Genomic DNA, 71,036 nt, shown 5'->3' with positions numbered 1-71,036 from the left:
ATCTTGCCCGACGGGAGATTCATGGACTAAAACAAGGGAGGGCAAGCGTCCGGCAGTACCACGCCCGCTTTTTTGCGCTGGTCAGTGCCTTAGAGTGGGACCGGGATTCGCCCCCTGTCAGAGACCTGTTCTGGGAGGGTCTAAGCTCTGCGGTCAAGGATGAAATTGCAAGGGGGGAGAGGCCCCGAAGCACGCAGGAGGTGGTCCAAAGGGCGCTGACTGTGGGGGTGAGGCTGGAAGAACGTCCATGGTGCAGAGATGAAGGACGTGGAGGGCGCGAAGCAGCGAGAAGTTTCTCTTTCGTTCCAAGAGAAGCAGCGCGTGCGCAATCCACACCTCCGCCTGGAGGGGGAGGGGAACCGATGGAGGTTGGAGGTGCAAGGGCTCAGTCAGCAGCCAGAGCCCAAGCACCGACAGCAGTGAAAGCGAAGCCTCCTAGAGGGAACAGGAAGTGTTACATCTGCGAGGATCCAGGCCATTTGGCGAAAGAGTGTCCCCGGAGGCTCCACAAGCACACTGCAGCCTCAGCAATGGTGACTGCAGCAACGCAGCAAGGAGAACCACAGCAGGGAAACGACGATGTCTGGCTGGAGACAGAGGCACTGGGGCCCAGCCAGACGCATCAGTGAAGCAGTCCCCAGCGATCTTGCAACCCACGGACCCCCTCCCACCCAAACCAGTAGTGCAGCTCACAGCATCTCTCCAGCTACCCGATGGCGTCACTATCGAAGTGCCGCTTTCTGTGGATTCTGGAAGCAACGCAGACTTTATAGCGCAGGATTTTGTGGAGCAGCACGCTATACAGCTACTGCCTGCCACTCTGCCCCTGCAAGTCGTCACAGTGGATGGCAGAGAGTTGCTAGGGGGGCAGGTGGTGAAGCAAACGCCACCGATGGTGATGCGCCTTGGCAACCACAGGGAAGTCATCAGTTTTAATGTCACCCAACTGTCGGACACGCCCATTGTGTTGGGCATGAGTTGGCTGGACAGGCACAGTCCGACACTGGCTTGGTACCAGAGACAGCTGATCTTCGGCTCCTCTTATTGCGCAGAACACTGCATCCTGCCCAGACAGGAGGGAGAGGAGGAGGAATCACAACTGCAGTTGGGAACGTTGCAAGCAGTCCCCCACAAATACGCAGACTTTCTGGAGGTCTTCTGCGAGAAAGAGGCTGACAAGCTACCACCGCACAGGCAATATGACTGCAAGATTGACCTCCTACCAGGGGCGACGCTGCCGAAAGGGAAGCTGTATTCCATGTCTGAGGACGAATTACAGGAACTCAAACAGTTCATAGATCACAATTTGCAGCGCGGTTTCATCCGGGAGTCCAGGGCAGTAGGGGGCAGTCCTGTTTTCTTCGTGAAGAAGAAAGACACGCCCCAAAAAAGACTGGTGGTGGATTTTCGCCTCTTAAACAAGATGACCAAGCCTTCTGATTTCCCCATGCCCAGGATTGACGACCTACTAGCGACGGTGCGCAAGGGACGCGTGTTCACCAAGTTGGACCTGCGAGGTGCGTACAATCTCATCCGCATGAGGGAGGGCGATGAGTGGAAGACAGCCATGTTCACGCCTCTGGGCACCTACGAATACAGAGTGATGCCGTTTGGATTGCAAAACGGTTCTCACTGTTTCCAAGCTTTCATGCATCATGTGTTGGCGGGACTCCTTTACAAGAAGTGCGTCTGCTTTCTGGATGACATCCTGATATTCTCCGAATCGCAGCAAGCCCATGACCAAGATGTTCGGGAGGTGCTGGAGAGGCTGCAGCAGCATAGACTGTACGCCAAACTGGAGAAGTGCCAGTTCGACACGACGGAGGTGGATTTCTTGGGTTACAAGTTGTCGGACAAGGGGCTAGCCATGGACAGCGCCAAGGTTCGTGCGGTGTTGGATTGGAAGAGCCCGCGCAACCGGAAGGAGGTCCAGCGGTTTGTCGGCTTCGCCAACTTCTATCGCAAGTTTATCAAGGGGTTCGCGATGCAGACGGCGGCCATTACGGACACGCTAAGCTCCAAGAAAAAGAAATTCATCTGGACGGAGCAGGCGGAGCAGTCCTTTCAGGCACTCAAGCGTCTCTTCGCGTCGGAAGAGCAACTGCTGCATATCGACCCCAGCAGGCCGATGCGGGTAGAGACAGACGCGTCCGATAGAGCAGTGGGAGCTGTCCTGCTGCAAAGGGACCCACAGGGGGTCTGGAGGCCGGGAGCGTTCTACTCCAGAAAGCTCAGCAAGTCGGAGCAGAACTACACCATCTGGGACAGGGAGTTGCTGGCCATTCATGCAGCTTTCAAGGCGTGGAGGCACTTCCTGATCGGCGCCAAGCACACGGTGCAGGTCTGCACGGATCACAAGAATCTGGAGCACTGGCGCACGGCTCAGTTCCTGAACCAGAGGCAGATACGTTGGGCGGAGTTCTTTGCTGACTTCAATTTCCGAATAGAGTACGTCCCAGGCGACACCAACGTCATGGCGGATGCACTGTCCCGCAAACCGCAATACCTCGAAGAGGCGACGCCAGCGGCAGCCATGCACATCTTCGCGCCAACAGCGTGGGCGTGCGCTTCAGCCACAGTAGACCTGGATGCGGTGCGGCGGGCGTTGCAGGACGACTCCTTCGCGCAGGCGAAGATGGCAGAGGTGCACAAGGGCACGGCGAAGGGCGACGAGTTCCAGATACGAGACGGCTTGCTCTTACGTAAAGGGGCCATCTACGTGCCGGGAGACGAACTTCGCGCCAGGGTACTGCAGCAGCTGCACGACGCACCCACGGCCGGGCACTTTGGCACGGAAAAAACGGTGGAATTAGTCGCAAGGGACTTTTGGTGGCCCAGACTGAGAGGGGAAGTCGCGGACTACGTTGCGAGGTGCGACACCTGCCAGAGGGCCAAACCGGTGCACAAACCACCGGCGGGACTGCTGGAACCGCTGCAAACGCCGTTTGAACCGTGGGAGAGAGTGGCCCTGGACTTTGTTACGGATCTACCCAGCTCGAGAGGCAAGACAGCTGTACTAGTGGTGGTGGACTTGTTCACCAAGATGGCACATTTCATTCCGTGTGCGAAGGTGGCCACGGCGGAACAAACCGCCAAACTGTTCATAGATCACGTGTTCAAAGTGCATGGTCTGCCGCGGTCTATCCTGTCCGACCGCGGGCGCCAGTTCGTCTCGAATTTCTGGCAGAAGCTGATGAGTTTTCTAAATGTCAAGGTCGATCTGGCATCAGCAAGACACCCGCAGACCAACGGGCAAGCAGAGAGGGTCAATGCCATCATGCAGCAGTACCTGAGATGCTATGCCAATCAACAACCTGCGACCTGGGTGGATTACCTGCCGCTCGCCGAGTTCGCTTACAACAACACGAAGCACGTGTCCACAGGGGTGACGCCGTTCTTCGCCAACAATGGGAGGAATCCCAGAACCTTCCCGGGACGGGAGAGAGTGGGGGACGGAGAACCACAGACGGCGGACGCGTTCGCGTCAGAGTTGCAGGCGGTACACGATCAACTCAGACGGCAGCTGGAGCTAGCTAAGCACGCCTACAAGGTGCAAGCTGACAAGCACAGGCGGGTTGGCGAAGAGATCCAAGTGGGAGACTGGGTCTGGTTGGCAGCCCACGCAGTGCCGACCAGGTCACTAGCCAAGAAGAAGTTGGGGCACAAGCAAATTGGTCCGTACCAAGTCGAAGCACAGATCAACCCGGTAGCCTTCCGACTGGCGCTGCCGGAGGGTTCCAGAATGCATCCGGTGTTCCACAGGTCGGTGCTCACTCCCTACAAGGCACCTCACAGATTCCAGGAGCCAGGGACGGCACCGAGTCCGTTCCGGGAGCGGACGGAGACGCGAGGGGTGACGCAGCAAGACCCCATCAACGAGGTCACGGAGATTTTGGACTCCAGATGGGGGGAAGAGGGAGTCGAATACCTCCTAGCCAGAGAGGGCACCCGGGCCAGCGCCAATAGCTGGGTGCCAGACTACGCTTTGGAGGAACCCCTGCTCAAGGACGAGTTTCATGCCCTTTTCCCACACAGACCCATGCCAGCGAGCTTCTTCGACGACTGGCTGTTCACGCCCACACTTTCTTCCAGCACGTTCCATGGATTCGACTCGGACGGGGAACCCGCACTGAGCACCCGTTCCCCAGAAGGATCGCCGGCGGGTTCGGCGTCAGACACCTCGTATTGGTGGGACGATCGACCGGAGGAGCAATGGCGCCGGAAGTGGCTGGAGATGCCAGGTCGAGCGACCGACGCAGAGACTGACATGGACGTGTTCGGGGAGGACCTTGGGTTCGAGCACGGCGGTACAGAGATGGAAGCGGAACAGGTCAACGTCGGCGACCGCGAGGAGGAAGACTCGGAGGTCTTCAGTTGGCGGCCAACCACGGGGAGCGAACTGTATCCGGCATTCCCTCCCGTGATGATGGAGCACCCAGCACCCACACCTGAAAGCGGGGAGGGGGGAAAGGGGGGCTTCGAGGGGGGGATGGATGTCAGGGGTTCAGGAGCAGAGACGCAGAGAAGGGAGGAAGCAGAGAGCGAGGGGGAGGAATCCGAAGGGAAAATGAGTGATGATGACGACCCGAGATCTCCAAGCCTAAGCAGTGAGTCAGAGGACTCCCAAAAGGGAGCCCCAGTGAGCAGAGCAAGGGGGGGATCCGGGGGGACACCCCAGGAGGAAGGGAACAGAGGAGATTCAGAGAGTAGCAGCTGGAAGTCGGGACCCACGCTCAAGACTGAGAGCAGCAGGGAGGAAGGTAGCCAGGCATCGGGTTCCGGAGGCTGTCAGCAGGAGGGAGGGCACGAGTCAGGGGTGGTCACGCCCTCCTCAGAGAGCGAGGCAACGGTTAAGAGGAAAGTAGAGAGTTGGGCGCGCGCGCCAAGTTCAAATGCAGCGGAAGCTGGAGCAGTAAGCAGCCCGGAGAGTGAGCCAGGTCCTAAAGCCCGCCGCAAGGAGGCAGAAGGATCAGGGGGGTCAGCGTCAGAGGAGAGTAGAAGGGAGGAGGCCCAGGGGGGCAGAAGGACCCAGAGACGTAGGGAGAGGCGAAGGAGGTGGAGCAAGGCTAGGGTATTAAGCTGGTGTGCAAGAGGCGGGGACTCAGACGGGTCTTCGCCGACCTAGGGCAGAAGGTGTAGAGCTGCACGCTGCAGTTCGGAAATGAAACCTGTAACTTAATAAAGATTCTTATAAAGTGAACGCTGGCGGACTTGGTCCTATGTGAGCTGGGACTGGGTGGCAGCCCTGACAAAAACTATTAAACTGGCAGTTTTCTCTCTTTCTTTCTATATGCCCCCCCCATTTTGCATGCAAATTTTGCTGCGTTCTTCCCTCCGATGTCACTCCAGCGCCTGGTGACCCCAGCACATGCACTTTTCCACCCACCCACCCCAATAGCAAATTGTCCTTTATTTGCTGTTCTAAATATGGCAACCCTAACCTAAACTTAAGCTGGCTAGGTATATAGCAGCCATAAAGATGTCCATACTCCCCCAATTCCTGTTCTTGTTTCAGACCTTACCTGTACTTATCCCCCTTTCCCAACTGTCTCACTGGCATCACTTACTTAACAATTCTATTTTTGGAAGGAGAAGCAGAGTGACATGTCAAGACTTTATATTGTCCCAAGACCAATGGAGGTCTCAGGGCCCCAGGTCTTAGGCAATTAAAGCAAATGGTGCACACAAGCCTTGCCTTTTCATAGAATCATAGAATCATAGAGTAGGAAGAGACCACAAGGGCCATCGAGTCCAACCCCCTGCCAAGCAGGAAACACCATCAGAGCACTCCTGACATATGGTTGTCAAGCCTCTGCTTAAAGACCTCCAAAGTAGGAGACTCCACCACACTCCTTGGCAGCAAATTCCACTGTCGAACAGCTCTTACTGTCAGGAAGTTCTTCCTAATGTTTAGGTGGAATCTTCTTTCTTGTAGTTTGGATCCATTGCTCCGTGTCCGCTTCTCCGGAGCAGCAGAAAACAACCTTTCTCCCTCCTCTATGTGACATCCTTTTATATATTTGAACATGGCTATCATATCACCCCTTAACCTCCTCTTCTCCAGGCTAAACATGCCCAGCTCCCTTAGCCGTTCCTCATAAGGCATCGTTTCCAGGCCTTTGACCATTTTGGTTGCCCTCCTCTGGACACGTTCCAGTTTGTCAGTGTCCTTCTTGAATTATGGTGCCCAGAACTGGACACAGTACTCCAGGTGTGGTCTGACCAGAGCAGAATACAGTGGCACTATTACTTCCCTTGATCTAGATGCTATACTCCTATTGATGCAGCCCAGAATTGCATTGGCTTTTTTAGCTGCCGCGTCACACTGTTGGCTCATGTCAAGTTTGTGGTCAACCAAGACTCCTAGATCCTTTTCACATGTACTGCTCTCAAGCCAGGTGTCACCCATCTTGTATTTGTGCTTCTCCTTTTCTTAAAACTTCCTGTGCACACACCACAAAAATAAAGAATCAATTTTTACAACTAACTCCAAAGAAGCAATTAAATATACGTGATGTTAATAGGAATATCAGCTTCCTAACAATTATAAATCTATTTAACACTGGGTTATCTCCATAATGGGACGCGGGTGGCGCTGTGGGCTAAAGCCTCAGCGCCTAGGGCTTGCCGATCGAAAGGTCGGCGGTTCGAATCCCCGCGGCGGGGTGCGCTCCCGCTGCTCGGTCCCAGCGCCTGCCCACCTAGCAGTTCGAAAGCACCCCCGGGGGCAAGTAGATAAATAGGTACCGCTTACCAGCGGGAAGGTAAACGGCGTTCCGTGTGCGGCTCTGGCTCGCCAGAGCAGCGTTGTCACGCTGGTCACGTGACCCGGAAGTGTCTGCGGACAGCGCTGGCCCCCGGCCAATAGATGTGAGATGGGCGCACAAACCCCAGAGTCTGTCAAGACTGGCCCGTTCGGGCAGGGGTACCTTTACCTTTACCTTTATCTCCATAATGTACACTCAGGATCACTTAAAACAACGCTTTGCAGATTAATTTTTAATTCTAACTTTTTCTAGCATGGTGTTTGGAAGAGAGAAAAACAGTGATGTTTGAACTCTAAATAAAATGTTCTTTCCCCTGTTAATATTTATTTACATTTTTTTACTTCATAGATTAATTTTAGGCCATTTAAGAACAAAAGAACTGCTAAGTGCTAAAAGTTCCCACAATACAGTACCATTTCACAGTACCATATACATAAAAAAGGTAAAGGACCCCTGACAGTTAAGTCCAGTCACAGACGACTCTGGGGTTGTGGAACTCATCTCGCTTTATAGGCCGAGGGAGCCGGTGTTTGTATGCTGTCAGGGAACTGACATCGGAGCAGAGTGGAGAGGCTAGGCTCCCAGATTCTGCAGGAGAGGGAACTAGTAAGGGAAGAGAGAGAACGTCCTCTGGGGAAAGAAGTCCAGGTGACACCAGGAAGAAGGGAGAGGCAGAGAGCACTTCGGAGGGGAGGCTCCGAGACTCTTCCAGTGAAGTCAGTGAGGAGAGTGGAGGACCACCGCTTGGCACGCCCACTCTGCGCAGAAGGCTTCCGCACAGAGAGGCGAGGCGAAGGTTGTCCGTTAAGGAATTCTTATGCTGGAGGAAATTTAGGAGACACCCACTGACGGATTCTGCCAGCGACTGAGCAGCAGCGCAAAAGGGCTGCTCAGCCAGGGAAAGACGCAACCACCCCAAGCAGTTGGGAACGGCTAGAGTTTTACACACAAGCAACCCCAATTCCCATGATATATGCAGACAGTTTTTCCGGGTCATGTGGCCAGCATGACTAAGTCACTTCTGGCAAAACCAGAGCAACTCATGGAAACGCTGTTTACCTTCCCACCGGAGCGGTACCTATTTATCTACTTGCACTTTTTGGAGTGCTTTCGAACTGCTCGGTTGGCAGGAGCTAGGACCGAGCAATGGGAGCTCACCCTGTCACAGGGATTCGAATTACCGACCTTCTGATCAGCAAGCCCAAGAGGCTCAGTGGCTTAGACCATATACATATATGTATACAAATTTGCAAAGTTTTTACCTTGCCTCTCGTGAACACTGAACTGAAGGGAAATGAGACCCACCCAACATGAAGCAAAAATAAAAGTCAGGAACCAACACTGTATTTCAAGTATTAGAAGAAATATAGTGCTACTTTTAAATAACAAATATAATTACAATAATAAAATATTCTAACTAGAATGAATCCCTGTAGCCCATAGGAAGAAATATAACTTCTGCAGTAAATGGAGTTTTATTGTTCTCACTTGAGTGGTCTCCATTTTGCATTTGTGTGGCCTCCATCGAATGAGATTTAAATATTACAGAGCATTGCTTTATCCTCATGCAAATTTATCTTACTTGTTAAAAAGCATAATGGCATCCACTTCCATGAGAAAAGTTATTACCAGATCCATTGCAGTACTTTTCATCAAGCAATAAGATTATTCCCATTCAAACAACAATAATTTTATATAAGTTGGAATGTAGATACAAATGTCTGTAAGTTTCTTATCACAATAAATGCAATAGAAATGTGCTTTAAAAATGGGTTGATTTGTTTTGGTTAACTGTTCATATCTGCTGCTTGGTGAATGTGCTTATATGTAACATTGATGCAAATTCATGATTGCGCAGAAGGGGCTTTGGGTTGCATTCAGGAACATTTCCTTGAGCTTGGTATGGTCAAACATCCACAGATGAAGTTTCATAGATACCCATACATACATACATACATACAGGGAACATTGTGTTGACAATGCAATATTGTGAACTGGCCTTTAGAATTTAGAGAAAACACAAAGCTGTTTTCTCTGTGCGTGCAAATTATCCATGTCAATTTATAATAAAATATCTGTTTTTCTGCAAGTAGTTTCAATATCCCCTCCCTTAGAAGATGTGATTGTTGAGTACAGAAAGAAGGGAAATCTTTCGACTTCAAACAACATTTGCATATCCTCTACTATTTGATCCACTGCAAGTAGATAGCTCCTTTTCATGAAGCTGCTCTTAACTATTCTGTGGAAACAGATTTTCATATTTCCTAAAACTAGAATAAGCCCCTAAAACAAATAAGAAGAAAATGACCATTGGCCATGATAACTGAGGCTGATCATCTGGAGTGAACCATATTGCTTACCCCCATCCTATGCTGTATTTTGCTATGGTTGTTGGGAGTGGGGGGGAAAGGGCTATTCTTATACCTTGAAATACTGTTAACTTTCACAACAGGTTTATACAGCTCTGGGATCTTCCTCTCGATCATTGGTCTGAGGTTCTCTTTCAACTTCTTGTAGTTCCTTTTTCAATTCTTGTTGATATTCCCTTTGGTCAGCAGTAAGCAGGCACTTATTTTTCCCCATTGCTTCACCACATCTGTTCCCCAAAAATGAAGAAAACAATTCACACTGATAAATTTCACCACGGTATTGGACCATAAAGTTTTGTTTTTGTCTGGCACCAAGCGTGACTTAGGTGGGGCAAGTGAAGGAAAAGCCATCAAAATTTAGAGGGTGGATGTGGAATTCAGCATCTGGGTAACCTAGGGTTTCATTTCAACAAAAGGATTCTAGCAAAAGAAGAGCCTTCAAAGCGTGTGTGTCAGGGGTTCAGGAGCAGAGGCAAGGGCAAGGGAGGAAACAGAGAGCGAGGGGGAGGAGGCAGAAGAAAAGATGAGTGATGACGACGACCCGAGATCTCCGAGTCTTTCCAGTGAATCAGAAGATTCACAAAAAGGAGCACCAGTGGCCAGGGCAAGGGGGGAGACTAGGGGGACACCCCAGGAAGATAGAGCCAGAGGGGACTCAGAGGGGAGCAGTTGGAAATCGGGACCAGCGTCACCGCCAGAGAGCAGGGATGAGGAAGGGCGCCAGGGATCAAGCGCTGGCAGCTCACAACAGGAGGGAGGGCACGAGTCAGGAGTGGCCACACCTCCATCGGGGAGCGAAGAGACGGTTAGACGGAAAGTGGAAGGTTGGGCGCGCGCGCCAAGTTCAAATGCACAGGAAGGTGGCGCAGTAGGCAGCCCGGAAAGGGAGCCAGGTCCTACAGCCCGGCGCAAGGAGACAGAAGGGTACGGGGGGTCAGCGTCAGAAGAATCCCGGAAGGAAGAGACCCAGGGGGGCAGAGGGACCCAGAGGAGAACTGTCAGGCGGAAAAGGTGGAGCAGGGCTAGGATATTAAGTTGGTGCACAAGGGGCGGAGACTCAGACGGAGCTTCGCCGATCTAAGCATAAGACGTAGAGTTGCGCGCAGCAGCTTGAGAATGGAGACTGTAACTCAATAAAGACTTTTATTTAATGATCGCTGGCTGGCGTGATCCTCTGTGAGCTAGGATCTGGAAGCAACCCTGACAGTAAGCTCCGTCTCATCAAATTGTGGGCATCCATGGCCTCGCGGAGAGGAGAGAAAGCGGGTGCCTACTAGCGAGCTCACGAACGGCAGACAATATGACGGCCGAACAGCAAATAGCGGAACTGAGAGAAGCAGTGTCACGACTGAATGCCGAGGCGTTGGCATCCAGGAAGAGAGAGGAGGACGCAGCTGCCGCCTTCAGGGATCTCCAGGTCAGGTTGGACGTGCTTACGAAGCAAGGGCAACAGACACCCAAACCAGAGGGGATTGGGTTGGGGAGACGCACAGGCGGTCTGGTCTCTCACTTCGATGGGAATTTGCAACAGTACCCCAACTTTAGAGCAGACGTAATGTGTGCACTGCAACTACTGCACAAAGACTTTAGAGATGAACAAGAGAAAGTGGGGTTCATCATGTCCCATTTGCATGGAGACGCAAAAGCATGGCTGCGCAATTTGTGGAGAGATAAGGATCCTGCGCTCCAAAATGCGGACGCCTTTATTAAAGCGATGGATGGGTGTTTTTTATCCAGCATTGACGTGGATCTTGCCCGGAAGGAGGTGCATGGACTAAGGCAAGGGAGAGCCAGCGTAAGGCAGTACCATGCCCGCTTTTTCGCTTTGGTCAGTGCCCTGGAATGGGACAGAGATTCGGCTCCTGTCAGAGACCTTTTTTGGGAGGGCTTGCACAGCTCGGTTAAAGATGAGATTGCGAGGGGGGAGAGACCCCGGACCACGCAGGAGATCGTTCAGAGGGCACTGGCGGTGGGGGTGCGGCTGGAAGAACGTCCGTGGAGCAGGGAAGAAGGGCGCAGCGGGCGCGAACCAGCCAGGGGCTCCTCCTTCCTTCCCAGAGAAGCAGCGCGTGCGCAATCCACGCCTCCAACAGGGGGAGGGGTGGAACCGATGGAGGTTGGGAGTGCAAGGGCTCAGTCAGCGGCCAGAGCCCTAGCACCGGCAGCAGTGAAAGCGAAGCATCCTAGAGGGAACAGGAAGTGTTATATCTGCGAGTATCCAGGGCATATGGCGAAAGAGTGTCCCCGGAGGCTCCACAAGCACACTGCAGCTTCGGCAATGGTGACTGCAGCAACGCAGCAAGGAGAACCACAGCAGGGAAACGACGATGTCTGGCTGGAGGAAGAGGCACTGGGGCCCAGCCAGACGTGTCAGTGAAGCAGTCCCCAGGGGATTTACCACCCATGGACCCCCTCCCACCCAAGCCAGTGGTGAGGCTCACCGCATCGCTCCAGCTACCGAATGGAATCACCGTGGACGTGCCAATCACCGTCGACTCGGGAAGCAATGCAGACTTCATAGGGCAGGACTTTGTCGACCGGCACGCTATACAGTTGCTGCCTGCCACGGTGCCCCTGCAGGTTGTCACGGTGGATGGCAGGGAGCTGCTAGGGGGGCAAGTGGTGAAGCAGACGCCACCTATGGTGCTGCGGCTTGGAAATCACAAGGAAATCATCAGCTTCAACGTCACTCAACTGTCGGACACGCCTATTGTATTGGGCATGAGTTGGCTGGACAAGCACAGCCCGACGCTAGCTTGGTACCAGAGGCAGCTGACCTTCGGCTCTTCCTTTTGTGCCGAACACTGCATCATGCCCCGGCAGGAAGGGGAGCAAGAGGAGTCACAGCTGTTGCTAGGCACGCTGCAAGCGATTCCCCACAAGTACGCAGAATTTTTGGAGGTTTTCTGCGAGAAGGAGGCAGACAGGCTACCCCCCCACAGACCATATGACTGCAAGATTGACCTGCTGCCGGGGGCGGCGCTGCCCAAAGGGAAGCTGTATTCCATGTCTGAGGACGAACTGCAGGAACTCAAAGAGTTCATAGATCATAATTTGGAGCGCGGTTTCATCCGAGAGTCCAGGGCACCGGGGGGCAGTCCAGTATTCTTTGTTAAGAAGCGAGACACAACCCAAAAAAGACTCGTGGTGGACTACCGCATTTTGAACAGTGTGACCAAGCCATCGGACTTCCCCATGCCCCGAATCGACGACCTACTCGCAAAAGTACGCAAGGGCAGCGTGTTCACCAAGTTGGACCTGCGAGGGGCGTACAACCTCATTCGCATGCGGGAAGGAGATGAGTGGAAGACAGCCATGTTCATGCCCCTGGGCACCTACGAATATAGAGTTATGCCTTTTGGATTGCAAAATGGCTCCCACGTTTTTCAAGCTTTCATGCATCACGTGTTGGCGGGGCTCCTCTACAAGACGTGCGTCTGTTTCTTGGATGACATCCTGATCTTTTCGGAATCGCAGCAGGAGCATGACAGACACGTCAGGGAAGTGCAGAGCAGGCTACAGCAACATAGGCTCTACGCCAAGCTGGAGAAGTGCCAATTCGACGTAACGGAGGTGGATTTCCTGGGCTACAAGTTGTCTGACAAGGGGCTCGCCATGGACAGCGCCAAGGTTCGAGCGGTGTTGGATTGGAAAAGCCCACGCAACCGGAAGGAGGTCCAACGATTTGTCGGCTTCGCGAATTTCTATCGCAAGTTCATCAAAGGCTTCGCTATGCAGACAGCGGCCATCACGGACACGCTTAGCTCCAAGAAAAAGAAGTTCATCTGGACGGAGCAGGCGGAGCGGTCCTTTCAGGCACTCAAACGTCTCTTCGCGTCGGAAGAGCAGCTGCTGCATGTCGACCCCAGCAGGCCAATGAGGGTCGAGACAGACGCCTCGGACAGAGCCGTGGGAGCAGTCCTGCTGCAGAGAGACCCGCAGGGGGTTTGGCGGCCCGGGGCGTTTTACTCCAGGAAACTCAGCAAGTCCGAACAGAACTACACTATCTGGGACAGGGAGTTGCTGGCCATTCATGCAGCATTCAAAGCGTGGAGGCACTTCCTGATCGGCGCCAAGCACACGGTGCAGGTCTGCACGGACCACAAGAATCTGGAGCACTGGCGCACGGCACAGTTCCTGAACCAGAGGCAGATACGTTGGGCTGAGTTCTTTGCGAACTTCGACTTCCGAATAGAGTATGTCCCGGGGGACACCAACATCATGGCGGACGTGCTCTCCCGTAAGCCACAGTATCTGGAGGACGCCACGCCAGCGGCCGCCATGCACATCTTCGCACCAACAGTGTGGGCGTGCGCTGCGGCGACAGTGGACCTGGAGGCGGTGCGACGAGCGTTGCAGAATGACTCCTTCGCGCAAGCAAAGATGGCAGAGATGCAAAGGGGCACGGCGACGACCGATGGGTTCCAGCTGAGAGATGGATTGCTCATCCGTAAAGGGGCCATCTACGCGCCGGGAGACGAACTTCGCGCCAAGGTACTGCATCAGCTGCACGACGCGCCCACTGCCGGGCACTTTGGCAAGGAGAAGACGGTGGAATTAGTCGCCAGGGATTTCTGGTGGCCCGGAATGAGAGGGGAGGTCACGGACTACGTGGCGAGGTGCGACACCTGCCAGAGGGCCAAACCAGTGCACAGACCGCCGGCCGGACTGTTGGAACCGCTGCAAACTCCGGTCGAACCATGGGAGAGAGTCGCCCTGGATTTCGTCACGGATCTGCCCAGCTCGAGGGGCAAGACGGCTGTGCTGGTGGTGGTGGACTTGTTCTCCAAGATGGCACATTTCATCCCGTGTGCAAAGGTGGCCACGGCGGAACAAACCGCCAAACTGTTCATAGACCACGTGTTCAAGGTTCACGGTCTGCCACGGTCTATTCTGTCCGACCGCGGGCGGCAGTTCATCTCGAATTTCTGGCAGAAGCTGATGGGCTTCCTGAACGTCAAGATCAACCTGGCGTCGGCGAGACACCCGCAGACCAACGGGCAAGCGGAGCGGGTCAATGCCATCATGCAGCAGTACCTGAGATGCTATGCGAATCAACAGCCTGCGACGTGGGTGGATTACCTGCCGCTCGCCGAGTTCGCCTACAACAACACGAAGCACGTGTCCACGGGGGTCACGCCGTTCTTCGCCAACAACGGGAGGCACCCCAGAACCTTCCCGGGACTGGAAAGAATGGTGGAGGGGGAGCCGCAGACAGCAGATGCGTTCGCGTCGGAGTTGCAGGAGGTCCACGATCAGCTGCGGCGGCACCTGGAGCTGGCCAAACATGCATACAAGGTGCAGGCAGACAAACACAGAAGGGTTGGCGAAGAGATCCATGTGGGAGACTGGGTCTGGTTAGCAGCCCACGCAGTGCCGGCCAGGTCGTTGGCCAAGAAGAAACTAGGGCATAAGCAACTGGGGCCCTACCAAGTCGAAGAGCAGGTCAACCCGGTGGCTTTCAGGCTGGCGCTTCCGGAGGGTTCCAGGATGCATCCGGTGTTTCACAGATCGGTGCTCACTCCCTACAAGGCACCGCACAGGTTTCAGGAACCAGGAACGGCGCCGAGTCCGCTCCGAGAGGGAACCGGGCAACGGGGAGTGGCACGGGAGGTGCGCATCAACGAAGTCACGGAGATTTTGGACTCCAGATGGGGGGAAGAGGGGGTAGAATACCTTCTCGCTAAGGAGGGCACCCCGGCCAGTGCCAACAGCTGGGTGCCAGGCTACGCTTTAGACGAACCTCTGCTCAAGGAAGAGTTTCATGCCCTCTTCCCCCATAGGCCAATGCCAGCGGACTTTTTCGACAACTGGCTTTTCACGCCCACGCTTTCAGCCAGCACGTTCCGGGGGTTCGACTCGGATGAGGAACCGACACGAGACGCCAGTTCCCCGGAGGGGTCGCCCTCGGGATCTGCTTCAGAACCCTCGTATTGGTGGGATGATCGACCAGAGGAGCAGTGGCGCAGGAAGTGGCTGGAGGGTCCAGGACGAGCAACGCCTCCAGAAGGAAGCGAGGGAGAGACGGACATGGACGTTTTCGGGGACGATCCGGGTTTCGAGCACGGCGGCACAGAGATGGAAGCAGAGGTGACCGTCGTCGACGAGAGCAGGGAGGAAGAACCGGAAGATTTCAGATGGAGGCCCGCCACGGGAAGCGAAATGTACCCGACATTTGTCCCCTTGACACGGCAGCACCCAGCTCCCGCACCGGAAGGCGGGGAGGGGGGAAGAGGGGGCTTCGACGGGGGGATGGATGTCAGGGGTTCAGGAGCAGAGGCGAGGGCAAGGGAGGAAACAGAGAGCGAGGGGGAGGAGGCAGAAGAAAAGATGAGTGATGACGACGACCCGAGATCTCCGAGTCTTTCCAGTGAATCAGAAGATTCACAAAAAGGAGCACCAGTGGCCAGGGCAAGGGGGGAGACTAGGGGGACACCCGAAGATAGAGCCAGAGGGGACTCAGAGGGGAGCAGTTGGAAATCGGGACCAGCGTCACCGCCAGAGAGCAGGGATGAGGAAGGGCGCCAGGGATCAAGTGCTGGCAGCTCACAACAGGAGGGAGGGCACGAGTCAGGAGTGGCCACACCTCCATCGGGGAGCGAAGAGACGGTTAGACGGAAAGTGGAAGGTTGGGCGCACGCGCCAAGTTCAAATGCACAGGAAGGTGGCGCAGTAGGCAGCCCGGAAAGGGAGCCAGGTCCTACAGCCCGGCGCAAGGAGACAGAAGGGTCCGGGGGGTCAGCGTCAGAAGAATCCCGGAAGGAAGAGACCCCGGGGGGCAGAGGGACCCAGAGGAGAACTGTCAGGCGGAAAAGGTGGAGCAGGGCTAGGATATTAAGTTGGTGCACAAGGGGCGGAGACTCAGACGGAGCTTCGCCGATCTAAGCATAAGACGTAGAGTTGCGCGCAGCAGCTTGAGAATGGAGACTGTAACTCAATAAAGACTTTTATTTAATGATCGCTGGCTGGCGTGATCCTCTGTGAGCTAGGATCTGGAAGCAACCCTGACAGTGTGCAAAATTACTGATGAAATCTCAGGCACCAGAAAGTGGGTCAGCAACCATGGGGAGGGACTCATAGAATCATAGAATCGTAGAATTGGAAGGCATCCCAAGGGTCATGTAGTGCAGTGCAGGATTTGCAACTGAAGCTTCCATATAGAATCAATAGTTCAGTGCATTTCCCCATGACCAACAAAAGCAGAATATGGCTGTCGTTTTATATACACTCCTAGGCACGTCCTACTAAACTTAAGTTTTACTCCTGAGTAAACATGCACTGCAAATCATGTGCATTCTTAATTTATAGAGAAGTTTTTAAAATGTACAATTTGGATTGGAATAAGTGGGCAGCAGAATAGGGCAAAGTATTTATTCATGCTGTGCATAATGAATGCATGGTACTAAAAAGCCACAGGATGTGCTCATGGTCACTGGCTTATAGGGGAATCATAGAATCATAGAGTTGGAAGAGACCACAAGGGCCATCGAGTCCAACCCCCTGCCAAGCAGGAAACACCATCAGAGCACTCCTGACATATGGTTGTCAAGCCTCTGCTTAAAGACCTCCAAAGGAGGAGACTCCACCACACTCCTGGGCAGCAAATTCCACTGTCAAACAGCTCTTACTGTCAGGAAGTTCTTCCTAATGTTTAGGTGGAATCTTCTTTCTTGTAGTTTGGATCCATTGCTCCGTGTCCGCTTCTCTGGAGCAGCAGAAAACAACCTTTCTCCCTCCTCTATGTGACATCCTTTTATATATTTGAACATGGCTATCATATCACCCCTTAACCTCCTCTTCTCCAGGCTAAACATGCCCAGCTCCCTTAACCGTTCCTCATAAGGCATCGTTTCCAGGCCTTTGACCATTTTGGTTGCCCTCTTCTGGACACAGTAGTAGATAGGTAGCCGTGTTGGTCTGCCATAGTCAAAATAAAAAAAATTCCTTCCAGTAGCACCTTAAAGACCAACTAAGTTAGTTCTTGGTATGAGCTTTCGTGTGCATGTATCTGAAGAAGTGTGCATGCACACGAAAGCTCATACCAAGAACTAACTTAGTTGGTCTTTAAGGTGCTACTGGAAGGAATTTTTTTTATTTTCTCTTCTGGACACGTTACAGTTTGTCAGTGTCCTTCTTGAATTGTGGTGCCCAGAACTGGACACAGTACTCCAGGTGAGGTCTGACCAGAGCAGAATACAGTGGCACTATTACTTCCCTTGCTATACTCCTATTGATGAGGCCAAGAATTGCATTGGCTTTTTTAGCTGCCGCGTCACACTGTTGGCTCATGTCAAGTTTGTGGTCATGGAGGAGTGGTCTGCCCAAAGGAGAAGTGATAGATCCTTGTACAAAGGCAGTATGTCTCTGAATTCTAGTTGCTGGGGAGCAACAATTGGGGAGGGCTGTTGCTGGCTTTCCTGGAGGCATCTGATTGGCTACTGGAGGAAGAAAGGCTCTTGGCTTTTGGTCTGACCCAGCAGGAGGTTTCTTGGCTTCTTATAGCACATAATTTGTAAATCACATTTGCACCCCCAACCCCCCACCCCGGTTTTAGCCTTATTCACTTATTTGGTCTTCTGTTCTTGCTCAAATACTATGTGGTATCTGGCCGCCCTACTACAAAGTAGTACTACAAAATCACACATTACAAAGATCACTAATTTTCTATACTGTGTCTAGAGATTTATTTATTTGGAACATTTGTGCCTCGCTGTTCAGCCAACAAGACCACCAGACAACTTAAACGCAATCAAAGCAAGATGGTCCCTCCCCACAGGCAAAGGGGGCAGGGAGGGAAGAGGAATATCAAATCTCAGTCACAAATCACTAAACAGTTGTTCCTATGTTGACCAGCTGGCACAGTTCAGGGGCTGGAGGTGCCTGAAGGAGCTGGGCCTCCAGCAAAGCTCTCCCACTGATGGCTGCCCCAGATAACAGTTGTGGGGAGAGGAGGCCTGAGGGAGCTGTCCTGTCACAGCAGAGCCAGTGGAGGGAGCTCTGCTTCACAGCTCTCACGGAAGTACTGTAGTTTGGATACTACGGGCTCCTCTGCAAAGCTGAAAGCAATTGCTCTGTGAAATAAATAAAAAATTCAGCGTGTAGAAATCCTTTCACTATGTGTCTGTTTTATATTTAAAGCTTCACAGCCACCAAGCGCTAATCAGCTTGAAGCATGCTACAAGTCTTTCATAACATTATTGATATAAGTAAAGAAACATCTCATGTGGGAAAAATAGACACAATGTTTCCTTAAGAATTAAAAATTCCAGCACTCTCCATATGCAGCAGGATGAGGTGGCCAAATGGACCATACTACTTCAAGATACAGGTGGGGAATAACACTTCTATGCGTAAAAACCAAAGCCTAGCACATCATAGAGAAGGTACTTGTCAATTAAAAAAGCTAGCCTTCCCCCTGCTTTGCTGGCTTTCTAGTTGCAGGGAACTTTTAGTGTGTGAAAGCAATTTTCCACAAACTCTTGCAGTTTATTCGACAGTTTCAGATGTCTTTGTGTTGTTGTAAACAAAATCTGCCCTTATTCCTTTATTGGAGAACCTTGTAGGTTCTCCATCGGCAGGAGAAAATAACAGAGGCCAACCAGAGAATATTGAGAAGCAAAGCAGCTAGTAAGCCTGATCTTTATTAAACTGTTGCAACAGGGTGCTCCTCTCACACACAGGAGAGGGGAGGAGGACCGCGAACAATGTGTGCTTGCCATTTTGAAATTCCCTGCTCTGGAGCTCAAGACCACCCCCACAAACATCATACCTACATCACAGAAAAGGGAAATTTCTACAATAGAAATTTGAATGTTGTTTTTCCTGTCTGCCAGGTTATCTGATAATGCCTTATCTGATTGCCTTTCCTGGTAGTCTGGCCATTCCTTTGAGATGGTAATTACCCAATTCCTGAGACAATGGGAAGCAAAGACAGACCACTGAATACATAACAGTGAAAATACATTATTCCTTTCCACTTGGGATAATCTTGCCATAAATGCCCAAAACTAGCCTGACTAAGGAGTGGTGGAGAGGTATACTTCTGAATATTCAATAATTCTATAACATTTGCAGTATCAGATTGAGGTCTGCTGCTTCACATCAACAAGCTGAAAGGATTTACTCTATGACTTTATACTTTCCTTAATGGTAAATATTAAGTAGGGTAGACAAATTGCAGCATTGAGCTATTGTAGTTCCCATGCCAATATTGTGTTGTTTAGTCGTTTAGTCGTGTCCGGCTCTTCGTGACCCCATGGACCAGAGCACGCCAGGCACTCCTGTCTTTCGCCATTTAAAATTCCTTCTTGCTCCCTGTCAGTGGAGGCTCATCCTTAAGGGGGACTGGGGCACTGCTCCACCAAGCTCAATTGCTTCTCTGCTGTCCTCCAACAGCCTGCTTCTTTCTTACATCCTCTCTAGGGTTGGCATGAGCAGTGAGCTCTTTCCTCCTCAGTCTCAGGCTGCCTTTGCAGAACTCAACGAGGGGAGAGGGGCATGCCCCACATGTCCAGGGGAGGAGAGGGGCAGGGAAGCTGCTGCTCAGGCTCCTTGAGTGCGCCAGGTCAGACGTGACCCGGAGGCGGAGCTGCTGCTGTGACTGGGAGCGAGGTGCACTGCGGCCACCCACCCTCCGGCTCTCTTCCCTGGATCAGGCCTAACATAAGGACAGAACTCTGGCCAGCAGAAGCAAAGCAGCTTAGGTCAGCTCCTTCTCACACAGAGCCAGGCACCAATGAGGGAGCCTGCTTTGGGGGCACCTGTTTGTGCCCCCTGCCACAAATTTGTGCCCCCACGGCCCACACATGCTACACTGTAGTTGGCTTCATCCATGGGCGTAGCCAGCATTTTTGTTAGTGGGGGCAGGCCTTTTGTTAGGGGGTCAGAACCTCAGTTAGCTATGTATTTTTATTTATTTTTATTTAGTTGGCCCCCCTTGGCCACATCCATGGCTCCATCTATCATAACATTTTAGAAATGCCCTGACCCACCCACCCCAACACTGATGTTGATTTTCCGAGATATCAGGCGCTCAAGCACAAGATTCCACCTAAACATTAGGAAGAACTTCCTGACAGTAAGAGCTGTTTGACAGTGGAATTTGCTGCCCAGGAGTGTGGTGGAGTCTCCTACTTTGGAGGTCTTTAAGCAGAGGCTTGACAACCATATGCCAGGAGTGCTCTGATGGTGTTTCCTGCTTGGCAGGGGGTTGGACTCGATGGCCCTTGTGGTCTCTTCCAACTCTATGATTCTATGATTCTAAGTCAAACATAAAGAATCGCTGCTGTTTCTTTTTGTGTAGCCTGTTTAGACTGGAAATTTGCCTCAGTTTTTTATTCTCTAAGGAAGGTTCTGTAAAGTGCAGGATAATGTAGTAGCTCACAGCATGGCAGGATGATCCCAAGAAGCTCAGTTAGTTGGGGACATGGGCATAACCAGGGGGTGAAGCGGCCACCCCTAAATCAAGTAAATAAATAAAAATACAGAGAGTCTGATATTCCAGATGCAATCACACTTCTTCCTTAGGGCAGCCTCCTATTCATTTATTTCTTGTTGAAAGATAAAGAAGTGTTTTGCAGAAACTAGCAACAACCTTATATATCAAGAAGACACATGTAGTTCATAGTAACTGTCTTTCAGGGCAGTTTGTCTAGGAACAAAATCAAGTGTTGCTATGAACAATGACTAGTCACTAGAATAATAAAATGAAAGCTGGAGGTGGGGTTCGGGGTGGGGTTAGTCTTTCTTTAAACAAACATGTAAGTATGGATGCTAAGCAGAAGAAGAAGTAAGACAAGCGTTTCTGTGGGGGAGGGAGTTTATTGACTGCTCAGATATAAGACTCACAACATCATTTTATAACCAAAGAAAGTGCCTGTATGTGACCATTAAAACAAATCAACTGGAATTACCGGTATATTCACAGAAAGCCTTTAGCAGAATCATTTCCTGTCCTCGGAATCCAGCTGGAAGTGTTGGGCGAGCCGACTGCATAATCAAAAAGGCCAGTAAGTTACTGTGAGACAAACAGAGGAAGCTGTGTTCCTTTTCAAATCTGTCTGTCAACAGTCACACACACCAAGCAAAAGCCACCCATAACAGACGTTTTCCTTGATAAATGGGAGAACTGTCTGATAATCAACAACCATATCATTTTATCCAGTAGTATTAGTTTGATCTGACGGAAACTGCACATTTCCCGAGAAGCACTGAAAGAATGCTTCATTTAACTACAAAACCCCAAATCTGGGATCCCATCACAACTGATATTTGGTAAAAGTTTTGCAGCAAAACCCCCACATTTTGTAACACCCCATAGAGTAATTGATACATCAAACCGGGGTTCATAATTAATATCCAAAACCCAACATTGTCCGGTTCACTCCAAACTGGTGCCAAAGTCTGGCAAAAGTTTTGTAGCATTTTGCCAGACATTGTAGAATTTTTTTAGCATTTTGCCCGACAAACCAAGTAAGTGACAGGGGTCATAAGGTCACCCCAAGACCCAACATTGCCTGATTCACTCCAAATCAAGGCCAAAGTCTGGCAAAATGTTTGCAGTAAAAACCGCATGTTTTGCAGTGCCCCCCAAACGGAGTGGTTCCTAGCACATCAGGAGGAAGAGTCAAGACAACCAAAAGTGGATAAATAGGTTGTATTTATTAAATATAACAACTTGAGGATCGGCAAAACTAGTCAGATTCGACCAATGTAACCAAATCAAATTACTGGTAAGTCTGGGCAGGTGTGCTTGTTCACCTCCACCCACAAACACGCAAGTGCTCAAACAGAGCTCTTTGCAGATCCTTAAGAATCATGTCACAACCCAAATCAGAAAGATGCATACCACCAGGTCTATACAACTGTGGGGCACAGAACATAATTCTGCCATGAGGGATATAAGCACCCACATTTTCAAACACAAACATCGTTGTAGAATGATTAGCTTTATGTCTTGCCCATCCACCTTCTTAGGAAGGCTGCCCCCACTCCATAAGCACCTCTACAACATTCCAAACCAAACTATGATAAACTCAGGGATGAGGAAGCACAGCTGATATTTAGTGATCTCAACTGAATTTACCTCACCAGATTGTTATCCCCAAGATGGATGACCAGAATATCAGGGTTAGGGCTAGGGCAGGGGATAGGTGGACGTTCAGGGTTAGGGTTAGTGCCTGGGGTTTTTTTCCCCATGCTTTTTAAGCTTCTAATGATATTGCTTCATTTTTATGAGACTGGATAATTCCAAAAAGTAAGCAAACTACCTGAAACGTAGCAAAACTAAGAGAAATGTGAAAACCAAAAGTGAGATACCAGAAACCCAACAAGGAAGGAATTCATGAAAAAGGAAAATTGCCAGACAGAGACTTTAATCAAATCATTACCAAATTCACCAGAATCCCAAAACCAATTGAAAAGAAACAGAAATGTGAGAAGCAGAAGAAATACCACCAGAAACCCCCCAAAAGAGGGGAAAAGTAAATTGCGCAGAAACCCCAAAGCCAGTTAAACCTTAGTTTTGCATGGTGTGGGGGTGATTTTGGTTTTCCCTGAGATGTTTACTGCGTGAGCCTGATTGGCCTGCAGGAAAAGACCAATCAGTTGTTGCATTCTAGGATCCAAGGTTAGTACATAACAGATTGGGTGCTGGATTTATGGTGAGTTTGCTTCATTTCTAGGTTTTTTGGGTTTTGCACCTTTGAGAATATTAATTTGTATGAGATCTGATAATCCCAAGAATAAAAGGAAAACCACCAGAAATGAAGCAAAACCACCAGAAATGACCATTCCAACAATGAAGTCAACCACTAAAAACACAAAAACCTACTGAAAAGAAGCAGAAGAACCATGTAAAAGCAACATCAATGGAAACTGACAAAGAAGCCAACCAACCCCAAACAAAGCAGATTCACCAGAAACCCCCAAAGCATTCAAAAGTATTACCACCAGAATGCAAAAACAAGAAAACTTCTCAAAAGAAGCAATAAAGCAAAAGTCCAAAAAACAAGCTAAACCAATGGAAAAGAAATGAAGCCAGCTGCAAACGAAGCACATTCACCAGAAACCCAAGACTAAGTGAAAACTAGTATGCTGTGTTGGTTAATTTCTGTTGCTTGAAGTGCTTTTGGACTCCCACAAATTGCATGCTTGTTGAGTTTCTGGTTTTGCTTTTTAAAAACTGGTTTCCAGTTTCTTGTGGCATTGCTTTGTAATTGGTGGCTTTACTGCTTTTTTGTTTTCTGCTGATTTGTTTAATTTGGGGTGGTTTTGCTTGTTTTTTGCATTTAATTGTTTTGCTTCTTTTACTTTGAATGGTTCTGCGGTTTTGGGTGAGATTGTTTCTTTTCCATTGATTTGGCTTGGTTTTCATGTCTCCTGGTTTTGCCTCATTTTGGGAATATTTCTTGGTTTTTGTGCTTCTGGTGGTATGTCTTCAATTTTTTGGCATAACCAAGCCAAAACACCAGAAACACAGAAACAAATCATAAAGAAGCAGAGCTACCAGAAATCCAAAGCAAATTAATCAGAAATCCAAACAACCTATGAAGATGATGCAATACCAAAAGAAACACAAAAGCCAATTAAAAAACTGCTAAATGAAGCAACACCACAAGAAACAAAGAAAGCCTCATGACCTAACAAATGAAGCAATAACACAAAACACCACAAAAAGGAGCAAAGCGTTTAGGATTAGGTTTGGGTAAAGGTTAGGGTTACAGTGAGAGTTGGGTTTGAGTTGGATTAGGATTAGGAGTTAAAGTTGGGGTTGAGTTACGGTAAGAGAAGAACAGCAGAAGGAGAAATATAATTTTATTACTTAGGGTTAGGGTTAAATTAGGCTTAGGTTTAGACTGAGGCTTAGGTTTGGGTTAAGTTTAGGGTTAGAGTGAGGATTAGGTTTGAGTTAGGGTGAGCATTCGGGTTAAGGTTTGGTATTGGGTTGGATGTGAGTTAGGCTAAGAGAAGAACAGCAGCAGGAGCAATATAATTTTATTATTTATACTCCACCCAAGTCACTTGTGGCCGCTTTCAATAAAAGGTAAAAACATGAGCGCACTGTAAGTGAATGCTCATGAATGTAGAAACTCTTACTTCCCATAGAATTCCCAAAGAAGACCTGGGAATTGTAGCTCTGAGCTTCTTTGCAGAGGGCTGGACTAGATGACCCTTGGATGCACTCACTCACTCACTCACTCACTCACACACTCCTCCTCTCCTTTTCCTGGCAGTTTCACCTTTTTCTGCACTCCTAGCTCGGAAGGGCAGAAGAGGCTGTGCTACCGCCATGTTGGGCGAGAACAGGGGTACCGGAAGGAGATGCCACCGGAGGAGAGGCAAGAGGACAGGAAGGGGAGGGAAACGGGCGGAAGAGCCTGTGCTGCCGCCATCTTGGGCGAGGGCAGGGGTACCCGGAAAGAGGTGCCACCGGAGAGGCAAGAGGACAGGAAGGGGAGAGAAACGGGCGGAAAAACCTGTGCTGCCGCCATCTTGGGCGAGGGCAGGGGTACCCGGAAGGAGGTGCCACCGGAGGAGAGGCAAGAGGACAGGAAAGGGAGAGAAACGGGCGGAAGAACCTGTGCTGCCGCCATCTTGGGCGAGGGCAGGGGTACCCGGAAGGAGGTGCCACCGGAGGAGAGGCAAGAGGACAGGAAGGGGAGGGAAACGGGCGGAAGAGCCTGTGCTGCCGCCATCTTGGGCGAGGGCAGGGGTACCCGGAAGGAGGTGCCACCGGAGGAGAGGCAAGAGGACAGGAAGGGGAGGGAAACGGGCGGAAGAGGCGCTGCGACGTTGGGCCAGCAGAGACGTGCCGAGCCAGGCTGGCCCTCTCGCTCTCTCCCGCCCACTCTCTCTCGACCCCGCTCTCCCCAGGGGGCAGCCCCGCCCCCCGCCCCGCCCTCACCTGCCTTTCTCCCCCAGTGGCCTTCCTCTCGTGCCCCTTGGCGGAGGGATGGGGCGGAGGGGCCGCGGAAGTTTATATACAAGAATATACATACCTAGATATAGGTGTCCGTTTGTAAATATATAAAAATAAAACGGATATATTTATATGTGTGTGTATATATGCAGTGCTTCTTTTCTAAAAAAAAAAAGCAAAAAGGTCTTTTGGCTTCCATCTACATAGGAAGAAGATGAAAACGCTCTGATTGGGCTTATTTCAAATAAGTGTTTTTGGGGTTAGAATGCACATTCAACCAAAAATCGCAGAGCGAAATGTATGTTACCAGCCCAAATCAAGCATGGGTGTTTTGGTTCATCTCAATTGAAAGAGGGAGAATAAGCTTGGATTGCACTCGGTTTTCATTCACCCACAAATAGAAAATCGAAGTATCATAAGCATAAACGCAAGACAGGTTGTTTTGGGTTCCGTCTACATAGAAAGAAGAATCTTGGATTTCGCTTATTAAAAAGTGTTAATGCACATTTACCCAAAAATCGCAAAGTGAATGTAATGCGACCAAAATAAACACCATATTTCCTCTTCCATATTGTCAGGGGTTCAGGAGCAGAGACGCAGAGAAGGGAGGAAGCAGAGAGCGAGGGGGAGGAATCCGAAGGGAAAATGAGTGATGATGACGACCCGAGATCTCCAAGCCTAAGCAGTGAGTCAGAGGACTCCCAAAAGGGAGCCCCAGTGAGCAGAGCAAGGGGGGGATCCGGGGGGACACCCCAGGAGGAAGGGAACAGAGGAGATTCAGAGAGCAGCAGCTGGAAGTCGGGACCCACGCTCATAACTGAGAGCGGCAGCAGCTGGAAGTCGGGACCCACGCTCAAGACTGAGAGCAGCAGGGAGGAAGGTAGCCAGGCATCGGGTTCCGGAGGCTGTCAGCAGGAGGGAGGGCACGAGTCAGGGGTGGTCACGCCCTCCTCAGAGAGCGAGGCAACGGTTAAGAGGAAAGTAGAGAGTTGGGCGCGCGCGCCAAGTTCAAATGCAGCGGAAGCTGGAGCAGTAAGCAGCCCGGAGAGTGAGCCAGGTCCTAAAGCCCGCCGCAAGGAGGCAGAAGGATCAGGGGGGTCAGCGTCAGAGGAGAGTAGAAGGGAGGAGGCCCAGGGGGGCAGAAGGACCCAGAGACGTAGGGAGAGGCGAAGGAGGTGGAGCAAGGCTAGGGTATTAAGCTGGTGTGCAAGAGGCGGGGACTCAGACGGGTCTTCGCCGACCTAGGGCAGAAGGTGTAGAGCTGCACGCTGCAGTTCGGAAATGAAACCTGTAACTTAATAAAGACTCTTATAAAGTGAACGCTGGCGGACTTGGTCCTATGTGAGCTGGGACTGGGTGGCAGCCCTGACAGTAAGACCCGTCACTCAAAAGCTTCGGACACCTGATATCTCGCAGCGGAGAGAGAGGCAGCTGGAGGAGGGGATCGGTGTTTGGGAGCAAGCTCACGACGGTTAGCAGAGATGACGGAAGCAGAGACAGTTGCAGCGCTGCAACAGGCAGTTACCCAATTGAACGCGGAGGTACTGGCATCCAAGAAGAGGGAGGAGGATGCGGCAGCCGCCTACAGAGATCTCCACGCCAGGTTTGAAGCATGGGTTAAACACGGGCAGCCAGGACCCAGACCGGAGGGGGTTGGGTTGGCACGGAGAGCAGGAGGGCTTGTGGCTCACTTCGATGGGAATTTACAACAGTACCCCAATTTTCGAGCAGACGTAATGTGCGCACTGCAACTGCTGGCAAAAGACTTTAGAGATGAGGAAGAGAAAGTGGGGTTCATACTATCCCATTTGCATGGGGATGCTAAAGCGTGGCTACGCAATTTGTGGAGGGATAAAGATCCGGCGCTTCAGAATGCAGATGCCTTTATCAAAGCGATGGATGCGTGTTTTTTGTCTACTATTGATGTGGATCTTGCCAGACGGGAGATTCATGGACTAAAACAAGGGAGGGCAAGCGTCCGGCAGTACCACGCCCGCTTTTTTGCGCTGGTCAGTGCCTTAGAGTGGGACCGGGATTCGCCCCCTGTCAGAGACCTGTTCTGGGAGGGTCTAAGCTCTGCGGTCAAGGATGAAATTGCAAGGGGGGAGAGGCCCCGAAGCACGCAGGAGGTGGTCCAAAGGGCGCTGACTGTGGGGGTGAGGCTGGAAGAACGTCCATGGTGCAGAGATGAAGGACGTGGAGGGCGCGAAGCAGCGAGAAGTTTCTCTTTCGTTCCAAGAGAAGCAGCGCATGCGCAATCCACACCTCCGCCTGGAGGGGGAGGGGAACCGATGGAGGTTGGAGGTGCAAGGGCTCAGTCAGCAGCCAGAGCCCAAGCACCGACAGCAGTGAAAGCGAAGCCTCCTAGAGGGAACAGGAAGTGTTACATCTGCGAGGATCCAGGCCATTTGGCGAAAGAGTGTCCCCGGAGGCTCCACAAGCACACTGCAGCCTCAGCAATGGTGACTGCAGCAACGCAGCAAGGAGAACCACAGCAGGGAAACGACGATGTCTGGCTGGAGACAGAGGCACTGGGGCCCAGCCAGACGCATCAGTGAAGCAGTCCCCAGCGATCTTGCAACCCACGGACCCCCTCCCACCCAAACCAGTAGTGCAGCTCACAGCATCTCTCCAGCTACCCGATGGCGTCACTATCGAAGTGCCGCTTTCTGTGGATTCTGGAAGCAACGCAGACTTTATAGCGCAGGATTTTGTGGAGCAGCACGCTATACAGCTACTGCCTGCCACTCTGCCCCTGCAAGTCGTCACAGTGGATGGCAGAGAGTTGCTAGGGGGGCAGGTGGTGAAGCAAACGCCACCGATGGTGATGCGCCTTGGCAACCACAGGGAAGTCATCAGTTTTAATGTCACCCAACTTTCGGACACGCCCATTGTGTTGGGCATGAGTTGGCTGGACAGGCACAGTCCGACACTGGCTTGGTACCAGAGACAGCTGATCTTCGGCTCCTCTTATTGCGCAGAACACTGCATCCTGCCCAGACAGGAGGGAGAGGAGGAGGAATCACAACTGCAGTTGGGAACGTTGCAAGCAGTCCCCCACAAATACGCAGACTTTCTGGAGGTCTTCTGCGAGAAAGAGGCTGACAAGCTACCACCGCACAGGCAATATGACTGCAAGATTGACCTCCTACCAGGGGCGACGCTGCCGAAAGGGAAGCTGTATTCCATGTCTGAGGACGAATTACAGGAACTCAAACAGTTCATAGATCACAATTTGCAGCGCGGTTTCATCCGGGAGTCCAGGGCAGTAGGGGGCAGTCCTGTTTTCTTCGTGAAGAAGAAAGACACGCCCCAAAAAAGACTGGTGGTGGATTTTCGCCTCTTAAACAAGATGACCAAGCCTTCTGATTTCCCCATGCCCAGGATTGACGACCTACTAGCGACGGTGCGCAAGGGACGCGTGTTCACCAAGTTGGACCTGCGAGGTGCGTACAATCTCATCCGCATGAGGGAGGGCGATGAGTGGAAGACAGCCATGTTCACGCCTCTGGGCACCTACGAATACAGAGTGATGCCGTTTGGATTGCAAAACGGTTCTCACTGTTTCCAAGCTTTCATGCATCATGTGTTGGCGGGACTCCTTTACAAGAAGTGCGTCTGCTTTCTGGATGACATCCTGATATTCTCCGAATCGCAGCAAGCCCATGACCAAGATGTTCGGGAGGTGCTGGAGAGGCTGCAGCAGCATAGACTGTACGCCAAACTGGAGAAGTGCCAGTTCGACACGACGGAGGTGGATTTCTTGGGTTACAAGTTGTCGGACAAGGGGCTAGCCATGGACAGCGCCAAGGTTCGTGCGGTGTTGGATTGGAAGAGCCCGCGCAACCGGAAGGAGGTCCAGCGGTTTGTCGGCTTCGCCAACTTCTATCGCAAGTTTATCAAGGGGTTCGCGATGCAGACGGCGGCCATTACGGACACGCTAAGCTCCAAGAAAAAGAAATTCATCTGGACGGAGCAGGCGGAGCAGTCCTTTCAGGCACTCAAGCGTCTCTTCGCGTCGGAAGAGCAACTGCTGCATATCGACCCCAGCAGGCCGATGCGGGTAGAGACAGACGCGTCCGATAGAGCAGTGGGAGCTGTCCTGCTGCAAAGGGACCCACAGGGGGTCTGGAGGCCGGGAGCGTTCTACTCCAGAAAGCTCAGCAAGTCGGAGCAGAACTACACCATCTGGGACAGGGAGTTGCTGGCCATTCATGCAGCTTTCAAGGCGTGGAGGCACTTCCTGATCGGCGCCAAGCACACGGTGCAGGTCTGCACGGATCACAAGAATCTGGAGCACTGGCGCACGGCTCAGTTCCTGAACCAGAGGCAGATACGTTGGGCGGAGTTCTTTGCTGACTTCAATTTCCGAATAGAGTACGTCCCAGGCGACACCAACGTCATGGCGGATGCACTGTCCCGCAAACCGCAATACCTCGAAGAGGCGACGCCAGCGGCAGCCATGCACATCTTCGCGCCAACAGCGTGGGCGTGCGCTTCAGCCACAGTAGACCTGGATGCGGTGCGGCGGGCGTTGCAGGACGACTCCTTCGCGCAGGCGAAGATGGCAGAGGTGCACAAGGGCACGGCGAAGGGCGACGAGTTCCAGATACGAGACGGCTTGCTCTTACGTAAAGGGGCCATCTACGTGCCGGGAGACGAACTTCGCGCCAGGGTACTGCAGCAGCTGCACGACGCACCCACGGCCGGGCACTTTGGCACGGAAAAAACGGTGGAATTAGTCGCAAGGGACTTTTGGTGGCCCAGACTGAGAGGGGAAGTCGCGGACTACGTTGCGAGGTGCGACACCTGCCAGAGGGCCAAACCGGTGCACAAACCACCGGCGGGACTGCTGGAACCGCTGCAAACGCCGTTTGAACCGTGGGAGAGAGTGGCCCTGGACTTTGTTACGGATCTACCCAGCTCGAGAGGCAAGACAGCTGTACTAGTGGTGGTGGACTTGTTCACCAAGATGGCACATTTCATTCCGTGTGCGAAGGTGGCCACGGCGGAACAAACCGCCAAACTGTTCATAGATCACGTGTTCAAAGTGCATGGTCTGCCGCGGTCTATCCTGTCCGACCGCGGGCGCCAGTTCGTCTCGAATTTCTGGCAGAAGCTGATGAGTTTTCTAAATGTCAAGGTCGATCTGGCATCAGCAAGACACCCGCAGACCAACGGGCAAGCAGAGAGGGTCAATGCCATCATGCAGCAGTACCTGAGATGCTATGCCAATCAACAACCTGCGACCTGGGTGGATTACCTGCCGCTCGCCGAGTTCGCTTACAACAACACGAAGCACGTGTCCACAGGGGTGACGCCGTTCTTCGCCAACAATGGGAGGAATCCCAGAACCTTCCCGGGACGGGAGAGAGTGGGGGACGGAGAACCACAGACGGCGGACGCGTTCGCGTCAGAGTTGCAGGCGGTACACGATCAACTCAGACGGCAGCTGGAGCTAGCTAAGCACGCCTACAAGGTGCAAGCTGACAAGCACAGGCGGGTGGGCGAAGAGATCCAAGTGGGAGACTGGGTCTGGTTGGCAGCCCACGCAGTGCCGACCAGGTCACTAGCCAAGAAGAAGTTGGGGCACAAGCAAATTGGTCCGTACCAAGTCGAAGCACAGATCAACCCGGTAGCCTTCCGACTGGCGCTGCCGGAGGGTTCCAGAATGCATCCGGTGTTCCACAGGTCGGTGCTCACTCCCTACAAGGCACCTCACAGATTCCAGGAGCCAGGGACGGCACCGAGTCCGTTCCGGGAGCGGAAGGAGACGCGAGGGGTGACGCAGCAAGACCCCATCAACGAGGTCACGGAGATTTTGGACTCCAGATGGGGGGAAGAGGGAGTCGAATACCTCCTAGCCAGAGAGGGCACCCGGGCCAGCGCCAATAGCTGGGTGCCAGACTACGCTTTGGAGGAACCCCTGCTCAAGGACGAGTTTCATGCCCTTTTCCCACACAGACCCATGCCAGCGAGCTTCTTCGACGACTGGCTGTTCACACCCACACTTTCTTCCAGCACGTTCCATGGATTCGACTCGGACGGGGAACCCGCACTGAGCACCCGTTCCCCAGAAGGATCGCCGGCGGGTTCGGCGTCAGACACCTCGTATTGGTGGGACGATCGACCGGAGGAGCAATGGCGCCAGAAGTGGCTGGAGATGCCAGGTCGAGCGACCGACGCAGAGACTGACATGGACGTGTTCGGGGAGGACCTTGGGTTCGAGCACGGCGGTACAGAGATGGAAGCGGAACAGGTCAACGTCGGCGACCGCGAGGAGGAAGACTCGGAGGTCTTCAGTTGGCGGCCAACCACGGGGAGCGAACTGTATCCGGCATTCCCTCCCGTGATGATGGAGCACCCGGCACCCACACCTGAAAGCGGGGAGGGGGGAAAGGGGGGCTTCGAGGGGGGGATGGATGTCAGGGGTTCAGGAGCAGAGACGCAGAGAAGGGAGGAAGCAGAGAGCGAGGGGGAGGAATCCGAAGGGAAAATGAGTGATGATGACGACCCGAGATCTCCAAGCCTAAGCAGTGAGTCAGAGGACTCCCAAAAGGGAGCCCCAGTGAGCAGAGCAAGGGGGGGATCCGGGGGGACACCCCAGGAGGAAGGGAACAGAGGAGATTCAGAGAGCAGCAGCTGGAAGTCGGGACCCACGCTCATAACTGAGAGCGGCAGCAGCTGGAAGTCGGGACCCACGCTCAAGACTGAGAGCAGCAGGGAGGAAGGTAGCCAGGCATCGGGTTCCGGAGGCTGTCAGCAGGAGGGAGGGCACGAGTCAGGGGTGGTCACGCCCTCCTCAGAGAGCGAGGCAACGGTTAAGAGGAAAGTAGAGAGTTGGGCGCGCGCGCCAAGTTCAAATGCAGCGGAAGCTGGAGCAGTAAGCAGCCCGGAGAGTGAGCCAGGTCCTAAAGCCCGCCGCAAGGAGGCAGAAGGATCAGGGGGGTCAGCGTCAGAGGAGAGTAGAAGGGAGGAGGCCCAGGGGGGCAGAAGGACCCAGAGACGTAGGGAGAGGCGAAGGAGGTGGAGCAAGGCTAGGGTATTAAGCTGGTGTGCAAGAGGCGGGGACTCAGACGGGTCTTCGCCGACCTAGGGCAGAAGGTGTAGAGCTGCACGCTGCAGTTCGGAAATGAAACCTGTAACTTAATAAAGACTCTTATAAAGTGAACGCTGGCGGACTTGGTCCTATGTGAGCTGGGACTGGGTGGCAGCCCTGACACATATGCTTCTTCCATGGAATTTGCATGGTGTTTTTTGGGTTTGCACTAGAATCACACAACCAAAGCAAAAAGAATGCATTCAGCCAAAAATCGCAGTGAAATGTTTATTATCAGCCAAAATCAAACATAGGTGTTTAAGTTCATCTCAATAGAAAGAGAACGAATAAGCTCGGATTGCTCTTTCGGTGTTCATTCACCCACAAATAACAAAGCAAAGTGTAATAAGCCTAAAGAAAGCAAAACAGGTATTCGGTTCCATCTGCATAGAAAGAAGAATCTTGGATTTCGCTTATTTCAAAGTCGTGTTCTTTGGTATTAATGCACTTTTACCCAGAAATCGCAAAGTGTATGTAATGAGACCAAATTAACAAAACGCCATATTTCCGCATCCATATGCGCAGAAAGAAGAGGAATAAGTTTCGATTGGGCTTATTTCAATTCATAGAATCATAGTTGGAATTTACATGGTGTTTTTTGGGTGAGCACCAGAATCACCCCCAAACAAAGCAATAAGGTGTTTTGCGTTCCATCTGCGTAGAGAGAAGATGAAAACGCTCTGATTGGGTTTATTTCGAATAGCTGTTTTTGGATTTAGAATGCACATTCAACCAAAAATCACAGAGCGAAATGTTTGTTATCAGCCCAAATCAAGCATAGGTGTTTTAGTTAATAGAAAGAGGACAAATAAGCTTGGATTGCTCTTTCGGTGTTCATTCTCCCACAAGCTGCAAAGCGAAGTGTCATAAGCATAAACAACGCAAAACAGGTTGTTTTGGTTTCCATCTACATAGAAAGAAGAATCTTGGATTTCGCTTATTTCAAAATCATGTTCTTTGAAGTTAATGCTCATTTACCCAGAAATCGCAGTGTATGTAATGAGACCAAAATAACAAAACGACATATTTCCGCTTCCATATGAGTAGAAAGAAGACGAATAAGCTTCGATTGAGCTTATTTCAATTCATAGAATCATAGTTGGAATTAGCGTGGTGTTTTTTGGGTTTGCACCAGAATCACACAACCAAAGCAGAAAGGTCTTTTGGCTGCCATCTACATAGAAAGAAGAATCTTGGATTTCGCTTTTTTCAAAGTCGTGTTCTTTGGTATTAATGCACTTTTACCCAGAAATCGCAAAGTGTATGTAATGAGACCAAATTAACAAAACGCCATATTTCCGCATCCATATGCGCAGAAAGAAGAGGAATAAGTTTCGATTGGGCTTATTTCAATTCATAGAATCATAGTTGGAATTTACATGGTGTTTTATGGGTGAGCACCAGAATCACCCCCAAACAAAGCAATAAAGTGTTTTGCGTTCCATCTACGTAGAGAGAAGATGAAAACGCTCTGATTGGGCTTATTTCGAATAGCTGTTTTTGGGTTTAGAATGCACATTCAACCAAAAATCACAGAGCGAAATGTTTGTTATCAGCCCAAATCAAGCATAGGTGCTTTAGTTAATAGAAAGAGGACAAATAAGCTTGGATTGCTCTTTCGGTGTTCATTCTCCCACAAGCTGCAAAGCGAAGTGTCATAAGCATAAACAACGGAAAACAGGTTGTTTTGGTTTCCATCTACATAGAAAGAAGAATCTTGGATTTCGCTTATTTCAAAATCATGTTCTTTGGAGTTAATGCTCATTTACCCAGAAATCGCAGTGTATGTAATGAGACCAAAATAACCAAACGACATATTTCCGCTTCCATATGAGTAGAAAGAAGACGAATAAGCTTCGATTGAGCTTATTTCAATTCATAGAATCATAGTTGGAATTAGAGTGGTGTTTTTTGGGTTTGCACCAGAATCACACAACCAAAGCAGAAAGGTCTTTTGGCTGCCATCTACATAGAAAGAAGAATCTTGGATTTCGCTTTTTTCAAAGTCGTGTTCTTTGGTATTAATGCACTTTTACCCAGAAATCGCAAAGTGTATGTAATGAGACCAAATTAACAAAACGCCATATTTCCGCATCCATATGCGCAGAAAGAAGAGGAATAAGTTTCGATTGGGCTTATTTCAATTCATAGAATCATAGTTGGAATTTACATGGTGTTTTATGGGTGAGCACCAGAATCACCCCCAAACAAAGCAATAAAGTGTTTTGCGTTCCATCTACGTAGAGAGAAGATGAAAACGCTCTGATTGGGCTTATTTCGAATAGCTGTTTTTGGGTTTAGAATGCACATTCAACCAAAAATCACAGAGCGAAATGTTTGTTATCAGCCCAAATCAAGCATAGGTGCTTTAGTTAATAGAAAGAGGACAAATAAGCTTGGATTGCTCTTTCGGTGTTCATTCTCCCACAAGCTGCAAAGCGAAGTGTCATAAGCATCAACAACGGAAAACAGGTTGTTTTGGTTTCCATCTACATAGAAAGAAGAATCTTGGATTTCGCTTATTTCAAAATCATGTTCTTTGGAGTTAATGCTCATTTACCCAGAAATCGCAGTGTATGTAATGAGACCAAAATAACCAAACGACATATTTCCGCTTCCATATGAGTAGAAAGAAGACGAATAAGCTTCGATTGAGCTTATTTCAATTCATAGAATCATAGTTGGAATTAGCGTGGTGTTTTTTGGGTTTGCACCAGAATCACACAACCAAAGCAGAAAGGTCTTTTGGCTTCCATCTACATAGAAAGAAGAATCTTGGATTTCGCTTTTTTCAAAGTCGTGTTCTTTGGTATTAATGCACTTTTACCCAGAAATCGCAAAGTGTATGTGAGACCAAAATATCAAAACGCCATATTTCCGCGTCCATATGAGTAGAAAGAAGACGAATAAGCTTCGATTGAGCTTATTTCAATTCATAGAATCATAGGTGGAATTAGCGTGGTGTTTTTTGGGTGTGCACCAGAATCACACGACCAAAGCAAAAATGAACTTAAACACCTATGGTTGATTTTGGCTGATAAAAAACATTTCACTCTGCGATTTTTGGTTGAATGTGCATTCTTTTTGCTTTGGTTGTGTGTTCTAGTGCAAACCCAAAAAACCCTGTGAACTGAAATAAGCCTCGAAGCTTATGCGTCTCCGCATATGGAAGCGGAAATATGTTGTTTTGTCATTTTAGGCTCATTACACTCACTTGGCGATTTGTGGGTCAATGTACATTAGAACCAAAGAACACGACTTTGAAATAAGCGCAATTGCGATTCACTTTTGCACATTTACCCAGAAATCGCAGTGTATGTAATGAGACCAAAATAACAAAACATATATGATTCTATGATTCTATGAATTGAAATAAGCTCAATCGAAGCTTATTCGTCTTCTTTCTACTCATATGGAAGCGGAAATATGTCGTTTTGTTATTTTGGTCTCATTACATACACTGCGATTTCTGGGTAAATGAGCATTAACTTCAAAGAACATTGTCATTAACAATGGGTAAATGAGCATTAACTGGGTAAATGAGCATTAACTTCAAAGAATATTTCCCCTTCCATATGCTTCTTCCAGAAGACGAATAAGCTTCGAGAGGGCTTATTTGAATTTGCATGGTGTTTTTTGGGTTTGCACTAGAATCACACAACCAAAGCAAAAAGAATGCATTCAACCCAAAATCGCAGTGAAATGTTTGTTATCAGCCAAAATCAACCATAGGTGTTTAAGTTAATCTCAATCGAAAGAGGACGAATAAGCATGAAATAAGTATGAAATTTACTGCATGTAATGCTTTGAAAGAAAACATTATGAAGATGGTATACAGGTGGTACATGACCCCGGTTAATCTAGCTAAGATTTACCATTTGTCCGATAACAAATGTTGGAAATGCAAGGAAGCTGAGGGGACATTCTTTCACCTCTGGTGGACTTGCCCAAGACTGAAGGCCTTCTGGGAAACGATCTACAATGAGTTAAAAAAGGTGTTTAAGTACACCTTTCCCAAGAAACCAGAGGCCTTCCTTCTGGGCATTGTCGGCCAGAAGGTGTTTAAAAAGGATAGAACTTTTTTTATGTACGCTACAACAGCAGCAAGAATTCTTATCGCCAAGCATTGGAAGACCCAAGATTTGCCCACACTGGAGGTCTGGCACTCGCAATTGATGAACTACATGGAACTAGCCGAGATGACTGCAAGGATCCGGGACTTGGGAGAAGAAGCAATGGAGGAGGACTGGAAAAAATTTAAAGACTATTTGCAAAAGTATTATAAGTTATATGAAACATAAGTTGTCGTATGATTGGGAACTTAGCTCCAGTAATGAAACTTGAATATTTATGAAATTTGATAAGATTTATGAGAGAACCAAGATTTAAATGGGTAAAAACGATATTATGGTATATTTTTAGAGTATATGGTGATCAAGAGATTTAAATCTAATTTGCAATTGAAAATATAAAGAAATACACGAAATAAGGGTATAATTTGCTGATAAATTTATTGTTAAGAATGCATTGTGCGGGGGACGGGGGAAGTCCAATGGAAATTTGAAATAAGTCATTGAAGTGGTCGTGTTTCTTTTCTTTTTTATTTCTTTTCTTTTTGTCTTTTCTTTTTATTCTTTGATTGTTCTGTTATTTCTGTAAAAAATGTAATAAAAATTATTATAAAAAAAAAAAAAAAAGAAAGAGGACGAATAAGCTTGGATTGCATTTCGGTATTCATTTACCCACAAACTGCAAATCGAAGTGTCATAAGCATAAACAGAGCAAAACAGGTTGTTTTGGATACCATATACATAGAAGGAAGAATCTTGGATTGCGCTTATTTCAAAGTCGTGTTCTTTGGTTCTAATGTACAAATCGCCAAGTGAGTGTAATGAGCCTAAAATGACAAAACACCATTGTCAGGGCAACCCTGACAACCATATTTTCGCTTCCATATGCGGAGAAAGAAGACGCATAAGCTTCAAGGCTTATTTCAGTTCACAGGGTGTTTTTTGGGTTTGCACTAGAACACACAACCAAAGCAAAAAGAATGCACATTCAACCAAAAATCGCAGAATGAAATGTTTTTTATCAGCCAAAATCAACCATAGGTGTTTAAGTTCATTTGTGCTTTGGTCGTGTTATTCTGGTGCAAACCCAAAAAACACCACGCTAATTCCAACTATATGATTCTATGATTCTATGAATTGAAATAAGCTCAATCGAAGCTTATTCGTCTTCTTTCTACTCATATGGAAGCGGAAATATGTCGTTTTGTTATTTTGGTCTCATTACATACACTGCGATTTCTGGGTAAATGAGCATTAACTTCAAAGAACATTGTCAGGGGTTCAGGAGCAGAGACGCAGAGAAGGGAGGAAGCAGAGAGCGAGGGGGAGGAATCCGAAGGGAAAATGAGTGATGATGACGACCCGAGATCTCCAAGCCTAAGCAGTGAGTCAGAGGACTCCCAAAAGGGAGCCCCAGTGAGCAGAGCAAGGGGGGGTTCCGGGGGGACACCCCAGGAGGAAGGGAACAGAGGAGATTCAGAGAGTAGCAGCTGGAAGTCGGGACCCACGCTCATAACTGAGGGCGGCAGCAGCTGGAAGTCGGGACCCACGCTCAAGACTGAGAGCAGCAGGGAGGAAGGTAGCCGGGCATCGGGTTCCGGAGGCTGTCAGCAGGAGGGAGGGCACGAGTCAGGGGTGGTCACGCCCTCCTCAGAGAGCGAGGCAACGGTTAAGAGGAAAGTAGAGAGTTGGGCGCGCGCGCCAAGTTCAAATGCAGCGGAAGCTGGAGCAGTAAGCAGCCCGGAGAGTGAGCCAGGTCCCAAAGCCCGCCGCAAGGAGGCGGAAGGATCAGGGGGGTCAGCGTCAGAGGAGAGTAGAAGGGAGGAGGCCCAGGGGGGCAGAAGGACCCAGAGACGTAGGGAGAGGCGAAGGAGGTGGAGCAAGGCTAGGGTATTAAGCTGGTGTGCAAGAGGCGGGGACTCAGACGGGTCTTCGCCGACCTAGGGCAGAAGGTGTAGAGCTGCACGCTGCAGTTCGGAAATGAAACCTGTAACTTAATAAAGACTCTTATAAAGTGAACGCTGGCGGACTTGGTCCTATGTGAGCTGGGACTGGGTGGCAGCTCTGACAAACATGATTTTGAAATAAGCGAAATCCAAGATTCTTCTTTCTATGTAGATGGAAACCAAAACAACCTGTTTTGCGTTGTTTATGCTTATGACACTTCGCTTTGCAGCTTGTGGGAGAATGAACACCGAAAGAGCAATCCAAGCTTATTTGTCCTCTTTCTATTAACTAAAACAACTATGCTTGATTTGGGCTGATAACGAACATTTCGCTCTGTGATTTTTGGTTGAATGTGCATTCTAAACCCAAAAACAGCTATTTGAAATAAGCCCAATCAGAGCGTTTTCATCTTCTCTCTACGTAGATGGAACGCAAAACACCTTATTGCTTTGTTTGGGGGTGATTCTGGTGCTCACCCAAAAAACACCATGTAAATTCCAACTATGATTCTATGAATTGAAATAAGCCCAATCGAAACATTCCTCTTCTTTCTGCGCATATGGATGCGGAAATATGGCGTTTTGTTATTTTGGTCTCATTACATACACTTTGCGATTTCTGGGTAAAAGTGCATTAATACCAAAGAACACGACTTTGAAAAAAGCGAAATCCAAGATTCTTCTTTCTATGTAGACGGAACCCAAAACAACCTGTCTTGCGTTGATTATGCTTATGATACTTCGATTTTCTATTTGTGGGTGAATGAAAACCGAGTGCAATCCAAGCTTTCAATTGAGATGAACCAAAACACCCATGCTTGATTTGGGCTGATAACATACATTTCGCTCTGCGATTTTTGGTTGAATGTGCATTGTAACCCCAAAAGCACTTATTTGAAATAAGCCCAATCAGAGCGTTTTCATCTTCTTCCTATGTAGATGGACTCCAGAAGACCTGCTTTGGTAGTGTGATTCTGGTGCAAACCCAAAAAACACCACGCTAATTCCAACCTTATGATTCTGTGATTCTATGAATTGAAATAATCCCAATCGAACCATCCGTCTTCTTTCTACGGATATGGAATCGGAAATATGGCGTTTTCTTATTTTGTTCTCATTACATACACTTTGCGATTTCTCGGTAAATGTGCATTAACTCCCTAGAACAGGACTATGAAATAAGCGAAATCCAAGATTCTTCTTTCTATGTAGATGGAACCCAAAACAACCTGTTTTGCTTTCTTTAGGCTTTGGAATTTGTGGGTGAATGAACACCTAAAGAGCAATCCAAGCTTATTCGTCCTCTTTCTATTGAGATTAACTAAAACGTCTATGCTTGATTTGGGCTGATAACAAACATTTCGCTCTGCGCTATTTGGTTGAATGTGCATTCTAACCCCAAAAACACCTATTTGAAATAATTCCAATCAGAGCGTTTTAATCTCTTTCCTACGTAGATGGAACGCAAAATACCTTATTGCTTTGTTTGGGGGTGATTCTGGTATACACCCAAAAAACACCATACAAATTCAAATAAGCCCTCTCGAAGCTTATTCGTCTTCTTTCTACGCATGTGGAAGTGGAAATATGGTGTTTCTTTATTTTGGTCGCATTACATTCACTTTGTGATTTTTGGGTAAATGTGCATTAACACCAAAGAACACTACTTTTTAATAAGCGAAATCCAATATTATTTTATGCAGATGGAAGACAAAAGACCTTTTTGCTTTGGTTAGGTGATTCTGGTGCACACCCAAAAAACACCACGCTAATTCCAACTATGATTCTATGATTCTATGAATTGAAATAAGCTCAATCGAAGCTTATTCGTCTTCTTTCTATTTCGTTTTGTTATTTTGGTCTCATTACATACACTGCGATTTCTGGGTAAATGTGCAAAAGTGAATCGCAATTGCGCTTATTTCAAAGTCGTGTTCTTTGGTTCTAATGTACATTGACCCACAAATCGCCAAGTGAGTGTAATGAGCCTAAAAGGACAAAACACCATATTTCCGCTTCCATATGCGGAGATAGAAGACGCATAAGCTTCGAGATATTTTATTTCAGTTCACAGGGTTTTTTGGGTTTGCACTAGAACACACAACCAAAGCAAAAAGAATGCACATTCAACCAAAAATCGCAGAGTGAAATGTTTTTTATCAGCCAAAATCAACCATAGGTGTTTAAGTTCATTTTTGCTTTGGTCGTGTGATTCTGGTGCAGACCCAAAAAACACCACGCTAATTCCACCTATGATTCTATGAATTGAAATAAGCTCAATCGAAGCTTATTCGTCTTCTTTCTACTCATATTGTCAGAGCTGCTTGAAGATCCTAGCTCACAGAGGATCACGCTAGCCAGCGATCATTTAGTAAAAGTCTTTATTGAATTACAGTTTCCATTCTCACGCTGCTTGCGCGCAACTCTACGTCTAGTAGCTAGATCGACGAAGCTCCGTCTGAGTCTCCGCCCCGTGCGCACCAACTTAATATCCTAGCCCTGCTCCACCTTTTCCGCCTGACTGTCCTCCTCTGGGTCCCTCTACCCCCCGGGGCTTCTTCCTTCCGGGATTCTTCTGACGCTGACCCGGACCCTCCTGCCTCCTTGCGCCGGGCTTTAGGACCTGGCTCCCTTTCCGGGCTGCTTACTGCGCCGCCTTCCTCTGCATTTGAACTTGGCGCGCGCGCCCAACCTTCCACTTTCCTCTTAACCGTTTCTTCGCTCCCCGATGGAGGTGTGGCCACTCCTGACTCATGCCCTCCCTCCTGTGGTGAGCTGCCAGCGCTTGCCCCCTGGCTCCCTTCCTCTTCCCTGCTCTCTGGCGGTGACGCTGGTCCCGATTTCCAACTGCTCTCCTCTGAGTCCCCTCTGGCTCTATCTTCCTGGGGTGCCCCCCTAGACTCCCCCCTTGCCCTGGCCACTGGTGCTCCTTTCTGTGAATCCTCTGATTCACTGGAAAGACTCGGAGATCTCGGGTCGTCGTCATCACTCATCTTTTCTTCTGCCTCCTCCCCTTCGCTCTCTGTTTCCTCCCTTGCCCTTGCCTCTGCTCCTAAACCCCTGACATCCATCCCCCCCTCGAAGCCCCCCATTCCCCCCTCCCCTCCTTCCGGTGCTGGAGCTGGGGTGTGCTGTTGCAAAGGGACGAACGTCGGATATCGTTCGCTTCCCGTGGCGGGCCTCCATCTGAAGTCTCGCGGGTCTTCCTCCCTGCTCTCGTCGACGACGGTCACCTCCGCTTCCATCTCTGTGCCGCCGTGCTCGAAACCAGGGTCGTCCCCGAAAACGTCCATGTCCGTCTTTCCCTCACTTCCTCCTGGCGGCGTTGCTCGTCCTGGGCCTTCCAGCCACCTTCTGCGGAACTGCTCCTCTGGTCTATCGTCCCACCAATACGAGGGTTCTGATGCAGATCCCGAGGGTGACCCCTCCGGGGAACGGACGTCTTGTGTCGGGTTCTCGTCCGAGTCGAACCCCCGGAAAGTGCTGGCCGAAAGCGTGGGCGTGAAAAGCCAGTCGTCGAAAAAGTCTGCTGGCATAGGTCTATGTGGGAAGAGGGCATGAAACTCGTCTTTGAGTAGAGGTTCGTCCAAGGCGTAGCCCGGCACCCAGCTGTTCGCACTGGCCAGGGTGCCCTCCTTGGCGAGAAAGTATTCTACCCCCTCTTCCCCCCATCTGGAGTCCAAAATCTCCGTGACGTCATTGATGCGCTCCTTCTGTGCCACTCCCGCGTGCCCCGTTCTGTCTCTGACCGGACTCGGCGCCGTTCCGGGTTCCTGGAACCTGTGCGGTGCCTTGTAGGGAGTGAGCACCGATCTGTGGAACACCGGATGCATTCTGGAACCCTCCGGAAGTGCCAGTCTGAAAGCTACCGGGTTGACCTGCTCTTCGACTTGGTAGGGTCCCAGTTGTTTATGCCCTAGTTTCTTCTTGGCCAACGACCTGGCCGGCACTGCGTGGGCTGCTAACCAGACCCAGTCTCCCACGTGGAGCTCTTCGCCAACCCTTCTGTGCCTGTCCGCTTGTACCTTGTATGCGTGTTTGGCCAGCTCCAGGTGGCGCCTCAGCTGATCGTGGACTTCCTGCAGCTCCGACGCGAACGCATCTGCTGTCTGCGGCTCCCCCTCCCCCATTCTTTCCAGTCCCGGGAAGGTTCTGGGGTGCCTCCCGTTGTTGGCGAAGAACGGCGTGACCCCCGTGGACACGTGCTTCGTGTTGTTGTAGGCGAACTCGGCAAGCGGCAGGTAATCCACCCACGTCGCAGGCTGTTGATTCGCATAGCATCTCAGGTACTGCTGCATGATGGCATTGACCCGCTCCGCTTGCCCGTTGGTCTGCGGGTGTCTCGCCGACGCCAGGTTGATCTTGACGTTTAGGAAGCCCATCAGCTTCTGCCAGAAATTCGAGATGAACTGCCGCCCGCGGTCGGACAGAATAGACCGTGGCAGACCGTGAACCTTGAACACGTGGTCTATGAACAGTTTGGCGGTTTGCTCCGCCGTGGCCACCTTCGCACACGGAATGAAATGTGCCATCTTGGAAAACAGGTCCACCACCACCAGCACTGCCGTCTTGCCCCTCGAGCTGGGCAGATCTGTGACAAAGTCCAGAGCCACCCTTTCCCAAGGTTCGACCGGAGTTTGCAGCGGTTCCAACAGTCCTGCCGGCGGTCTGTGCACTGGTTTGGCCCTCTGGCAGGTGTCACACCTCGCCACGTAGTCTGCGACCTCCCCTCTCATTCCAGGCCACCAGAAATCCCTGGCTACTAATTCCACCGTCTTCTCCTTGCCAAAGTGCCCGGCCGTGGGCGCGTCGTGCAGCTGCTGCAGCACCTTGGCGCGAAGGTCGTCTCCCGGCACGTAGATGGCCCCTTTACGGATGAGCAATCCATCTCGTAGCTGGAAACCGTCGGCCGCAGCCTTGCCCCTTTGCACCTCTGCCATCTTTGCTTGCGCGAAGGAGTCATCCTGCAACGCTCGTCGCACCGCCTCCAGGTCCACGGTGGCCGCGGCGCACGCCCATACTGTTGGTGCGAAGATGTGCATGGCGGCCGCTGGCGTTGCGTCCTCCAGATACTGTGGCTTACGGGAGAGGGCGTCCGCCATGATGTTAGTGTCCCCCGGGACATACTCTATGCGGAAGTCGAAGTTCGCAAAAAACTCAGCCCAACGTATCTGCCTCTGGTTTAGGAACTGTGCCGTGCGCCAGTGCTCCAGATTCTTGTGGTCCGTGCAAACCTGCACCGTGTGCTTGGCGCCGATCAGGAAGTGCCTCCACGCTTTGAACGCTGCATGAATGGCCAGCAACTCCCTGTCCCAGATGGTGTAGTTCTGCTCGGACTTGCTGAGCTTCCTGGAGTAAAACGCTCCCGGCCGCCACACCCCCTGCTGGTCCTTTTGCAGCAGGACCGCCCCCACGGCTCTGTCCGAGGCGTCTGTCTCCACCCTCATCGGCCTGCTGGGGTTGACGTGAAGCAGCTGCTCTTCCGACGCGAAGAGACGCTTGAGTGCCTGAAAGGACTGCTCCGCCTCCTCTGTCCAAACGAACTTCTTTTTCTTGGAGCTAAGCGTGTCTGTGATGGCCGCTGTCTGCATAGAGAAGCCCTTGATAAACTTGCGATAGAAGTTCGCAAAGCCGACAAACCTTTGGACCTCTTTTCGGTTGCGTGGACTCTTCCAATCCAATACCGCTCGAACCTTGGCGCTGTCCATGGCGAGCCCCTTGTCAGACAACTTGTAGCCCAGAAAATCCACCTCCGTCACGTCAAATTGGCACTTCTCCAGCTTGGCGTAGAGCCTATGTTGCTTTAGTCTGGTCAGCACTTCCTTGACGTGTCTGTCATGCTCCTGCTGCGATTCCGAAAAGATCAGGATGTCATCTAAGAAACAGACGCACGTCTTGTAGAGAAGTCCCACCAACATGTGATGCATGAAAGCTTGAAAAACGTGGGAGCCATTTTGCAATCCAAAAGGCATAACTCTGTATTCGTAGGTACCCAGTGGCGTGAACATGGCCGTCTTCCACTCATCTCCCTCCCGCATGCGAATGAGGTTGTACGCCCCTCGCAGGTCTAACTTGGTGAACACTTTTCCCTTCCGCACCTTCGCCAGGAGGTCGTCGATTCGTGGCATGGGGAAGTCCGACGGCTTGGTCCCATTGTTTAAAATGCGATAGTCCACGACCAGTCTTTTTTGGGGCGTGTCTCGCTTTTTAACAAAGAATACAGGACTGCCCCCCGCTGCCTTGGACTCTCGGATGAAACCGCGCTCCAAATTATGATCTAAGAACTCTTTGAGTTCCTGCAGCTCGTCCTCTGACATGGAATACAGCTTCCCTTTGGGCAGCGCCGCCCCCGGCAGCAGGTCAATTTTGCAGTCATATGGTCTGTGAGGGGGTAGCCTGTCCGCCTCCTTCTCGCAGAAAACTTCCAAAAATTCTGCGTACTTGTGGGGAATCGCTTGCAGCGTGCCTAGCTGCAGCTGTGACTCCTCTTGCTCCCCTTCCTGCTGGGGCATGATGCAGTGTTCAGCACAAAAGGAAGAGCCGAAGGTCAGCTGCCTCTGGTACCAAGCCAGCGCCGGGCTGTGCTTGTCCAGCCAACTCATGCCCAATACAATGGGCGTGTCCGATAGCTGAGTGACGTTGAAGCTGATGATTTCCCTGTGATTCCCAAGTCGCATCACCATTGGCGGCGTCTGCTTCACCACTTGCCCCCCTAGCAACTCCCTTCCATCCACCGTGACAACCTGCAGGGGCAGCGTGGCAGGCAGCAACTGTATAGCGTGCTTGTCGACAAACTCCTGCCCTATAAAGTCCGCGTTGCTGCCCGAGTCGATGGTAATTGGCACGTCCATGGTGATTCCATTGGGCAGCTGGAGAGATGCGGTGAGCCTCACCACTGGTTTGGGCGGGAGGGGGTTCACGGGCTGTAAAATCTCTGGGGACTGCTTCACTGACATGTCTGGCTGGGCCCCAGTGCCTCTTCCTCCAGCCAGACATCGTCGTTTCCCTGCTGTGGTTCTCCTTGCTGCGTTGCTGCAGTCACCATTGCTGAGGCTGCAGTGAGCTTGTGGAGCCTCTGGGGACACTCTTTCGCCATATGCCCTGGCTCCTCACAGACGTAACACTTCCTGTTCCCTCTAGGAGGCTTCGCTTTCACTGCTGCCGGTGCTAGGGCTCTGGTTGCTGACTGAGCCCTTGCACCTCCAACCTCCATAGGTTCGGCTCCTCCTCCTGGCGGAGGCGTGGATTGCGCCCGCGCTGCTTCTCTGGGAAGGAAGGAGGGGCCCCTGGCTGATTTGCGCCCTCCACGCCCTTCGTCCCTGCTCCACGGACGTTCTTCCAGCCTCACCCCCACTGCCAGTGCCCTCTGAACGACCTCCTGGGTGGTTCGGGGTCTCTCCCCCCTCGCGATCTCATCTTTAATCAAGCTGTGCAACCCCTCCCAAAAGAGGTCTCTTACAGGGGCCGAATCTCTGTCCCATTCCAGGGCACTGACCAAGGCGAAAAAGCGGGCATGGTACTGTCTGACGCTGGCCCTCCCTTGTCTTAGCCCATGCACCTCCTTCCGGGCAAGATCCACGTCAATACTTGATAAAAAACACCCATCCATCACTTTAATAAAGGCATCTGCATTCTGGAGCGCCGGATCCTTATCCCTCCATAAATTGCGTAGCCATGCTTTAGCATCCCCATGCAAATGGGCCATGATGAATCCCACTCTCTCTTGCTCATCTCTAAAGTCTTTATGCAGCAGTTGCAGTGCGCACAGTACGTCTGCTCTAAAGTTGGGATACTGTTGCAGGTTCCCATCGAAGTGAGAGACCAGCCCGCCTGTTCGTCTCGCCAACCCAATTCCCTCCTGCCGGGGTGTCTGCTTCGTCAGCACGTCTAACCTGATCTGGAGATCCCTGCAGGCGGCAGCTGCCTCCTCCTCTCTCTTCCTGGATGCGACAGCCTCGGCATTCAGTTGTGCCACTGCTTTTCTGAGTTCCTCTATCTGCTGCTCAGCCGTCATGTCGTCTGCTGTTCGTGAGCTCACTAGTAGGCACCTGTTTCTCTCCCCTCCTCGGGGCTGTAGATGCCCACAATTTGGAGACGGAGCTTACTGTCAGAGCTGCTTGAAGATCCTAGCTCACAGAGGATCACGCTAGCCAGCGATCATTTAGTAAAAGTCTTTATTGAATTACAGTTTCCATTCTCACGCTGCTGCGCGCAACTCTACGTCTAGTAGCTAGATCGACGAAGCTCCGTCTGAGTCTCCGCCCCGTGCGCACCAACTTAATATCCTAGCCCTGCTCCACCTTTTCCGCCTGACTGTCCTCCTCTGGGTCCCTCTACCCCCCGGGGCTTCTTCCTTCCGGGATTCTTCTGACGCTGACCCGGACCCTCCTGCCTCCTTGCGCCGGGCTTTAGGACCTGGCTCCCTTTCCGGGCTGCTTACTGCGCCGCCTTCCTCTGCATTTGAACTTGGCGCGCGCGCCCAACCTTCCACTTTCCTCTTAACCGTTTCTTCGCTCCCCGATGGAGGTGTGGCCACTCCTGACTCATGCCCTCCCTCCTGTGGTGAGCTGCCAGCGCTTGCCCCCTGGCTCCCTTCCTCTTCCCTGCTCTCTGGCGGTGACGCTGGTCCCGATTTCCAACTGCTCTCCTCTGAGTCCCCTCTGGCTCTATCTTCCTGGGGTGCCCCCCTAGACTCCCCCCTTGCCCTGGCCACTGGTGCTCCTTTCTGTGAATCCTCTGATTCACTGGAAAGACTCGGAGATCTCGGGTCGTCGTCATCACTCATCTTTTCTTCTGCCTCCTCCCCTTCGCTCTCTGTTTCCTCCCTTGCCCTTGCCTCTGCTCCTAAACCCCTGACACATATGGACGCGGAAATATGGCGTTTTGATATTTTGGTCTCACATACACTTTGCGATTTCTGGGTAAAAGTGCATTAATACCAAAGAACACGACTTTGAAAAAAGCGAAATCCAAGATTCTTCTTTCTATGTAGATGGAAGCCAAAAGACCTTTCTGCTTTGGTTGTGTGATTCTGGTGCAAACCCAAAAAACACCACGCTAATTCCAACTATGATTCTATGAATTGAAATAAGCTCAATCGAAGCTTATTCGTCTTCTTTCTACTCATATGGAAGCGGAAATATGTCGTTTGGTTATTTTGGTCTCATTACATACACTGCGATTTCTGGGTAAATGAGCATTAACTCCAAAGAACATGATTTTGAAATAAGCGAAATCCAAGATTCTTCTTTCTATGTAGATGGAAACCAAAACAACCTGTTTTCCGTTGTTTATGCTTATGACACTTCGCTTTGCAGCTTGTGGGAGAATGAACACCGAAAGAGCAATCCAAGCTTATTTGTCCTCTTTCTATTAACTAAAACACCTATGCTTGATTTGGGCTGATAACAAACATTTCGCTCTGTGATTTTTGGTTGAATGTGCATTCTAAACCCAAAAACAGCTATTTGAAATAAGCCCAATCAGAGCGTTTTCATCTCTCTACGTAGATGGAACGCAAAACACTTTATTGCTTTGTTTGGGGGTGATTCTGGTGCTCACCCATAAAACACCATGTAAATTCCAACTATGATTCTATGAATTGAAATAAGCCCAATCGAAACTTATTCCTCTTCTTTCTGCGCATATGGATGCGGAAATATGGCGTTTTGTTATTTTGGTCTCATTACATACACTTTGCGATTTCTGGGTAAAAGTGCATTAATACCAAAGAACACGACTTTGAAAAAAGCGAAATCCAAGATTCTTCTTTCTATGTAGATGGCAGCCAAAAGACCTTTCTGCTTTGGTTGTGTGATTCTGGTGCAAACCCAAAAAACACCACGCTAATTCCAACTATGATTCTATGAATTGAAATAAGCTCAATCGAAGCTTATTCGTCTTCTTTCTACTCATATGGAAGCGGAAATATGTCGTTTTGTTATTTTGGTCTCATTACATACACTGCGATTTCTGGGTAAATGAGCATTAACTTCAAAGAACATGATTTTGAAATAAGCGAAATCCAAGATTCTTCTTTCTATGTAGATGGAAACCAAAACAACCTGTTTTGCGTTGTTTATGCTTATGACACTTCGCTTTGCAGCTTGTGGGAGAATGAACACCGAAAGAGCAATCCAAGCTTATTTGTCCTCTTTCTATTAACTAAAACACCTATGCTTGATTTGGGCTGATAACAAACATTTTGCTCTGTGATTTTTGGTTGAATGTGCATTCTAAATCCAAAAACAGCTATTTGAAATAAACCCAATCAGAGCGTTTTCATCTTCTCTCTACGTAGATGGAACGCAAAACACCTTATTGCTTTGTTTGGGGGTGATTCTGGTGCTCACCCAAAAAACACCATGTAAATTCCAACTATGATTCTATGAATTGAAATAAGCCCAATCGAAACTTATTCCTCTTCTTTCTGCGCATATGGATGCGGAAATATGGCGTTTTGTTAATTTGGTCTCATTACATACACTTTGCGATTTCTGGGTAAAAGTGCATTAATACCAAAGAACACGACTTTGAAATAAGCGAAATCCAAGATTCTTCTTTCTATGCAGATGGAACCGAATACCTGTTTTGCTTTCTTTAGGCTTATTACACTTTGCTTTGTTATTTGTGGGTGAATGAACACCGAAAGAGCAATCCGAGCTTATTCGTTCTCTTTCTATTGAGATGAACTTAAACACCTATGTTTGATTTTGGCTGATAATAAACATTTCACTGCGATTTTTGGCTGAATGCATTCTTTTTGCTTTGGTTGTGTGATTCTAGTGCAAACCCAAAAAACACCATGCAAATTCCATGGAAGAAGCATATGGAAGAGGAAATATGGTGTTTATTTTGGTCGCATTACATTCACTTTGCGATTTTTGGGTAAATGTGCATTAACACTTTTTAATAAGCGAAATCCAAGATTCTTCTTTCTATGTAGACGGAACCCAAAACAACCTGTCTTGCGTTTATGCTTATGATACTTCGATTTTCTATTTGTGGGTGAATGAAAACCGAGTGCAATCCAAGCTTATTCTCCCTCTTTCAATTGAGATGAACCAAAACACCCATGCTTGATTTGGGCTGGTGTCAGAGCTGCTTGAAGATCCTAGCTCACAGAGGATCACGCTAGCCAGCGATCATTTAGTAAAAGTCTTTATTGAATTACAGTTTCCATTCTCACGCTGCTGCGCGCAACTCTACGTCTAGTAGCTAGATCGACGAAGCTCCGTCTGAGTCTCCGCCCCGTGCGCACCAACTTAATATCCTAGCCCTGCTCCACCTTTTCCGCCTGACTGTCCTCCTCTGGGTCCCTCTACCCCCCGGGGTTTCTTCCTTCCGGGATTCTTCTGACGCTGACCCGGACCCTCCTGCCTCCTTGCGCCGGGCTTTAGGACCTGGCTCCCTTTCCGGGCTGCTTACTGCGCCGCCTTCCTCTGCATTTGAACTTGGCGCGCGCGCCCAACCTTCCACTTTCCTCTTAACCGTTTCTTCGCTCCCCGATGGAGGTGTGGCCACTCCTGACTCATGCCCTCCCTCCTGTGGTGAGCTGCCAGCGCTTGCCCCCTGGCTCCCTTCCTCTTCCCTGCTCTCTGGCGGTGACGCTGGTCCCGATTTCCAACTGCTCTCCTCTGAGTCCCCTCTGGCTCTATCTTCCTGGGGTGCCCCCCTAGACTCCCCCCTTGCCCTGGCCACTGGTGCTCCTTTCTGTGAATCCTCTGATTCACTGGAAAGACTCGGAGATCTCGGGTCGTCGTCATCACTCATCTTTTCTTCTGCCTCCTCCCCTTCGCTCTCTGTTTCCTCCCTTGCCCTTGCCTCTGCTCCTAAACCCCTGACATCCATCCCCCCCTCGAAGCCCCCCATTCCCCCCTCCCCTCCTTCCGGTGCTGGAGCTGGGGTGTGCTGTTGCAAAGGGACGAACGTCGGATATCGTTCGCTTCCCGTGGCGGGCCTCCATCTGAAGTCTCGCGGGTCTTCCTCCCTGCTCTCGTCGACGACGGTCACCTCCGCTTCCATCTCTGTGCCGCCGTGCTCGAAACCAGGGTCGTCCCCGAAAACGTCCATGTCCGTCTCTCCCTCACTTCCTCCTGGCGGCGTTGCTCGTCCTGGGCCTTCCAGCCACCTTCTGCGGAACTGCTCCTCTGGTCTATCGTCCCACCAATACGAGGGTTCTGATGCAGATCCCGAGGGTGACCCCTCCGGGGAACGGACGTCTTGTGTCGGGTCCTCGTCCGAGTCGAACCCCCGGAAAGTGCTGGCCGAAAGCGTGGGCGTGAAAAGCCAGTCGTCGAAAAAGTCTGCTGGCATAGGTCTATGTGGGAAGAGGGCATGAAACTCGTCTTTGAGTAGAGGTTCGTCCAAGGCGTAGCCCGGCACCCAGCTGTTCGCACTGGCCAGGGTGCCCTCCTTGGCGAGAAAGTATTCTACCCCCTCTTCCCCCCATCTGGAGTCCAAAATCTCCGTGACGTCATTGATGCTGTCAGAGCTGCTACCAGGTCCCAGCTCACATAGGACCACGCCACACAGCGTCCACTTTAAAAGAGTCTTTATTGAGTTACAGGTTTCATTTCCGAACTGCAACGTGCAGCTCTACACCTTCTGCCCTAGGTCGGCGAAGACCCGTCTGAGTCCCCGCCTCTTGCACACCAGCTTAATACCCTAGCCTTGCTCCACCTCCTTCGCCTCTCCCTCCGTCTCTGGGTCCTTCTGCCCCCCTGGGCCTCCTCCCTTCTACTCTCCTCTGACGCTGACCCCCCTGATCCTTCTGCCTCCTTGCGGCGGGCTTTAGGACCTGGCTCACTCTCCGGGCTGCTTACTGCTCCAGCTTCCGCTGCATTTGAACTTGGCGCGCGCGCCCAACTCTCTACTTTCCTCTTGACCGTTGCCTCGCTCTCTGAGGAGGGCGTGACCACCCCTGACTCGTGCCCTCCCTCCTGCTGACGGCCTCCGGAACCCGATGCCTGGCTGCCTTCCTCCCTGCTGCTCTCAGTCTTGAGCGTGGGTCCCGACTTCCAGCTGCTGCTCTCTGAATCTCCTCTGTTCCCTTCCTCCTGGGGTGTCCCCCCGGATCCCCCCCTTGCTCTGCTCACTGGGGCTCCCTTTTGGGAGTCCTCTGACTCACTGCTTAGGCTTGGAGATCTCGGGTCGTCATCATCACTCATTCTCCCTTCGGTTTCCTCCCCCTCGCTCTCTGTTTCCACCCTTCTCTGCGTCTCTGCTTCTGAACCCCTGACATCCATCCCCCCCTCGAAGCCCCCCCTTCCCCCCTCCCCGCTGTCAGGTGTGGGTGCTGGGTGCTCCATCATCATGGGAGGGAATGCTGGATACAGGTCGCTCCCCGTGGGTGGCCGCCAACTGAAGACCTCCGAGTCTTCCCCCTCGCGGTCGTCGACGTTGACTTGTTGCTCTTCCATCTCTGTACCGCCGTGCTCGAACCCGAGGTCCTCCCCGAACACGTCCATGTCAGTCTCTGCGTCGGTCGCTCGACCTGGCATCTCCCGCCACTTCCTGCGCCATTGCTCCTCTGGTCGATCGTCCCACCAATACGAGATGCCTGATGCCGAACCTGCCGGTGAACCTTCTGGGGAACGGGTGCTCCGTGCGGGTTCCCCTTCTGAGTCGAATCCATGGAACGTGCTGGAAGAAAGTGTGGGTGTGAACAACCAGTCGTCGAAGAAGCTCGCTGGCATGGGTTTGTGTGGGAAGAGGGCATGAAACTCGTCCTTGAGCAGGGGTTCCTCCAAAGCGTAGTCTGGTACCCAGCTATTGGCACTGGCCCGGGTGCCCTCTCTGGCTAAGAGGTATTCGACTCCCTCTTCCCCCCATCTGGAGTCCAAAATCTCCGTGACCTCGTTGATGTGGTCCTGGTGCTTCACCCCCCGCGTCTCCGTCCGTTCCCGGAGCGGACTTGGCGCCGTCCCTGGCTCCTGGAACCTGTGAGGTGCCTTGTAGGGAGTGAGCACCGACCTGTGGAACACCGGATGCATTCTGGAACCCTCCGGCAGCGCCAGTCGGAAGGCTACCGGGTTGATCTGCGCTTCGACTTGGTACGGACCGATCTGCTTGTGCCCCAACTTCTTCTTGGCAAGTGACCTGGTCGGCACTGCGTGGGCTGCCAACCAGACCCAGTCTCCCACTTGGATCACTTCGCCAACCCGCCTGTGCTTGTCAGCTTGCACCTTGTAGGCGTGCTTAGCTAGCTCCAGCTGCCGTCTGAGTTGATCGTGGACCGCCTGCAGCTCTGACGCGAACGCGTCCGCCGTCTGTGGTTCTCCTTCCCCCACTCTCTCCAGTCCCGGGAAGGTTCTGGGATGCCTCCCATTGTTGGCAAAGAACGGCGTCACTCCTGTGGACACGTGCTTCGTGTTGTTGTAAGCGAACTCGGCTAGCGGCAGGTAATCCACCCACGTCGCAGGCTGTTGATTGGCATAGCATCTCAGGTACTGCTGCATGATGGCATTGACCCTCTCTGCTTGCCCGTTGGTCTGCGGGTGTCTTGCTGATGCCAGATTGACCTTGACATTTAGAAAACCCATCAGCTTCTGCCAGAAAGACGAGATAAACTGGCGTCCGCGGTCGGACAGGATAGACCGTGGCAGGCCATGCACTTTGAACACGTGATCTATGAACAGTTTGGCGGTTTGTTCCGCCGTGGCCACCTTCGCACACGGAATGAAATGTGCCATCTTGGTGAACAAGTCCACCACCACTAGCACAGCTGTCTTGCCTCTCGAGCTGGGTAAATCCGTCACAAAGTCCAGGGCCACCCTCTCCCACGGTTCAAACGGCGTTTGCAGCGGTTCTAACAGTCCCGCCGGTGGTCTGTGTACCGGCTTGGCCCTCTGGCAGGTGTCGCACCTCGCGACGTAGTCCGCGACCTCCCCTCTCAGCCTGGGCCACCAGAAGTCTCTCGCGACTAATTCCATCGTTTTCTCTGTGCCAAAGTGACCGGCCGTGGGTGCGTCGTGCAACTGTTGCAGTACCTTGGCGCGAAGGTCGTCTCCTGGTACATAGACAGCCCCTTTGCGTAGGAGCAAGCCGTCCCGCACCTGGAACTCGTCCGTGGTAGCCGTGCCTCTGAGCAGTTCCGCCATCTTGTCTTGCGCGAATGAGTCGTCCCGCAATGCACGTCGCACCGCATCCAGGTCTACTGTAGCTGAGGCACACGCCCACGCCGTCGGTGCGAAGATGTGCATGGCCGCCGCTGGCGTCACCTCTTCTAGGTATTGCGGTTTTCGGGACAGTGCATCCGCCATGATGTTGGTGTCGCCTGGGACGTACTCTATTCGGAAATTGAAGTCAGCAAAGAACTCCGCCCAACGTATCTGCCTCTGGTTCAGGAACTGAGCCGTGCGCCAGTGCTCCAGATTCTTGTGGTCCGTGCAGACCTGCACCGTGTGCTTGGCGCCGATTAGGAAGTGCCTCCACGCCTTGAAAGCTGCATGAATGGCCAGCAACTCCCTGTCCCAGATGGTGTAGTTCTGCTCCGACTTGCTGAGCTTTCTGGAGTAGAACGCTCCCGGCCGCCACACCCCCTGCGGGTCTCGCTGCAGCAGAACAGCTCCCACGGCTCTGTCTGACGCGTCTGTCTCTACCCTCAACGGTTTACTGGGGTCGATATGCAGCAGTTGCTTCTCCGATGCGAAGAGATGCTTGAGCGCTTGAAAGGACTGCTCCGCCTGCTCCGTCCAGATGAATTTCTTTTTTTTGGAGCTGAGCGTGTCCGTAATTGCTGCCGTCTGCATCGCGAACCCCTTGATAAACTTGCGATAGAAGTTGGCGAAGCCGACAAACCGCTGGACCTCCTTCCGGTTGCGCGGGCTCTTCCAATCCAATACCGCACGAACCTTGGTGCTGTCCATGGCTATCCCCTTGTCCGACAACTTGTATCCCAGGAAATCCACCTCCGTCGTGTCGAACTGGCACTTCTCCAGCTTGGCGTACAGTCTATGTTGTTGCAATCTGCTGAGCACCTCCCTCACGTCTCGGTCGTGAGCTTGCTGCGAGTCCGAGAAAATCAGGATGTCATCCAGGAAGCAGACGCATGTCTTGTAGAGGAGTCCCTCCAACACGTGATGCATAAAAGCTTGAAAACAGTGAGAGCCATTTTGTAATCCAAAGGGCATAACCCTGTACTCGTAGGTGCCCAGCGGTGTGAACATGGCCGTCTTCCACTCATCGCCCTCCCGCATGCGGATGAGATTGTACGCCCCTCGTAGGTCCAACTTGGTGAACACGCGTCCCTTGCGCACCGTCGCGAGGAGGTCGTCAATCCTGGGCATGGGGTAATCAGACGGTTTGGTCATCTGGTTCAAAAGGCGGTAGTCCACAACGAATCTTTTTTGGGGCGTGTCTTTCTTTTTCACGAAGAAAACGGGACTGCCCCCCACTGCCTTGGACTCTCTGATGAAGCCACGCTCCAGATTATGCTCGATGAACTGTTTGAGTTCCTGCATTTCATCTTCAGACATGGAGTATAGCCGCCCCTTCGGCAGCGTCGCCCCCGGTAGGAGGTCAATCTTGCAGTCATATGGCCGGTGAGGGGGTAGCTTGTCCGCCTCCTTCTCGCAGAAGACCTCCAAAAAGCTCGCGTATTTGTGGGGGACCGCTTGCAACGTTCCCAACTGCAGGTGTGATTCCTCCTCCTCTCCCTCCCGTCGGGGCAGGATGCAGTGTTCTGCGCAATAAGAGGAGCCGAAGATCAGTTGTCTCTGGTACCAAGCCAGTGTCGGACTGTGCCTGTCCAGCCAACTCATGCCCAACACAATGGGCGTGTCCGACAGTTGGGTGACATTAAAACTGATGACTTCCCTGTGGTTGCCAAGGCGCATCACCATTGGTGGCGTCTGCTTCACCACCTGCCCCCCTAGCAACTCTCTGCCATCCACTGTGACGACTTGCAGGGGCAGAGTGGCAGGCAATAGCTGTATAGCGTGCTGCTCCACAAAGCTCTGCGCTATAAAGTCTGCGTTGCTTCCAGAATCCACAGAAAGCGGCACTTCGATAGTGACGCCGTTGGGTAGCTGGAGAGACGCTGTGAGCTGCACTACTGGTTTGGGTGGGAGGGGATCCGTGGGTTGCAATATCGCTGGGGACTGCTTCACAGATGCGTCTGGCTGGGCCCCAGTGCCTCCGTCTCCAGCCAGACATCGTCGTTTCCCTGCTGTGGTTCTCCTTGCTGCGTTGCTGCAGTCACCATTGCTGAGGCTGCAGTGTGCTTGTGGAGCCTCCGGGGACACTCCTTCGCCAAATGGCCTGGATCCTCGCAGATGTAACACTTCCTGTTCCCTCTAGGAGGCTTCGCTTTCACTGCTGCCGGTGCTAGGGCTCTGGCTGCTGACTGAGCCCTTGCACCTCCAACCTCCATCGGTTCCCCTCCCCCTCCTGGCGGAGGTGTGGATTGCGCACGCGCTGCTTCCCTCGGAACGAAAGAGAAACTTCTCGCTGCTTCGCGCCCTCCACGTCCTTCATCTCTGCACCATGGACGTTCTTCCAGCCTCACCCCCACAGTCAGCGCCCTTTGGACCACCTCCTGCGTGCTTCGGGGCCTCTCCCCCCTTGCAATTTCATCCTTAACCGCAGAACTTAGACCCTCCCAGAAGAGGTCTCTGACAGGGGGCGAATCCCGATCCCATTCTAAAGCACTGACCAGCGCAAAAAATCGGGCGTGATACTGCCGGACGCTCGCCCTCCCTTGTTTTAGTCCATGAATCTCCCGTCTGGCAAGATCCACATCAATAGTAGACAAAAAACACGCATCCATCGCTTTGATAAAGGCATCTGCATTCTGAAGCGCCGGATCTTTATCCCTCCACAAATTGCGCAGCCAGGCTTTGGCATCCCCATGCAAATGGGACAATATGAACCCCACCTTCTCTTCCTCATCTCTAAAGTCTTTTGCCAGCAGTTGCAGTGCGCACATTACGTCTGCTCTAAAATTAGGGTACTGTTGCAAAGTCCCATCGAAGTGAGCCACAAGCCCTCCTGCTCTCCGTGCCAATCCCACGCCCTCCGGTCTGGGTCCCGGTTGCCCTTGCTTAACAAGCATTTCAAACCTGGCGTGTAGGTCTCTGTAGGCGGCTGTAGTCTCCTCCTCCCGTTTCTTGGAAGCCAATACCTCTGAGGACAACTGGGTCACTGCCTCTTGCAGCGCGGAGATCCTCTGTTCTTCCGTCATCTTGCTAACCTTTGTGAGCTTGCTTACAGACACCCCTCTTCCTCCCCTAGCGGCTTCTGCTCCCGCTGCGAGGTTTCAGGTTTCTGAAGCTTTGATGAGATGGGTCTTACTGTCAGAGCTGCTACCAGGTCCCAGCTCACATAGGACCACGCCACACAGCGTCCACTTTAAAAGAGTCTTTATTGAGTTACAGGTTTCATTTCCGAACTGCAACGTGCAGCTCTACACCTTCTGCCCTAGGTCGGCGAAGACCCGTCTGAGTCCCCGCCTCTTGCACACCAGCTTAATACCCTAGCCTTGCTCCACCTCCTTCGCCTCTCCCTCCGTCTCTGGGTCCTTCTGCCCCCCTGGGCCTCCTCCCTTCTACTCTCCTCTGACGCTGACCCCCCTGATCCTTCTGCCTCCTTGCGGCGGGCTTTAGGACCTGGCTCACTCTCCGGGCTGCTTACTGCTCCAGCTTCCGCTGCATTTGAACTTGGCGCGCGCGCCCAACTCTCTACTTTCCTCTTGACCGTTGCCTCGCTCTCTGAGGAGGGCGTGACCACCCCTGACTCGTGCCCTCCCTCCTGCTGACGGCCTCCGGAACCCGATGCCTGGCTGCCTTCCTCCCTGCTGCTCTCAGTCTTGAGCGTGGGTCCCGACTTCCAGCTGCTGCTCTCTGAATCTCCTCTGTTCCCTTCCTCCTGGGGTGTCCCCCCGGATCCCCCCCTTGCTCTGCTCACTGGGGCTCCCTTTTGGGAGTCCTCTGACTCACTGCTTAGGCTTGGAGATCTCGGGTCGTCATCATCACTCATTCTCCCTTCGGTTTCCTCCCCCTCGCTCTCTGTTTCCACCCTTCTCTGCGTCTCTGCTTCTGAACCCCTGACAGATGCGCTCCTTCTGTGCCACTCCCGCGTGCCCCGTTCTGTCTCTGACCGGACTCGGCGCCGTTCCGGGTTCCTGGAACCTGTGCGGTGCCTTGTAGGGAGTGAGCACCGATCTGTGGAACACCGGATGCATTCTGGAACCCTCCGGAAGTGCCAGTCTGAAAGCTACCGGGTTGACCTGCTCTTCGACTTGGTAGGGTCCCAGTTGTTTATGCCCTAGTTTCTTCTTGGCCAACGACCTGGCCGGCACTGCGTGGGCTGCTAACCAGACCCAGTCTCCCACGTGGAGCTCTTCGCCAACCCTTCTGTGCCTGTCCGCTTGTACCTTGTATGCGTGTTTGGCCAGCTCCAGGTGGCGCCTCAGCTGATCGTGGACTTCCTGCAGCTCCGACGCGAACGCATCTGCTGTCTGTGGCTCCCCCTCCCCCATTCTTTCCAGTCCCGGGAAGGTTCTGGGGTGCCTCCCGTTGTTGGCGAAGAACGGCGTGACCCCCGTGGACACGTGCTTCGTGTTGTTGTAGGCGAACTCGGCAAGCGGCAGGTAATCCACCCACGTCGCAGGCTGTTGATTCGCATAGCATCTCAGGTACTGCTGCATGATGGCATTGACCCGCTCCGCTTGCCCGTTGGTCTGCGGGTGTCTCGCCGACGCCAGGTTGATCTTGACGTTTAGGAAGCCCATCAGCTTCTGCCAGAAATTCGAGATGAACTGCCGCCCGCGGTCGGACAGAATAGACCGTGGCAGACCGTGAACCTTGAACACGTGGTCTATGAACAGTTTGGCGGTTTGCTCCGCCGTGGCCACCTTCGCACACGGAATGAAATGTGCCATCTTGGAAAACAGGTCCACCACCACCAGCACTGCCGTCTTGCCCCTCGAGCTGGGCAGATCTGTGACAAAGTCCAGAGCCACCCTTTCCCAAGGTTCGACCGGAGTTTGCAGCGGTTCCAACAGTCCTGCCGGCGGTCTGTGCACTGGTTTGGCCCTCTGGCAGGTGTCACACCTCGCCACGTAGTCTGCGACCTCCCCTCTCATTCCAGGCCACCAGAAATCCCTGGCTACTAATTCCACCGTCTTCTCCTTGCCAAAGTGCCCGGCCGTGGGCGCGTCGTGCAGCTGCTGCAGCACCTTGGCGCGAAGGTCGTCTCCCGGCACGTAGATGGCCCCTTTACGGATGAGCAATCCATCTCGTAGCTGGAAACCGTCGGCCGCAGCCTTGCCCCTTTGCACCTCTGCCATCTTTGCTTGCGCGAAGGAGTCATCCTGCAACGCTCGTCGCACCGCCTCCAGGTCCACGGTGGCCGCGGCGCACGCCCATACTGTTGGTGCGAAGATGTGCATGGCGGCCGCTGGCGTTGCGTCCTCCAGATACTGTGGCTTACGGGAGAGGGCGTCCGCCATGATGTTAGTGTCCCCCGGGACATACTCTATGCGGAAGTCGAAGTTCGCAAAAAACTCAGCCCAACGTATCTGCCTCTGGTTTAGGAACTGTGCCGTGCGCCAGTGCTCCAGATTCTTGTGGTCCGTGCAAACCTGCACCGTGTGCTTGGCGCCGATCAGGAAGTGCCTCCACGCTTTGAACGCTGCATGAATGGCCAGCAACTCCCTGTCCCAGATGGTGTAGTTCTGCTCGGACTTGCTGAGCTTCCTGGAGTAAAACGCTCCCGGCCGCCACACCCCCTGCTGGTCCTTTTGCAGCAGGACCGCCCCCACGGCTCTGTCCGAGGCGTCTGTCTCCACCCTCATCGGCCTGCTGGGGTTGACGTGAAGCAGCTGCTCTTCCGACGCGAAGAGACGCTTGAGTGCCTGAAAGGACTGCTCCGCCTCCTCTGTCCAAACGAACTTCTTTTTCTGGGAGCTAAGCGTGTCTGTGATGGCCGCCGTCTGCATAGCGAAGCCCTTGATAAACTTGCGATAGAAGTTCGCAAAGCCGACAAACCTTTGGACCTCTTTTCGGTTGCGTGGACTCTTCCAATCCAATACCGCTCGAACCTTGGCGCTGTCCATGGCGAGCCCCTTGTCAGACAACTTGTAGCCCAGAAAATCCACCTCCGTCACGTCAAATTGGCACTTCTCCAGCTTGGCGTAGAGCCTATGTTGCTTTAGTCTGGTCAGCACTTCCTTGACGTGTCTGTCATGCTCCTGCTGCGATTCCGAAAAGATCAGGATGTCATCTAAGAAACAGACGCACGTCTTGTAGAGAAGTCCCGCCAACACGTGATGCATGAAAGCTTGAAAAACGTGGGAGCCATTTTGCAATCCAAAAGGCATAACTCTGTATTCGTAGGTACCCAGTGGCGTGAACATGGCCGTCTTCCACTCATCTCCCTCCCGCATGCGAATGAGGTTGTACGCCCCTCGCAGGTCTAACTTGGTGAACACTTTTCCCTTCCGCACCTTCGCCAGGAGGTCGTCGATTCGTGGCATGGGGAAGTCCGATGGCTTGGTCCCATTGTTTAAAATGCGATAGTCCACGACCAGTCTTTTTTGGGGCGTGTCTCGCTTTTTAACAAAGAATACAGGACTGCCCCCCGCTGCCTTGGACTCTCGGATGAAACCGCGCTCCAAATTATGATCTAAGAACTCTTTGAGTTCCTGCAGCTCGTCCTCTGACATGGAATACAGCTTCCCTTTGGGCAGCGCCGCCCCCGGCAGCAGGTCAATTTTGCAGTCATATGGTCTGTGAGGGGGTAGCCTGTCCGCCTCCTTCTCGCAGAAAACTTCCAAAAATTCTGCGTACTTGTGGGGAATCGCTTGCAGCGTGCCTAGCTGCAGCTGTGACTCCTCTTGCTCCCCTTCCTGCTGGGGCATGATGCAGTGTTCAGCACAAAAGGAAGAGCCGAAGGTCAGCTGCCTCTGGTACCAAGCCAGCGCCGGGCTGTGCTTGTCCAGCCAACTCATGCCCAATACAATGGGCGTGTCCGATAGCTGAGTGACGTTGAAGCTGATGATTTCCCTGTGATTCCCAAGTCGCATCACCATTGGCGGCGTCTGCTTCACCACTTGCCCCCCTAGCAACTCCCTTCCATCCACCGTGACAACCTGCAGGGGCAGCGTGGCAGGCAGCAACTGTATAGCGTGCTTGTCGACAAACTCCTGCCCTATAAAGTCCGCGTTGCTGCCCGAGTCGATGGTAATTGGCACGTCCATGGTGATTCCATTGGGCAGCTGGAGAGATGCGGTGAGCCTCACCACTGGTTTGGGCGGGAGGGGGTTCACGGGCTGTAAAATCTCTGGGGACTGCTTCACTGACATGTCTGGCTGGGCCCCAGTGCCTCTTCCTCCAGCCAGACATCGTCGTTTCCCTGCTGTGGTTCTCCTTGCTGCGTTGCTGCAGTCACCATTGCTGAGGCTGCAGTGAGCTTGTGGAGCCTCTGGGGACACTCTTTCGCCATATGCCCTGGCTCCTCACAGACGTAACACTTCCTGTTCCCTCTAGGAGGCTTCGCTTTCACTGCTGCCGGTGCTAGGGCTCTGGCTGCTGACTGAGCCCTTGCACCTCCAACCTCCATAGGTTCGGCTCCTCCTCCTGGCGGAGGCGTGGATTGCGCCCGCGCTGCTTCTCTGGGAAGGAAGGAGGGGCCCCTGGCTGATTCGCGCCCTCCACGCCCTTCGTCCCTGCTCCACGGACGTTCTTCCAGCCTCACCCCCACTGCCAGTGCCCTCTGAACGACCTCCTGGGTGGTTCGGGGTCTCTCCCCCCTCGCGATCTCATCTTTAATCAAGCTGTGCAACCCCTCCCAAAAGAGGTCTCTTACAGGGGCCGAATCTCTGTCCCATTCCAGGGCACTGACCAAGGCGAAAAAGCGTGCATGATACTGTCTGACGCTGGCCCTCCCTTGTCTTAGCCCATGCACCTCCTTCCGGGCAAGATCCACGTCAATACTTGATAAAAAACACCCATCCATCGCTTTAATAAAGGCATCTGCATTCTGGAGCGCCGGATCCTTATCCCTCCATAAATTGCGTAGCCATGCTTTAGCATCCCCATGCAAATGGGCCATGATGAATCCCACTCTCTCTTGCTCATCTCTAAAGTCTTTATGCAGCAGTTGCAGTGCGCACAGTACGTCTGCTCTAAAGTTGGGATACTGTTGCAGGTTCCCATCGAAGTGAGAGACCAGCCCGCCTGTTCGTCTCGCCAACCCAATTCCCTCCTGCCGGGGTGTCTGCTTCGTCAGCACGTCTAACCTGATCTGGAGATCCCTGCAGGCGGCAGCTGCCTCCTCCTCTCTCTTCCTGGATGCGACAGCCTCGGCATTCAGTTGTGCCACTGCTTTTCTGAGTTCCTCTATCTGCTGCTCAGCCGTCATGTCGTCTGCTGTTCGTGAGCTCACTAGTAGGCACCTGTTTCTCTCCCCTCCTCGGGGCTGTAGATGCCCACAATTTGGAGACGGAGCTTACTGTCAGAGCTGCTTGAAGATCCTAGCTCACAGAGGATCACGCTAGCCAGCGATCATTTAGTAAAAGTCTTTATTGAATTACAGTTTCCATTCTCACGCTGCTGCGCGCAACTCTACGTCTAGTAGCTAGATCGACGAAGCTCCGTCTGAGTCTCCGCCCCGTGCGCACCAACTTAATATCCTAGCCCTGCTCCACCTTTTCCGCCTGACTGTCCTCCTCTGGGTCCCTCTACCCCCCGGGGTTTCTTCCTTCCGGGATTCTTCTGACGCTGACCCGGACCCTCCTGCCTCCTTGCGCCGGGCTTTAGGACCTGGCTCCCTTTCCGGGCTGCTTACTGCGCCGCCTTCCTCTGCATTTGAACTTGGCGCGCGCGCCCAACCTTCCACTTTCCTCTTAACCGTTTCTTCGCTCCCCGATGGAGGTGTGGCCACTCCTGACTCATGCCCTCCCTCCTGTGGTGAGCTGCCAGCGCTTGCCCCCTGGCTCCCTTCCTCTTCCCTGCTCTCTGGCGGTGATGCTGGTCCCGATTTCCAACTGCTCTCCTCTGAGTCCCCTCTGGCTCTATCTTCCTGGGGTGCCCCCCTAGACTCCCCCCTTGCCCTGGCCACTGGTGCTCCTTTCTGTGAATCCTCTGATTCACTGGAAAGACTCGGAGATCTCGGGTCGTCGTCATCACTCATCTTTTCTTCTGCCTCCTCCCCTTCGCTCTCTGTTTCCTCCCTTGCCCTTGCCTCTGCTCCTAAACCCCTGACAGCTGGTAACATACATTTCGCTCTGCGATTTTTGGTTGAATGTGCATTCTAACCCCAAAAACACTTATTTGAAATAAGCCCAATCAGAGCGTTTTCATCTTCTTCCTATGTAGATGGAAGCCAAAAGACCTTTTTGCTTTTTTTTTTTAGAAAAGAAGCACTGCATATATACACACACATATAAATATATCCGTTTTATTTTTATATATTTACAAACGGACACTGTCAGGGTTACTCCCAGATCCTAGCTCACAGAGGATCACGCTAGCCAGCGGTTGTTGATTAAAATTCTTTATTGAGTTACAGTCTCCATTCTTGAGCTGCTGCGTGCAACCCTACGCCTTATACTTAGGTCGGCGAAGCTCCTTCTGAGTCTCCGCCCCTTGCGCACCAACTTAATATCCTAGCCCTGCTCCACCTTTTCCGCCTGACAGTTCTCCTCTGGGTCCCCCTGCCCCCCTGGGTCTCTCCCTTCCGGGATTCTTCTGACGCTGACCCCCCTGACTCCCCTGTCTCCTTGCGCCGGGCTTTAGGACCTGGCTCTCTTTCCGGGCTGCCTACTGCGCCACCTTCCTGTGCATTTGAACTTGGCGCGCGCGCCCAACCTTCCACTTTCCGTCTAACCGTCACTTCGCTCCCCGATGAAGGTGTGGCCACTCCTGACTCGTGCCCTCCCTCCTGTTGTGAGCTGCCAGCGCTAGTTCCCAGGCGCTCTTCCTCTTCCCTACTCTCTGGCGGTGACGTAGGTCCCGATCTCCAACTGCTCCCCTCTGAGTCCCCTCTGGCTCTTTCTTCCTGGGGTGTCCCCCTAGTCTCCCCCCTTGCCCTTGCCACTGGTGCTCCTCTTTGTGAATCTTCTGATTCACTGGACAGACTCGGAGATCTCGGGTCGTCGTCGTCACTCATCCTTTCTTCTGCCTCCTCCCCCTCGCTCTCTGTTTCCTCCCTTGCCCTCGCCTCTGCTCCTGAACCCCTGACATCCATCCCCCCCTCAAAGCCCCCCCTTCCCCCCTCCCCTCCCTCCGGTGCGGGAACTGGGTGCTGCAGTGTCAAAGGGACGAATGTCGGGTACAGTTCGCTTCCCGTGGCCGGCCTCCATCCGCAGACTCCCGGTTCTTCCTCCCTGCTCTCGTCAACGACGGTCACCTCTGCTTCCATCTCCGTGCCGCCGTGCTCGAGACCCTGGTTGTCCCCGAAAAAGTCCATGTCGGTCTCTCCCTCGCTTCCTTCTGTAGGCGTAGCTCGTCCTGGACCCTCCAGCCACTTCCTGCGCCACTGCTCCTCTGGTCGATCATCCCACCAATACAAGGGTTCTGAGGCAGATCCCGAGGGTGACCCCTCTGGGGAACGGGCATCTCGTGTCGGTTCCTCATCCGAGTCGAACCCCCGGAACGTGCTGGCTGAAAGCGTGGGCGTGAAAAGCCAGTCGTCGAAAAAGTCCGCCGGCATTGGCCTATGGGGAAAGAGGGCATGAAACTCTTCCTTGAGCAGAGGTTCATCTAGAGCGTAGCCCGGCACCCAGCTGTTGGCATTGGCCGGGGTGCCCTCCTTAGCGAGAAGGTATTCTACCCCCTCTTCCCCCCATCTGGAGTCCAAAATCTCCGTGACTTCGTTGAGGCGCACCTCCTGTGCCACTCCCCGTTGCCTGGTTCCCTCTCGGAGCGGACTCGGCGCCGTGCCGGGTTCCTGAAACCTGTGCGGTGCCTTGTAGGGAGTGAGCACCGATCTGTGGAACACCGGATGCATTCTGGAACCCTCCGGAAGCGCCAGCCTGAAAGCCACCGGGTTGACCTGCTCTTCGACTTGGTAGGGCCCCAGTTGCTTATGCCCTAGTTTCTTCTTGGCCAACGACCTGGCCGGCACTGCGTGGGCTGCTAACCAGACCCAGTCTCCCACCTGGATCTCTTCGCCAACCCTTCTGTGTTTGTCTGCCTGCACCTTGTATGCGTGTTTGGCGAGCTCCAGGTGCCGCCGCAGCTGATCGTGAACCTCTTGCAACTCCGACGCGAACGCATCTGCTGTCTGCGGCTCCCCCTCCACCAGTCTTTCCAGTCCCGGGAAGGTTCTGGGGTGCCTCCCATTGTTGGCGAAGAACGGCGTGACCCCCGTGGACACGTGCTTCGTGTTGTTGTAGGCGAACTCGGCAAGCGGCAGGTAATCCACCCACGTCGCAGGCTGTTGATTCGCATAGCATCTCAGGTACTGCTGCATGATGGCATTGACCCGCTCCGCTTGCCCGTTGGTCTGCGGGTGTCTCGCCGACGCCAGGTTGATCTTGACGTTTAGGAAGCCCATCAGCTTCTGCCAGAAGTTCGAGATGAACTGCCGCCCGCGGTCGGACAGAATAGACCGTGGCAGACCGTGAACCTTGAACACGTGGTCTATGAACAGTTTGGCGGTTTGTTCCGCCGTGGCCACCTTCGCACACGGGATGAAATGCGCCATCTTGGAGAACAAGTCCACCACCACCAGCACGGCCGTCTTGCCCCTCGAGCTGGGCAGATCCGTGACGAAGTCCAGGGCGACTCTCTCCCATGGCTCGACCGGAGTTTGCAGCGGTTCCAACAGTCCGGTCGGCGGTCTGTGCACTGGTTTGGCCCTCTGGCAGGTGTCGCACCTCGCCACGTAGTCCGCGACCTCCCCTCTCATTCCGGGCCACCAGAAATCCCTGGCGACTAATTCCACCGTCTTCTCCTTGCCAAAGTGCCCGGCAGTGGGCGCGTCGTGCAGCTGATGCAGTACCTTGGCGCGAAGTTCGTCTCCCGGCACGTAGATGGCCCCTTTGCGGATGAGCAATCCATCTCTCAGCTGGAACCCGTTGGTCGCTGCCGTGCCCCTTCGCATCTCAGCCATCTTTGCTTGCGCGAAAGAGTCATTCTGCAACGCTTGTCGCACCGCCTCCAGGTCCACTGTCGCCGCAGCGCACGCCCACACTGTTGGCGCGAATATGTGCATGGCGGCCGCTGGCGTGGCGTCCTCCAGATACTGTGGCTTACGGGATAGCGCGTCCGCCATGATGTTGGTGTCCCCCGGGACATACTCTATTCGGAAGTCGAAATTCGCAAAGAACTCAGCCCAACGTATCTGCCTCTGGTTCAGGAACTGTGCCGTGCGCCAGTGCTCCAGATTCTTGTGGTCCGTGCAGACCTGCACCGTGTGCTTGGCTCCAATCAGGAAGTGCCTCCATGCTTTGAACGCTGCATGAATAGCCAGCAACTCCCTGTCCCAGATGGTGTAATTCTGTTCGGACTTGCTGAGCTTCCTGGAGTAAAACGCTCCGGGCCTCCAAACCCCCTGCGGGTCCTTCTGCAGCAGGACTGCTCCGACGGCCCTGTCCGAGGCGTCTGTTTCAACTCTCATCGGCCTGCTAGGATCGACATGAAGCAGCTGTTCCTCCGAGGCGAAAAGACGCTTGAGTGCCTGAAAGGACTGCTCCGCCTGCGCTGTCCAGATGAACTTCTTTTTCTTGGAACTGAGCGTGTCTGTAATGGCTGCAGTCTGCATAGCGAAGCCTTTGATGAACTTGCGATAGAAGTTCGCGAAGCCGACAAATCGTTGGACCTCCTTCCGGTTGCGTGGGCTTTTCCAATCCAACACCGCTCGAACCTTGGCGCTGTCCATGGCGAGCCCCTTGTCAGACAACCTGTATCCCAGGAAATCCACCTCCGTCACGTCGAATTGGCACTTCTCCAGCTTGGCGTAAAGCCTATGTTGCTGGAGCCTGCTCAGCACTTCCCTGACGTGTCTGTCATGCTCCTGCTGCGATTCCGAAAAGATCAGGATGTCATCCAAGAAACAGACGCACGTCTTGTAGAGGAGCCCCGCCAACACGTGATGCATGAAAGCTTGAAAAACGTGGGAGCCATTTTGCAATCCAAAAGGCATAACTCTATATTCGTAGGTGCCCAGGGGTGTGAACATGGCTGTCTTCCACTCATCTCCTTCCCGCATGCGAATCAGGTTGTACGCCCCTCGCAGGTCCAACTTGGTGAACACGCTGCCCTTGCGTACTTTCGCGAGGAGGTCGTCGATTCGGGGCATGGGGAAGTCCGACGGCTTGGTGACACTGTTCAAAATGCGGTAGTCCACCACGAGCCTTTTCTGGGGCGTGTCTCGCTTCTTCACAAAGAATACAGGACTGCCCCCCGCTGCCTGGGACTCTCGGATGAAACCGCGTTTCAAATTATGATCAATGAACTCCTTGAGTTCCTGCAGTTCGTCTTCAGACATGGAATACAGCTTCCCTTTGGGCAGCGCTGCCCCCGGCAGCAGGTCAATCTTGCAGTCATATGGTCTGTGGGGGGGTAGCTTGTCTGCCTCCTTCTCGCAGAAAACCTCCAAAAATTCTGCGTACTTGTGGGGAATCGCTTGCAGCGTGCCGAGCAGCAGCTGTGACTCCTCTTGCTCCCCTTCTTGCTGGGGCATGATGCAGTGTTCAGCACAAAAGGAAGAACCGAAGGTCAGCTGCCTCTGGTACCAAGCCAGCGTCGGGCTGTGCCTGTCCAGCCAACTCATGCCCAATACAATAGGCGTGTCTGAGAGTTGAGTGACGTTGAAGCTGATAATCTCCTTGTGATTTCCAAGCCGCAGCACCATAGGTGGCGTCTGCTTCACCACTTGCCCCCCTAACAGCTCCCTGCCATCCACCGTGACAACCTGCAGTGGCAGCGCGGCAGGCAGCAACTGTATAGCGTGCCGGTCGACAAAGTCCTGCCCTATGAAGTCTGCATTGCTTCCCGAGTCGACGGTGATTGGCACGTCCATGGTGATTCCATTGGGTAGCTGGAGCGATGCGGTGAGCCTCACTACTGGCTTGGGCGGGAGGGGGTCCATGGGCGGTAAAATCTCTGGGGACTGCTTCACTGACACGTCTGGCTGGGCCCCAGTGCCTCCTCTTCCAGCCAGACATCGTCGTTTCCCTGCTGTGGTTCTCCTTGCTGCGTTGCTGCAGTCACCATTGCTGAGGCTGCAGTGTGCTTGTGGAACCTCCGGGGACACTCTTTCGCCAAATGGCCTGGATCCTCGCAGATGTAACACTTCCTGTTCCCTCTAGGAGGCTTCGCTTTCACTGCTGCCGGTGCTAGGGCTCTGGCTGCTGACTGAGCCCTTGCACTCCCAACCTCCATCGGTTCCACCCCTCCCCCTGTTGGGGGCGTGGATTGCGCACGCGCTGCTTCTCTGGGAAGGAAGGAGGAGCCCCTGGCTGGTTCGCGCCCGCTGCGCCCTTCGTCCCTGCTCCACGGACGTTCTTCCAGCCGCACTCCCACCGCCAGCGCCCTCTGAGCGATCTCCTGCGTGGTCCGGGGTCTCTCCCCCCTCGCAATCTCATCTTTCACCGAGCTGTTCAAGCCCTCCCAAAAAAGGTCTCTGACGGGAGCCGAATCTCTGTCCCATTCCAGGGCACTGACCAAAGCGAAAAAGCGGGCATGATATTGCCGTACGCTGGCCCTCCCTTGTCTTAGTCCGTGCACCTCCCTTCGGGCAAGATCCACGTCAATGCTTGATAAAAAACAGCCATCCATCGCTTTAATAAAGGCGTCCGCATTTTGGAGCGCAGGATCCTTATCCCTCCACAAATTGCGCAGCCATGCTTTAGCGTCTCCATGCAAATGGGACATGATGAACCCCACTTTCTCTTGCTCATCTCTAAAGTCTTTGTGCAGTAGTTGTAGTGCACACATTACGTCTGCTCTAAAATTGGGGTACTGTTGCAAATTCCCATCGAAGTGCGAGACCAGACTGCCTGTGCGTCTCCCCAACCCAATCCCCTCTGATTTGGGTGTCTGTTGCCCCTCCTTCGTAAGCACGTCCAACCTGACCTGGAGATCCCTGTAGGCGGCCGCTGCGTCCTCCTCTCTCTTCCTGGACGCCACCGCCTCGGCAGTCAGTCGTGAAACCGCGTCTCTGAGTTCCGTTATTTGCTGTTCGGCCGTCATATTGTCTACCGTTCGTGAGCTTTCTTGTAGGCACCCGCTTTCCCTCCTCTCCGCGAGGTCGTGGATGTCCACAATTTGAAGAGAAGGAGCTTACTGTCAGGGTTACTTCCAGATCCTAGCTCACAGAGGATCACGCTAGCCAGCGGTTGTTGATTAAAAGTCTTTATTGAGTTACAGTCTCCATTCTTGAGCTGCTGCGTGCAACCCTACGCCTTATACTTAGGTCGGCGAAGCTCCTTCTGAGTCTCCGCCCCTTGCGCACCAACTTAATATCCTAGCCCTGCTCCACCTTTTCCGCCTGACAGTTCTCCTCTGGGTCCCCCTGCCCCCCTGGGTCTCTCCCTTCCGGGATTCTTCTGACGCTGACCCCCCTGACTCCCCTGTCTCCTTGCGCCGGGCTTTAGGACCTGGCTCTCTTTCCGGGCTGCCTACTGCGCCACCTTCCTGTGCATTTGAACTTGGCACGCGCGCCCAACCTTCCACTTTCCGTCTAACCGTCACTTCGCTCCCCGATGAAGGTGTGGCCACTCCTGACTCGTGCCCTCCCTCCTGTTGTGAGCTGCCAGCGCTAGTTCCCAGGCGCTCTTCCTCTTCCCTACTCTCTGGCGGTGACGTAGGTCCCGATCTCCAACTGCTCCCCTCTGAGTCCCCTCTGGCTCTTTCTTCCTGGGGTGTCCCCCTAGTCTCCCCCCTTGCCCTTGCCACTGGTGCTCCTCTTTGTGAATCTTCTGATTCACTGGACAGACTCGGAGATCTCGGGTCGTCGTCGTCACTCATCCTTTCTTCTGCCTCCTCCCCCTCGCTCTCTGTTTCCTCCCTTGCCCTCGCCTCTGCTCCTGAACCCCTGACAGACACCTATATCTAGGTATGTATATTCTTGTATATAAACTTCCGCGGCCCCTCCGCCCCATCCCTCCGCCAAGGGGCAAGAGAGGAAGGCCACTGGGGGAGAAAGGCAGGTGAGGGCGGGGCGGGGGGCGGGGCTGCCCCCTGGGGAGAGCGGGGTCGAGAGAGAGTGGGCGGGAGAAAGGGAGAGGGCCAGCCTGGCTCGGAACGTCTCTGCTGGCCCAACGTCGCAGCGCCTCTTCCGCCCGTTTCCCTCCCCTTCCTGTCCTCTTGCCTCTCCTCCGGTGGCACCTCCTTCCGGGTACCCCTGCCCTCGCCCAAGATGGCGGCAGCACAGGCTCTTCCGCCCGTTTCCCTCCCCTTCCTGTCCTCTTGCCTCTCCACCGGTGGCACCTCCTTCCGGGTACCCCTGCCCTCGCCCAAGATGGCGGCAGCACAGGTTTTTCCGCCCGTTTCTCTCCCCTTCCTGTCCTCTTGCCTCTCCGGTGGCACCTCTTTCCGGGTACCCCTGCCCTCGCCCAATATGGCGGCAGCACAGGCTCTTCCGCCCGTTTCCCTCCCCTTCCTGTCCTCTTGCCTCTCCTCCGGTGGCATCTCCTTCCGGTACCCCTGTTCTCGCCCAACATGGCGGTAGCACAGCCTCTTCTGCCCTTCCGAGCTAGGAGTGCAGAAAAAGGTGAAACTGCCAGGAAAAGGAGAGGAGGAGTGTGTGAGTGAGTGAGTGAGTGAGTGCATCCAAGGGTCATCTAGTCCAGCCCTCTGCAAAGAAGCTCAGAGCTACAATTCCCAGGTCTTCTTTGGGAATTCTATGGGAAGTAAGAGTTTCTACATTCATGAGCATTCACTTAGAGTGCGCTCATGTTTTTACCTTTTATTGAAAGCGGCCACAAGTGACTTGGGTGGAGTATAAATAATAAAATTATATTGCTCCTGCTGCTGTTCTTCTCTTAGCCTAACTCACATCCAACCCAATACTAAACCTTAACCTGAATGCTCACCCTAACTCAAACCTAATCCTCACTCTAACCCTAAACTTAACCCAAACCTAAGCCTCAGTCTAAACCTAAGCCTAATTTAACCCTAACCCTAAGTAATAAAATTATATTTCTCCTTCTGCTGTTCTTCTCTTACCGTAACTCAACCCCAACTTTAACTCCTAATCCTAATCCAACTCAAACCCAACTCTCACTGTAACCCTAACCTTTACCCAAACCTAATCCTAAACGCTTTGCTCCTTTTTGTGGTGTTTTGTGTTATTGCTTCATTTGTTAGGTCATGAGGCTTTCTTTGTTTCTTGTGGTGTTGCTTCATTTAGCAGTTTTTTAATTGGCTTTTGTGTTTCTTTTGGTATTGCATCATCTTCATAGGTTGTTTGGATTTCTGATTAATTTGCTTTGGATTTCTGGTAGCTCTGCTTCTTTATGATTTGTTTCTGTGTTTCTGGTGTTTTGGCTTGGTTATGCCAAAAAATTGAAGACATACCACCAGAAGCACAAAAACCAAGAAATATTCCCAAAATGAGGCAAAACCAGGAGACATGAAAACCAAGCCAAATCAATGGAAAAGAAACAATCTCACCCAAAACCGCAGAACCATTCAAAGTAAAAGAAGCAAAACAATTAAATGCAAAAAACAAGCAAAACCACCCCAAATTAAACAAATCAGCAGAAAACAAAAAAGCAGTAAAGCCACCAATTACAAAGCAATGCCACAAGAAACTGGAAACCAGTTTTTAAAAAGCAAAACCAGAAACTCAACAAGCATGCAATTTGTGGGAGTCCAAAAGCACTTCAAGCAACAGAAATTAACCAACACAGCATACTAGTTTTCACTTAGTCTTGGGTTTCTGGTGAATGTGCTTCGTTTGCAGCTGGCTT

The 71,036-nt window shown here is 52.2% G+C and overlaps 2 long non-coding RNA genes across 2 annotated transcripts in view; one reads left to right on the top strand and one right to left on the bottom strand.

The window, feature by feature from the left end:
- Positions 1–17,823: 17,823 nt before the first annotated feature.
- LOC309520366 lies at positions 17,824–24,437 on the bottom strand. Its single transcript, XR_014214237.1, has 3 exons — positions 24,376–24,437; positions 21,049–21,124; positions 17,824–18,207 (listed from the first exon to the last, which is right to left on the bottom strand). It is a non-coding gene; the product is annotated as an uncharacterized lncRNA (long non-coding RNA).
- Positions 24,438–69,773: 45,336 nt separating this feature from the next.
- LOC309519369 overlaps positions 69,774–71,036 on the top strand; it is a 6,288-nt gene continuing 5,025 nt past the window's right edge. Inside the window, exon 1 of the long non-coding RNA XR_014213822.1 lies at positions 69,774–69,835. This is a non-coding gene — a long non-coding RNA (uncharacterized lncRNA). The remainder of the gene's footprint in view (positions 69,836–71,036) is intronic.

The sequence above is a fragment of the Podarcis vaucheri genome, assembly GCF_965113315.1.
Source record: "Podarcis vaucheri genome assembly, chromosome: 15".
In the NCBI taxonomy this organism is placed as follows: domain Eukaryota; kingdom Metazoa; phylum Chordata; class Lepidosauria; order Squamata; family Lacertidae; genus Podarcis; species Podarcis vaucheri.
This window is presented reverse-complemented; position numbering and strand designations above follow the sequence as displayed.